Genomic DNA, 72,089 nt, shown 5'->3' on the forward strand with positions numbered 1-72,089 from the left:
GCTACCGGGCAGCCTGCTATCCAGCCCCAGCTATGCCCAGCCGGCATCCATGTTCTCAGGCAGCAAGAAGACCCTGGGAAGAAGACTGCTTTGAGAAGCCATTTCGGCGAAGCGGGCACACCACGTCCGCAGCGAGAGCCCCTCGCCCCGCTCTGCATATCTTGGGAGCCGCCCCGGAGAAGAGCTAAGTGCTGACCATCCCAAGCACTTAGAGAATGCATCTCAAAGAAACCTCCGCATTCCAGAAGCTGATGACATCAGGACAAGCCCTGTCCGCTGGAACATCCTTTCAGCCCACTTGGATTTCCCCCTCCCTCTTTTGTCCCCTCTTCCTGAGGTGTCACTTATCACAATCTGATTACTAAAGTGGCCCATCCAAGCCATTCAGTAACCCATTAGAACCTTTGTTTTAAACTGTGAGAACCACCAAGTACAGCACCAGCCCCAGGGTACGTTTTGGGGTATTTAAGCTGGTCTCCCAGACCACTCGGTGCCTCGGCCATTCCCTATCCAGACCTCCTTGCTGTCCGTCTGTGGTTCCAGTGCTGGCATTGGGCCACCCTCGCTGCCGTGTCTCTGCTTCGCTCCAGGATTGTGAGTATTTCCCTTACCATCGTTGGGAACCAGCTAATGCGAACGTCCCTGTATTTCATACCCTGTATTTCTTAGGTCTTGTGTGTTCTCTGTATGATTGTGCAAGCTAGGCTTACGCTACACTCAATACACGTGTTTGGAACTTATTCGTTGTCTGCCTCTTTTTCACTAGAGTGTCTGGGATCGGGACCTCCGTAAACATAGGTTATGATCCGCGCTTAATATTTAGGTTACAGACTGCTATAGCTAATTCCCCATTATAATAAAAGAGCAGTTCTGGTAACAGTTTACTGGTGGAGAATGCGGGCATAACCCAGTTCGTGTGAATACACGTGAGTCGACACGCGTGTCTTCAGCGAACTGACTTAGAGGAAAATTTTCCAGACCTCTGTGTAAAGAGTGCAATTTAGCTCAGGGAATTAAAAGTGTGAGTGTGTGTGGCTCTAGCGAGCATTTCCTATCTTGTGGGTTGGCTTTTCCCCATTTCCTCCTTCAGCCAGCTTTGGACTACTTGCCTTTTGTGGTGCACCGCGAGGCCCTCCAGCCGTTATAACCGGTGTACTGTGGGTGAGGACCTCTGAACTGGTGAAGTTCCTGGCCACTTTCCGGGCCGCCTAAACGCGTCTATGTGGGTGGGATCCCAGAAGTAGGCTCTAGATATATACGCATATATACATCCTGAAGCAGCACATATAAAATTCTTTTCCGCCCTCCCCCGTCTCTCCTAAGTCCGTCCAAACCCCCGTTCCTGCCAGCACTTAGGCTTCAGTCCCCGCTCCGGAGGAAACGTGAGGGGATCGTTAGTCCGTCTGTTTTAGTATAGCTTTGGGAATCTGAAGCCAGGTTCCTGAAGCCCCGCGGCAGTCGGCCGCACCGTGCTTGAGAGTTTTAAGTTAGACTCTTGGGCGCCTTTCCGCTTGCGAGTTTTAAAGTCAGACTCGTGGGCGCACCTCGCTTGGGAGTCAGTGGGACTCTTGGGCACACTTTCGCTTGAGAGTTGGTAGAACTCTTGAGCGCTTTTTCCGCTTGGGAGTATTGTAGCTTTACTCCTGGGCACTTTTGCTTGGGGACTTGCAGAGGCAGTCCTTGAGCGCATTCAGTCTTTTGGTCTTGGCTTGGAGACAGTTTAACCGTTTGTCTCTGAGCACGAGGCCTGGGGACTTTTTGAGTTTAGTTCTTGGGCAGAGAGCTTGAGAGCATTTGCAGCTTCTGAGCAGAGGCTTGGGAGCATTTCTGGTTGCCTGAGCAGAGGCTTGGGAGACCCCTTAATTGCAGCTTCTAAGCAGAGGCTTGGGAGCACTTCAGTTTCCGAGCAGAGGCTTGGAGACACTTTTTGGTTTCCGAGTATAGGCTTGGGAGACCCCTGAGCTTTGGCTTCTGAGCAGAGGCTTGGGAGCACTGAGCGTTTTTGGTTCTTGGGCTTAGAGAAGCTTGAGAGCACCGTCTGTGCCAGTAAACTTTTCCTGGTCCCGTGGCTTGTAGGCAAGCTTGAAACGGGAATAGGAATTTTTCCTTCTCCCCCGGTGGAGAAGAGCCGAGTGTAGGACCCTTAAAAATCCCCTTGTGAACCTAAAAGTAGAACCTTAAAACCCCCTGGTAAAAACCCTTGAGGACCTGAGGGAAGGATAAACCTCCCAAAAGGGACATAGAGAGGAAGAAGTTGTTAAAACCCTTGAGCAGCTTTAATCTCCCCACCCCTGGTGTCGCTGATCCACTCTTTAACCTCCCCCGTGATCAGCCTTAAACGAAAGCAAGATGTACCGGGCAAACCCCACCGTGCCCCGCCTGGAGAAGTGGCTAGTTAAGAAGGGAGATTGCCCTTGGGAAGCCGGTTCCTTCAAGGGACCCGACCCACTCCAGATAGTTAGAAGCGCCTTCCAGGACTTCTGTGACAAGGAGAAACCTAGGTCTAGCAAAAAGGACAGATATGGAGCCTGGGCACTTTTCACTGCCCTGCAGGACAGCGTGTCCCTAATTAGTAAGTTACAAACCACGCAGGAGGAGCTAGAGGAGAGGTCCAAACGAGAACAGGACGCCTTGCGCCTAGAAATCCAGACTCTCAGGACCAAGCTAACCGAACAGGAGAAAGAACATGAGGAAAAGGCAGTTGAGTGGCGCGCCGAACGCGTCAATTTCATACTAGAAAAGCAAGGATTAACTACCGCCCTCCAGGACGCCCAGCACAAGGCTGAAGCGGCCACCGCTCGTGCCAATATGGCTGAGCATGCATTAACGGAGGGACAAGAGGAGATTACTAAGCTCACCCATGCCGCCCGGTTCATGGCGGACCACAACCAGTCTAAAACCGCAGCCGCGGACCATTCAGCTTGTAAGAGGGAGCTAGAGGCCCTGAAGCGACACTTGGGGATGCAACAGGCCGTAATTTCCGCCGTGCACCCCTCAGCCCTCTTGGCCCTCCCAGAAGATAGTAAGGATAGCTGGACATCTCAGTCGCCCCAGCCCGAGGAAGCTCCACGGCCCCTCCATCCGATAGCTACCAAGGAAATTGTCTCCACAGACGAGGATGGCAGGAAAACAGACCGAATAGTTAAGGAGACCCGCAATTGGAGGCCCGATGAGCTCCAAGCCATAGCGGACCGCATGGGACCCTTGAACCGAGACTCAGCTATACAATGGTTTGCACACGTGACCATGTCCCAGCCCTCCGCCAGTGGCTCCGATGTAGCTCAGCTGGCCCGCCATTGTGCCAGCCCCGAAATAGTCACCTCTCTTAATGCATACATTTCTAACAGGAGACTAGCCACTCGCAGTCAGTATGGTGCCATGAAAGAGTTGTGTGCCTTCCTCTGGCCTACCAAGAGCTTGAAGGCCTTATACATAGCAGAATCTCAAAAACCCGGAGAGGACCCAGAGGCATATTTAGCCAGGAAACAGCTCCTAGCCGAACTAGCAGACGAGGTAGATTTAGATTTGAGCGACATGCCGGACTTCGATGACTTAGAATTCAGGAGGGCAGTCATAGATGGACTCAACAGCACCACTCGCCTGGCCCTGGCAGGAGTCGAGCCCGGGAGCATCTCATGGGGAGACCTGGAAGCTCGCATCAGGAGCATTGCTGGCCTGTTGCGAGAGACCGGCGCCATCCACCATGTGAGGTCCCCGGCCTCCCATAGGAAAGAGAGTGAGCCCATCAACACAGTCACGTATGCCAACCATGGTCCCCACTCCCAATATCGCCCCCAAGGGCATAGCTCGTACTCGGAGCCTAGAGGTGGCATCTTGCGTGGGAAAAGCGGTAGCTTCACTCGGGGCCGCAGCCAAAGGGACTCTCATCCAGGAGTAACCTTTGCGCCCACCCCCAGTCGCTACCCTTCCTCCCCACAGGGACCCTCTGAGCCCTGTAGACCTGCGTTGCCCTCGGCGCCCCCGCCCCCTCGGGCACCTCACCCCTACAATCACCAGGTCTACCCTCCCCCAAGTCAGGCTGACTCCTGGAGACCGCAGCCAAAGGACCATGAGGAGCCCTCTGACATAGGAGAACCGCCACCAGCTGGGAACCCCTTTTTCCAATAGGGATGCCCGGGGGTCACACATTATTCTCCCCACTTAACTGCCCGTGGGAGAAAACCAAAGGTTGAGGCTAGCCTTCGACCTCCGGGAACTAAAAATAGCTGGAAACTTAAAAGAGAGAAGGAAAGATTCCAAAGGGTGATTCGCACCCAGAACCCAGCACCAACTCTGCCAGACACCTCTGAAAGAAACCTGGCAGAGCTGCAAAATAAAATCCACGAACTCATAAGTGTAAACAGGGAACAGAATTTAAAAATAAATGATCTTAATAAAGAGAATGAGGAATTAAAAGAAAAATTAAATGCTTGCACAATAGAGAAAGAGCAGCTCCACAATAAATTCCTTAGCATGCAGACTTTGCTGGAGAACCAGAATAATGAAACTGCCACTTTAAAAACCCTGATGCAAAATCTCCTGGAATCCCAGAGACTCACTGAAGCCAGATTAAAGACTTTAGAGGAACAATCAGTGATTGAATCAGCACCCCGCCCCGCCAAAGGCAGTGAAACATGTAGCCAGTCACCTTTGCCTCCAATTTCTGCCTCAGCCCCCATGCCCAAGAAGCCAGAATTCACTTTAGCCTCTGAGCATGTGCAGAGTTTAAAAGTCATTCCCCAAGAAATTGTCTTGGCTCCCATAGACTGCCCCCAGCCAAGCTGTACACAGCCCACCGTGACAGTGCCCTCTTGCAATGACCCTGAAAACCAAACAGACGAGAGTAAGAATGCAGTTCCTTTAAAAGAATTAAATTGCTTTGAAAAACCAGTGCTTGCAACTACACACCAAATAACTTTCTCTCAGCCTTCCCTGACTAACACCCCTGAAGAAAACCTCATGTTGGGCCTGTGTGGTTTAGTAGTGCTTGAGCTAATTCAAAGACATTTGTGTATCTGTTTCCACGTTTTAAAAGGCTCAAGCCCAAAACTTAGTGAAAAGGTAGAGCCTCCAGCAGTAAGTGCAGTCAGGAATGTAATAATGCAAGTGAGCAGACTCCTGAAAGAATCCCAGTTGCTAGCAGCATCTAAAACAGACTGTTCCCACTCAGCGTTACACCCCCACCCCTCATTGAAATGGAAAGACTGGTCAGACCAGGATTCTGAACTCCTCCCAGTTCTTCCTTTTGTCCTCTCCCAGGCTGAAGTAAGCCCAAATAAATGTAATCACTGGTTCCCTGTCAGAATTTGGAAGGGATTGGAACCAGGAGTGGAAAAGCCACCGTAAAGAGACTTGAGTTCAAGTCCCCACAGCCCCCATCCCTTTTCGTTGTGCAGCCTTAACTTTATGTGTGTGAACCTGAAGCCCAATTCCCTTTTGAATTTAGATGTAAAAGGCCAACTTGGCTTCATATAATCATTTAGTGTTTTTGCCATTTCTTTTCAGTTCTATTCTTTAACTTTATTAGGCGGGCCCCACAGTTGGGACCCTAGGGGGAAACACGGCAACCAAGGCCAAATAGGACCACCACCGAAAGTGATTCTTAATTGGATTTTAAGCCGCGTGTTCGGAAAAAATTGCACAGGCAAAAGAGATTTGCTGTGTGTGGAAGTGTTTGGAGAGGCTTTAGCCCAAAAGTGAATGCAGTCTTCCAACGTTGAAACCACCAAAAAAGGTGATTTCTTTGTTTGAAAACATTTCACCCGCCGTGCTGGTGAAGATCCCGCATCTACGTAGATTCGGGGTCTCACCTGCCAGACCCACGCTTTCGCATGATGGTCGGCTTTGGCTTTGAGGGCCGTGCCTCCCCTGGAAAAGGACCCCCCGAAGACCCAACATCCCTCTTTTACTAATGTTCATATTCGTCATGGTGAGTTGCTATACGGCGCCACCATCCAGTACGCTTTAGTACAAAAGTAAAAGACCCGCCAGTATTTTGTAAATATGTTACCCCTGGAATATGTTATTGGGGTGCGTTCGCCACGCACAAGGGGCAGCGTGCCTCATTTACATAGCCAGGATCCCCTGCGCCAAGATGACCCCCCGAACAACCCAGACCCAGTGGCGCCGGCAGATCTCGGCCGTCTCCGCCGCTTTTCGATAAACGCCGCCGAGCGCCCTCGGCTCCACTTCGGCCCTTCCGCCAGCAGCCGCCCGCCCCATCTAATGTGATCTTTTCCCTTACCCATCCCGTATAAGGGAAAAGAAGGGGGGGAGACATATTGAAGTTATAATGAAGCCCTGCCAGGCACCCCAAGTAAGGGCAACCTAAAAGTACCTCAGACCCGTATGCCTCTTGCTCCGTGTGTTTTTCTTTTCGCTCAGTGCATTTTTCTTTCTTTTTGCCCGGTGTACCTTTTTTTTTAACCAGAAAATGGGGCCTCCCGAGGGAGTCCCTCCAAAAATTGCTTGTCCTGCAAACATATGACGAAGGCCTATTTTTGAAAATTAAAGCGAGGGCCCCCGTCTGCAGCAACCCTTATAGTTACTGGATACCGCTCTCTAGTTTTTTCCTTTTAAAACGGCAAGGCCAGGCCGAGCCGGACCGATAGCTCTCAGCCCGCAAAATAAAAGCAGCCCGCCACCGAGCAAGGGGCACCTGAAGGCCACATAGTCTAGGCACCCAGGGACCCCTGGGGTGAGTTTGCATAACCCCGCCCAACGTTCAGCCGACCCTTGCCCGACGTAAAGACGTCCCTCCTGAAATATACATGCTATAGGAAGAAGCCTCCGCATAGGAGTCCCCCAGAGCAACAAGCTGGAAGGCTCGCTTAATGCCCTGGGACTTCTCGTTCGAGTCCCGCCTAACATACAGTGCTGGCAGAAAAACACCCTTCTTTTTCCCCGCTTTACTTCATTTATTTTGCTGCAACAAACTCAGGGAACCTGTACTTATATCCGCAGGTTTCCCCAGGATATTCTCACTACAGAAAGGAAAAGAAGGCCAGGAGATGAGACACCTGGCTACTCTGTGTTTGCTCGTGCTGGCAGGCACCCTAACAGAGGGACGCCCGTCCAAATTAATGCCCTACCCCCACTGGAGATGTATCAATACCCTGGCAGGGAATGAAATGATGGTCTGCAAGGTTGTACAGCAGATTAATATGACCACCCCCACGGATCGCACTAACTTCCGCAGTTGCGAAGAGCAGTGGATCCGACCCCCAGAGCTTGTTATTTTATGTGTGGGAGTAAAAACCATGTCCCAGGAACTAGTATGCTACTCGCCTACTGACACAGTGTCACCACTCGCTCCGATTCCTTGTATGTTCCTCCCCCGTATCAGGCCAGCCCCCACCGCAGTCCCGGTGGTAGACAAATATACCACCCCTGCCAATGTCGAAACCTTGCCATTTGTTACTGAGGCTTTCGGACCATACTGTGAAGTTATTTTAGTGTCGGCCGCAGTATGGAAGGCAGGAGACCCCTTTAGAATGACCATCCTACTAGGCACTACTACAACTGAGTCTGCATCAGTCATTATCACGCCCCCTTCAGGCGCAGTTCTCTCCTTTGCTATAGAACGCTGGGAGAACCTGACCTGGATTGTAAAGGAGGAAGACCTAGCCAAACACGGCCCACCCGATTGGATACTGGTTCAGCAGACGCCCGAATGCCAAACCAAGCCCCTAGTAGAGAAATTTCACCGGCTTGGGCTGCTCTTTGTAAATTTGACTCATGAACCAGGCAATTATTCCCTGCTGATCCGGACCCAGGAGACCCACACCATCCAAATTGACCCTTTGATTGCTAGCAATGAACGATTAAGCCAAGGCGGCACGCATATAGTGGGCTCCCATGTTTTGAAAACTGACATTCGAGAGAGAGTTCTAGTCCGCCCGCAAATGTCTTTAAAAGAGATCCGCATAGACTTAGCTGAGCTAAATGTAACCCAGAGGCTGCCGCAGTGCGCTCCCTATCTGGAGGCCGGTAGCAAGGGTTGGAATGCATGGCTACAACTGTGGATCGATCCCTCCCCCTCTCTCTCGCGTGCCAGACGAAGCATTGCCGACTGGACTGCTCCTGCAGCCGGAGGCTTAGCAATCATGGATTCGGTCAACATTGAGACTCTCGCTAATAAGTTTGCCCATGTCACGACTAGCATCTCCGACTTAGGTAAACCGGTGGTGCAGTCCCTAAATTCCATTTCAAATGGGCAACACGAGATCAGCTCCGTTTTAGTTAACTGGGAGAGTCAAATTGAAAGAGATTTTTCTCTGCTGCTCAAAGGAACACAGTCTTTGGAACGCAACATGTCAATAGCCATGGCATGTATGCAAGCCCAACAATTAAACCAGGCTGTGGCCATGGGGCTAATTCGGCAAGCCACGGACGGGCACTTGCCCCTGGAAATTAAAAGATTGATTATGCCCAAATTGTCACCCATAGAACTGGAGCTTGAATCCTGGTGGTCTCTCGTAAATTCCTCATTCTCACCGACCACCCAGGAGCTTAAATTATTTTTATTAACGGCCAGTGCGCACGAGTCATTCTACGTGTATCCAGTCGTGCCTCTGGGACTCCAAGTCAGTGACACCGAAGTCCTCTACGCTCGCCACCCCGACCATTGGGCCCGCTTCACCCCGACCGGATGGCAGCTCGTCAGCCTCCAAGGGTGCCAGCATCGGGACCAGACCAGCTTCATTTGCCAGGACCAAGCCTTTGCACCGCATCACCCCTGTGTAGCCCCGCAAGTCGACGCCCTCAACGAATGCTCTTTCGAGGTCGCCCGGGAGAACAGCTCCGCTGTGGTCTACCTTGGGAAAGGATGTGCCTGCGTGCGAACGGCCTGCGACTTTGTGGTCTTGAACTCGTTCCAGCTGAAGCCCGTGATCCCGGGAGTCAACCGCTGCTTCTGTAATCTGTCTTCAGTAGCAGTCTGCGACTTCACCTACACGGTACCGGTCTGGACCCAAGAAGAGATCCTGGTGGCACCCTCCATCTATCGCTATGTGAAGCCCATTCCCCTTGGCATCGGTCTGGAGCTAATCCACGAGCTCCTGGCCCACCCGCAGCTCCACCGCACCCTCCAAAGCATCCAGAGGGACGGGGATACCACTGCTTTGGTTGTGTCCCACAACGGAAAGGAGATCCTGGACCTGGTCCAACGAATCAAGATCACCGGGGAGCATTCGTGGTGGGAGACCCTCTTTGGCTGGAGCCCCACTGCCACTGGAATTTACAACTTGGCTTTGCACCCGATCGTTGTCATTTTGGCCTTTCAAGTTTTGTTGTGTGCCTCACTGCTTTATTTGGGCTGCTGGAGCCGCCGACAGCTCCAGCAACTCCAGCTGTCTTACCGCTTGGATCACTATAACCCCGACCTTCTTCTGCCTTAAGGGTTGTTCTTGGCGCCCTCCTTTAACCCTTGTTTATTTGCTTATGTTATTATGAACTATGATTATGTTTATTACTATGTGTACGGATCCTGCACCGGCCCCACGGACGCTCTGCTGCCGGACACCGCTCCGAGGCCCTCTTGTGGACTAGGGGGGGACGTATTTTCCCGCCTCCCAGCCCACGGCCCGCCTGCGAACGACCGCCAGCGGAACCACCTCCATGAGGACTAGAACTGTGTGCCTGAAGCCCTTCTCGCCGCTCACCGACCCTGCTCTGCGGATTGACGCAGACAGCAAGGGGGGGTGGAAGTGTGTTTTGGAACACATGGACTAAGTTCGCTTGTTTCTGTAAATATGCAACCCAGTCTAGCAGCTGTACTGCGGACTGAGCCGTCTGTGATCTTTGTTGCTCTATTGTTTTATGAATTTCTTGCCATTGCTTCTTATGAATTTTACTCCCATGAATTTAGCCCCGAACTAGTCCCTCCCTCTATCCACTGCAAGTGCGCCCATGAACTTTATCCCTATGAATTTGATTTTAACCTTTTGAATTGCCTTCTTAACCCAACTCCCTCCGCCGAGGCAGTTCTAATCTATGAATTTGATTTTAATCCAGCCGTATTGATTTGGTTTTTAATCGCAGAGTTTATTTTTCTGTCCCCCATGAGCCCTTCCGTCGCCCCCCCTCATGAATTATTTCCCCGCACTTGCTTTTATCATTGCTGCTTTTATCTATGAGTTGGTTTTAACTTCCTGGTTTATTGCTTTTAATCATATATATATATGTATTTATGATTTTAACCATTTATGAATTGTTCCACCCTTGATGAATTGGTCTATGCCCGACTTGCACTTTCCTATATGAATTCTTCCCTCACCTATGAATTCTGCTTTTAACTTCCTATTCTTACATTCATCCATGAATTGCCTTTGCTTTTAATTCTATGCCTATGAATTAATCCATGTATATGAATTGCCCCTGGTTTTTAGTACTTTTAACCCACCATGAATTCCGTATGAACTACCTTCATCCATGAATTAATCAATGTACACAAATATGAATTATTGCTATTTATATGCATGAATTGCTCATTGCTGCCTATGAATTGCTGTCTATGTTGACGGTTGCACTTAGCACACCCCCTGGTGTGAACCCAGAGACCTGCAGCCCATTGGCTGATCTAAATTGCACTTATTCGGTTAGGTGGTTCTCCAAACTAAATTTTTGAGTGATGCCTCCTCCCCCTTCCCTTCCCACTCCTTCTTCGCTCGAAGCTCGACCACCGGACATTGCCGACCACCTCGCCTTTGAAGTCAAGTTCGGAGACCCGCGTGCCTGACGTCCCGGGGTCTCCGAGGGGGGGAATTGTTGCCAAGTAGGCCCCCTCCCCTGCTTTAAGGCCTGCCATGAACTGTGCTAAAGTTTCCTGCGTTGCTGTTTTACTGCTACACCAAAGATTGCTTTGCACGTGTGTGCTCTGACACACGTGTCAGTTTCCTGCCTGCGTGTCAAGTACCCTGCTGCTGTAATAGACTGTGTAGTTTACTGACTCCATGTTTGGATAACTGCACAAAGGACTCTCTTTCTGGGCAGCCCTGCCCTGACCTGTATCTGGACTTCCAAGTGTGTGTTTGGACTGTGTCACAAGTGTGCCCCGTGCCTGCATTGCCATCCGCCACGGACCGTGCCTGTTCCCTGCTTTGGACTGTGTTTTAGAGTGTTGCTCCCCTGCCTCCATGGAAGCCTGCCTCATATGGGCCCAAGCCGCTGCTAGCAGCCGGGCGCCTGCCGGGGAAACCTCCAGCGAGCCTGGCTAGGCGCTCCCTGGTCAGTTCCCGCCGGGAGCCTCCCGCGAGCCGGTCGCCGAGCTTGCCCTCGCTACCGGGCAGCCTGCTATCCAGCCCCAGCTATGCCCAGCCGGCATCCATGTTCTCAGGCAGCAAGAAGACCCTGGGAAGAAGACTGCTTTGAGAAGCCATTTCGGCGAAGCGGGCACACCACATCCGCAGCGAGAGCCCCTCGCCCCGCTCTGCATATCTTGGGAGCCGCCCCGGAGAAGAGCTAAGTGCTGACCATCCCAAGCACTTAGAGAATGCATCTCAAAGAAACCTCCGCATTCCAGAAGCTGATGACATCAGGACAAGCCCTGTCCGCTGGAACATCCTTTCAGCCCACTTGGATTTCCCCCTCCCTCTTTTGTCCCCTCTTCCTGAGGTGTCACTTATCACAATCTGATTACTAAAGTGGCCCATCCAAGCCATTCAGTAACCCATTAGAACCTTTGTTTTAAACTGTGAGAACCACCAAGTACAGCACCAGCCCCAGGGTACGTTTTGGGGTATTTAAGCTGGTCTCCCAGACCACTCGGTGCCTCGGCCATTCCCTATCCAGACCTCCTTGCTGTCCGTCTGTGGTTCCAGTGCTGGCATTGGGCCACCCTCGCTGCCGTGTCTCTGCTTCGCTCCAGGATTGTGAGTATTTCCCTTACCATCGTTGGGAACCAGCTAATGCGAACGTCCCTGTATTTCATACCCTGTATTTCTTAGGTCTTGTGTGTTCTCTGTATGATTGTGCAAGCTAGGCTTACGCTACACTCAATACACGTGTTTGGAACTTATTCGTTGTCTGCCTCTTTTTCACTAGAGTGTCTGGGATCGGGACCTCCGTAAACATAGGTTATGATCCGCGCTTAATATTTAGGTTACAGACTGCTATAGCTAATTCCCCATTATAATAAAAGAGCAGTTCTGGTAACAGAAGGGGGCGTGATAGTGACTGATGCAGTTTCAGTGGCAGTGGTGCCTAGTAAGATGGTCATTCTAAAGGGGTCTCCTGCCTTCCATACTGCGGCCGACACTAAAATAACTTCACAGTATGGTCCGAAAGCCTCAGTGACAAATGGCGAGGTTTCGAAGTTGGCAGGGGTGGTATATTTGTCTACCACCGGGACTGCGGTGGGGGCTGGCCTGATGCGGGGGAGAAACATACATGGGATTGGCGCAAGTGGTGACACTGTGTCAGTAGGTGAATAGCATATTAGCTCCTGGGACATAGTTTTTACTCCCACACATAAAATAACAAGCTCTGGGGGTCGGATCCACTGCTCTTCGCAACTGCGGAAGTTAGTGCGATCCGTAGGGGTGGTCATATTGCTCTGCTGCACAACCTTGCAGACCATCATTTCATTCCCTGCTAGTGTATTGATACATCTCCAGAGGGGGTAGGGCATTAATTTGGACGGGCGTCCCTCTATTAGGGTGCCTGCCAGCACGAGCAAACACAGAGTAGCCAGGTGCCTCATCTCCTGGCCTTCCTTTTCCTTCCTGGGGAGACCTGCGGATATAAGTACAGGTTCCCTGAGTTTGTTGCAGCAAAATGAATGAAGTGAAGTAGGGAAAAAGAAAAGGGAGAGCATTTTTCTGCCAGCACTGTCTATTAAGCGGGGTTCGAACGAGAAGTCCCAGGGGCACTAAGCGAGCCTTCCAGCTTGTTGCTCTGGGGAACTCCTGTGCGGAGGCTTCTTCCTATAGTGTGTATATTTCAGAGGGTAACGTCTTTGCGTCGAGCAAGGGTCGGCTGTACGTTAGGCGGGATTATGCAAACTCGCCCCAGGGGTCCCTGGGTGCCTGGACTATGTGGCCTTCAGGTGCCCCTTGCTCGGTGGCGGGCTGCTTTTATTTTGCGGGCTGAGAGCTATCGGTCCGGCTCGGCCTGGCCTTGCCGTTTTAAAAGAAAAAAACTAGAGAGCGGTATCCAGTAACTATAGGGGTTGCTGCAGACGGGGGCCCTCGCTTTAATTTTCAAAAATAGGCCTTCGTCATATATTTGCAGGACAACCAATTTTTGGAGGGACTCCCTCGGGAGGCCCCATCTTCTAGTTAAAAGGAAAAAAAAATACCCCGGGCAAAAAGGAAAAATACACTGAGCAAGATATAAGGAGCAAGAAGCATACGGGTGTGGGGTACTTTCGGGTTGCCCTCACTTGGAAGGCCTGGCAGGGCTTCACTATAAAACTTCAGTATGTCTCCCCCCCTTCTTTTCCCTTATACGGTACGGGCAAGGGAAAAGATTACGTGGGGCGGGCGGCTGCTGGCGGAAAGGGCCGAAGTGGAGCCGAAGGTGCTCGGCGGCGTTTATCGAAAAGCGGCGGAGGCGGCCGAGATCTGTCGGCGCCACTGTGTCTGGGTTGTTCGGGGGTCATCTTGGCGCGGGGGATCCTGGCTATGTAAATGAGGCATGCTGCCCCTTGTGCGTGGCGAACGCACCTCAATAACATATTCCAGAGGTAACATATTTACAAAATACTGGCGGGTCTTTTACCTTTGCACTAAAGCGTACTAACTGGTGGCGCCGTATAGCAACTCACCATGACGAATATGAACATTAGTAAAAGAGGAATGTTGGGCTATCTGGGGGTTCTTTTCCAGGGGAGGCACGGCCCTCAAAGCCAAAGCCGACCATCATGCGAAAGCGTGGGTCTGGCAGGTGAGACCCCGAATCTACGTAGATGCGGGATCTTCACCAGCACGGCGGGTGAAATGTTTTCAAACAAAGAAATCACCTTTTTTGGTGGTTCCACTATGTTCGAAAGAATGTATGCACCTTTGGGCTAAAGCCTCTCCAACCACTTTCACACACAGCAAATCTCTTTTGCCTGTGCAATTTTTTTCCGAACATGCGGCTTAAAATCCAATTAAGAATCACTCTCGGTGGTGGTCCTATTTGGCTTTGGTTGCCGTGTCTTCCCCAAGGGTCCCAACTGTGGGGCCCGCCTAATGAAGTTAAAGAATAGAACTGGAAAAACTTTTGACATTCACACCTACATCTGCATATTCTTCTGTTTCTTTTATACTAAGGCTACAAAGGTCTGGTCTAAGGGGACACAGGGTATCTCTGGCCCAGGGTGAAGGGACGTCTGGCGAATCACTGGGCAGAGGGGGGCTGGGCTGGCAGCGGCTCCCCCAGGGTCATACACTGGTGGGGCGGTCTGGAGCGGCTTCCCTTTCCATTCCTTTAATTGAGAGGCGTGGAAGTATTTTAGCCAAGTGCCTCCTGTCTTCCTCTGGATAGCTACCTGATAGACGGCTGGAGAAACTCTTTTCGTGATTGGGACGGGGCCTTGCCATTTGGCGGCTAGTGAGTGTGCCTTCTGTGAGAACTTTCTATATAAAACGAGCTGTCCTTCTGCCCACTGCCTGGGGTTCCTAACCCATCCTAGTTTGCGGTCCATATCCTTCTGAGCTGTGCCTAACTTCTGGGCCACTTGCATGTGGACGGCGTGTATGGATGAGATGAGGTCCTGAACCCAGGCGTCATTAATTACTACGGGCTGCATATCAGAAGGGAGCTGCGTGTCTAGCCAGAAGGCTTCTGGGAGCTGCATTTTCCGTCCTGTCATGACCATATGGGGCGTGAGCCCGTGAACTGCGGTGGTGCCTCTGATGGCCATTAGAATTATGGGGAGTTTTTCATCCCAGTCTCTCCCGGAGGAGCGAACCATCTTGCGGAGAGCCTCCTTGAGGGTCCGGATGGTTCTTTCTATGGCGCCGGAAGCCTGGGGATGGCCGGCTATGTGAAAGCGTTGTTGGATGCCTAACGCCTTGCAAAGTTCCTGGGTTACTTCTCCGATAAAATGTGAGCCCAAATCGGAATCCATGACTCGTACAGTGCCCCATCTCGAAAATACATTATTGAACAGTAGTTTGGCCGTGGTGGCTGCAGTGTTATGCTTACACGGGAATGCCTCGACCCATTTACTAAAGGGATCTATGACAGTGAGACAGTAGCGATTGCCGCGGGGAGTGGGGGGAAGGGGACCGATAAAGTCAATCTGTATACGAGCCCAGGGTCCATCAATTCTCTGATGCTGGAGGGGAGCTCTAGGTCCAGTTGGGTCTGCATTGACCATAGCACAAGACAGACAGTTGTCCACCCATTGTGCTACTTCGGTACGCATGCTAGGCCACCAACCAACCTCTTTGACCCTCTCCAGAGTCAGATCCTTGCCTCGGTGTCCCTGCTCGTGGACAAACTGAATCAGGTCGGCCCTGACTTCCAGTGGCACTACCCAGTGGCGTTCACCGGCTGCATCTACTGCCCAAACTATGCCTTCCTCTTCTCGGATCATTAGTCTTCCTGTCTGATCTCTTCCTGCGGCTAGGAGGTCAGCTACTTCTGGGTCAGATATCTGCAGTTGTGCTAGGTCTAGTGTTCCTGCGATTCCCTGAGCCTGGCTGCGGGCTTGTGCTCGGGTGGTGACAGGGTGGAGAGGACAATCGGTGGCTGGTTCCGGTAAGGGAGCATTTTCAGTGGCGGCTGCCTTGGCTGCAAGGTCTGCCTGGTCATTCCAATAAGCGGTCTCTGAGTTTGTCTTTTGATGTCCTTTAACATGGGTAACTTGCGTTGGGCCTGTGCGGGACTGAAGGAGCGCGGCTACTTGCTGCCATAGCTGTAGGTGGGCTACGGGTTTCCCATCACTAGCTCTCCACCCCTGATTCTGCCATACCGGGAGCCAGACCGTGGCGGCTTTGGCCGTCCAATCCGAGTCTGTGTAAATGGCAAGTGGGCTTTCTGGGGGCTCAAACTCAAGCACTGCCAGAAGCGCTTGCACCTCAGCCGCTTGGCTGGAATGGGGGCGGGCTGGACCCTTTAGAGTGCATGCGTCGCTCACTCGCATGGCGCCGTAGCCTGTCCGAGGGGAGCCTCCAACGTGAAAGGAGGAGCCGTCGCAGAACCAGCATGTGAAGCCGTTCAGTCGGGCCTCCTCTAGCGGGACTCCCCAAGTGACTGGCCAAACAACCTGCGGTGGCGGGTCCAGGGGGCACTCGTGCTCGGTCCCGGTTACTAACAGGCCATAGGGAGCTGGTGGCTCAGTGGTTTCCTTTTTAAACTCTACTCCGCGGTTAACCAGGGCCAGGGTCCACTGTGCTATGCGGGTGTTTGAGACTTGTCCATCTTGTATTTTGCCAGACAGAATATATTTGAGGGTCGTGTGAGTGGTTTGAACTATTGTGCGTGAGCCTCCTATGATAAATTCCCAATGGGTCAGACTCCAAACTAGAGCAAGGCAAGTCTTTTCGCATGGGCTGAACTTGGTCTCTACTGAAGTTAGATTGCGAGAGGCATAGGCTACTACTCTTGCGGTTCCAGCTTGCTGCTGGGTGAGCGTGGCTCCTATGCTCTTGTCTGACACGGCTAACTGAATAAAGAACGTCTGGGTAACGTCTGGATGGGCTAGGGCCGGGGCTGCGGCCAGGCTGCGCTTCAGTTCGGCTAAGGCTGTCTGTTGATCCGGTTCCCACTCCCAGGGAGTGTTCTTCTTAAGGAGAGCGTAAAGGGGGCGAGCCTTGTCTGCAAAGGACTCGATGAAGTCTCGGGAAAAGTTAAAAGTTCCTAGAAGGGCTCTGAGGGAGGGGACATCGGTGGGTGCAGGCAGCTTGGAAATGACCTCCATTCGCTGGGCATCCGGGGTGCGACCCTCGGGTCCCAGGGTCAGACCCAGGTACTTGACACTGGTCTGAACCAATTGAGCCTTTTCCCTGCTTGCCTTGAACCCAGTCTCGCGGAGGAGTTCCAGGACTTCCCTGGTGATTTGGCGGGCTAGTTCTTCCGTAGGGGCGTGGACTAAAATGTCATCCACGTAGCTCAGTACATGGGGCCTCGAGGAGGGTTGGAGGCGTTCCCACATCTGAACTACATGGGCATGACAAATACTGGGGCTGGAGTGGAAACCCTGGGGTGTCCGCTTGAATGCGTATTGCTGGCCGCGGAAAGTGAACGCGAATTTGTACCAGCAAGACTCATGCAACCGGATGGAGTGGAAAGCGTTGGCCAGGTCTATGACCGAGTAGAACCGGGACCCAGCGGCAATGGCCGTCAGGATCTCGTTGTACTTGGCCACAACCGGGGCAACTGGAGGGGTGGTGGCATTCAGGGCACGGAAGTCGACCGTCATTCTCCAGGTCACTCCATCTGCTTTCAGAACTGGCCACAATGGGGCGTTGCAGATGGACTGCATCGGGAGTATGACGTCCCACTCAAGGAGTCCTTCTATAGTCTTGGCTATCCCTGCCTCGGCTTCGGCTGGGTACTTGTACTGTCTTTGGGGAGGGGGGTCCTTTCCTTCAATCAGGACGCAGGCGCCCTTCACTATCCCACACTCGGCTTTGTCTGTCACCCAAACTTCGGGAAAGTCCTGAACCCAGGGGTCTCCTGTGATGGGGGCGAGAGGCAAAGGGGCCTTAAGGGCTGCACATCGATGGACTGCATTGACAAAGTCTGGGCCTCCCGGAATGCGCCACAGGAGCCCGTTCGCTAAGTCAATGGTCAGTCCCTCGGCTCGGAAGAACGGCATACCCAAAAGTCCATCATCTTCTCCCCGGTTTGCGCATGCCGAAATCCGGGTGGCCAGGTTCCCAACGGAGAGGGGGATGTCCTGCCAGACCGGGGATTCCTGCATGCCGCCTCCAAAACCGGCGAGCTGCATGGTAGTAGAGGTCTGAGTTCCCTTCGTAACTAAGGTGGGCCGGAGTATATTAAGCGAAGCTCCGGTATCTATGAGGAGGGTGGCAGGCTTCTTCTTTTCCCCGGGAGTCCCGATCCCTGCCTTTACTGTCGGTCTCCCCCATGTGTCCGGCTTTAGTTTGGCAACTATGCCCACGGAAGGAGACTGGGACTTGGGGCGACCGTATTCTGATCCTGCACCCTGGTCGGTGGAAGCGGCGCTTCCTCTAAAGGGGTTGTTGGGGCTCGGGCGTTCCCGGACCGCAGCTATCGGGGGACTCGAGAAGGGAGGGTCTGGCGGCAAAGGGGGCGCCGACGGGGGTACTGGGGGCTGCTGCTGGTCTTCCCACTCCATGATCGCCTTCATTAGAACGGACGTGGGCTTTCCATCGAATAGCTCCATGTTCGCTCCAATGTTTTTGAGGCGCATCCACAGTTCCCAACGGAGGGGGTCCCTGGACTGGGGCGTGCTGCCACGGTCCCGGTAGCCCTCGTGGTCGCCCTGTGATGCCCCCCAAGCGTTAGACTGATCTGGAGGCGGGTAGACGTGATGATTGTACGGGTGCGATGCTCGAGAATGGGAAGGGGCTAGGGGCGCATCTTGCGGTCGGGGCTCGTGGGGTCCCTGCTGGGAGGAGGAACCGTAACTCGGGGTGGGTGCAAAGGAAACTCCCGGGCGGTAGTCCCTTGGCCCTCTTCCCCGGTTGAAACTGCTGCTCCTTCCCCTCAGGATTCCTCCCCTTGCCTCCGAGTACGAGTTGCGTCCCTGCGGTCGGTACTGAGAGTGGGGGCCATGATTGGCGTAAGTGACTGCACTTATCGGCTCGCTCTCCTTCCTACGAGAGGCCGGGGACTTCACATGGCGGATGGCGCCGGTTTCCCGCAACAGGCCAGCAATGCTCCTGATGCGAGCTTCCAGGTCTACCCATGAGATGCTCCCGGGCTCTACTCCTGCCAGGGCTAGGCGAGTGGTGCTGTTGAGTCCATCTATAACTGCCCTCCTGAGCTCTAACTCGTCAAAGTCGGGTACATCGCTGGCATCTAGGTCCACTTCGTCTGCTAGCTCAGCGAGAAGCTGCTTCCTAGCTAAATATGCCTCTGGGTCCTCTCCGGGCTTTTGGGACTCTGCAATATTCAAGCTTTTGGTAGGCCATAGGAATCCGCACAGTTCTTTGATGGACCTGTACTGACTGCGGGTGGCTAACTTTCGATTAGAAACGTAGGCATTAAGGGCTGTGACTATTTCGGGGCTGGCGCAGTGGCGGGCCAGTTGGGCTACATCGGAACCACTAGCGGAGGGCTGGGAGGTGGTCACATGGGTGAACCACTGGATAGCCGTGTCTCGGTTTAGGGGTCCCATGCGATCTGCTATGGCTTGGAGCTCGTCGGGCCTCCAATTGCGGGTTTCCTTAATGACCCGGTCTGTCTTCCTGCCATCCTCGTCCATGGATACTATTTCTTTGGTAGCTATTGGATGGAGGGGCTGTGGGGTTTCCTCGGGCTGGGGCGAAGGGGGTGACCAGCTATCCTTACTATCTTCTGGGAGGGCCAAGAGGGCGGAGGGGTGCACGGCGGAAATTACGGCCTGTTGCATCACCAAGTGTCGCTTTAGGGCCTCTAGCTCCCTCTTACAAGCTGAATGGTCCGCGGCTGCGGTTTTAGACTGGTTGTGGTCCGCCATGAACCGGGCGGCATGGGTGAGCTTAGTAATCTCCTCTTGTCCCTCAGTTAATGCGTGCTCAGCCATGTCGGCACGAGCGGTGGCCGCTTCAGCCTTGTGCTGAGCGTCCTGGAGGGCGGTAGTTAGTCCTTGCTTTTCTAGTATGAAATTGACGCGTTCGGCGCGCCATTCAACTGCTCTTCTCTCATACTCTTTTTCCTGTTCGTTTAGCTTGGTCCTGAGAGTCTGGATTTCTAGACGCAAGGCGTCCTGCTCTCGCTCTGACCTCTCCTCTAACTCCTCCTGCGCTGTTTGCAACTTACTAATTAAGGACACGCTGTCCTGTAGGGCAGTGAAAAGTGCCCAGGCTCCATATCTGTCCTTTTTGCTGAATCTAGGTTTCTCCTTGTCGCAAAAATCTTGGAAGGCGCTTCTAACTATCTGGAGTGGGTCGGGTCCCTTGAAGGAACCGGCTTCCCAGGGGCAATCTCCCTTCTTCACTAGCCACTTCTCCAGGCGGGGCACGGTGGGGTTTGCCCGGTACATTTTACTTTTTATTTAAGACTACTTAGGGGTTTTAACAACTTTTCCTCTCTATGTCCCTTTGGGAGGTTTATCCTTCCCTCCGGTTCTCAAGGATTTTTAAACTGGGTACTACACAGGTTTTTACCAGGGGTGTATTAAAGGGTCCTACTATTAGGTTCACAAGGGTATTTTTAAGGGTTCTACACTCGGTTCTTCTCCACCGGGGGAGAAGGGAAAATTCCTATTCCCGTTTCAAGCTTGCCTACAAGCCACGGGACCAGGAAAGCTTACTGGCTCAGAAGGTGCTCTCAAGCTCTCTAAGCCCAAGAACCAAAACGCTCAGTGCTCCCAAGCCTCTGCCTAGAAGCCAAAGCTCAGGGGTCTCCCAAGCCTCTACTCGGAAAACCAAAGCTCAGGGGTCTCCCAAGCCTCTACTCGGAAAACCAAAAAGTGTTCCCAAGCCTCTGCTTAGAAACTGCAATTAAGGGGTCTCCCAAGCCTCTGCTCAGGCAACCAGAAATGCTCCCAAGCCTCTGCTCAGAAGCCAAAATGCTCTCAAGCTCTCTGCCCAAGAACTATACTCAAAGTGTCCCCAGGCCTCGTGCTCAGAGACAAACGGTTAAACTGTCTCCAAGCCAAGACCAAAAGACTAAATGCGCTCAAGGACTGCCTCTGCAAGTCCCCAAGCAAAAGTGCTCAGGAGTAAAACTACAATACTCCCAAGCGGAAAAAGCGCTCAAGAGTTCTACCAACTCTCAAGCGAAAGTGTGCCCAAGAGTCCCACTGACTCCCAAGCGAGGTGCGCCCACGAGTCTGACTTAAAACTCGCAAGCGGAAAAGCGCTCAAGAGTCTACCTTAAAACTCTTAAACACGGTGCGGCCGGCTGCCGCGGGGCTTCAGGAACCTGGCTCTAGATTCCCAAAGCTAAACTGACCAAACGGACTAACAATCCCTTCACGTTTCCACCGGAGCAGGGATTGAAGCCTAAGTGCTGGCAGGAACGGGGTTTGGACGGGCTTAGGAGAGACGGGGGAGGGCGGAAGAGAGTTTTATATGTGCTGCTTCAGGATATATATATAAATCTATAGAGCCTACTTCTGGGATCCCACCCACATAGACGCGTTTAGGCGGCCCGGAAGGTGGCCAGGAACTTCACCAGTTCAGAGGTCCTCACCCACAGTACACCGGTTATAACGGCTGGAGGGCCTCGCGGTGCACCACAAAAGGCAAGTAGTCCAAAGCTGGCTGAAGGAGGAAATGGGGGAAAAGCCAACCCACAAGATAGAAATGCTCGCTAGAGCCACACACACTCACACTTTTAATTCCCTAAGCTAGATTGCGCTCCTTACACAGAGGTCTGGAAAATTTTCCTCTAAGTCAGTTCGCTGAAGACACGCGTGTCGACTCACGTGCATTCACACGAACTGGGTTATGCCCGCATTCTCCACCAGTAAACTGTTACCAGAACTGCTCTTTATTATAATGGGGAATTAGCTATAGCAGTCTGTAACTTAAAATTAAGCGCGGATCATAACCTATGTATACGGAGGTCCCGATCCCAGACACTCTAGTGAAAAAGAGGCAGACTACAAATAAGTTCCAAACACGTGTATTTAGTGTGGCGTAAGCCTAAACTTGCACAAGCATACAAGAAACACACAAGATCTAGGAAATACAGAGTGTGAAATACAGAGACGTTCGCATTAGCTGGTTCCCAACGATGATAGGGGGAATACTCACTTATCCTGGAGCGAAGCAGAGAGACAGCAGCGAGGGTGGCCCAATGCCAGCACTGGGACCACAGATGGACAGCAAGGAAGTCTGGATAGGATGGCACGCGCACCATGCGGTCTGAGAGGCCGGCTTAAATACCCCAAAACGTACCCTGGGGCTGGTGCTGTACTTGGTGGTTCTCACAGATTAAAACAAAGGTTCTAATGGGTTACTGAATGGCTTGGATGGGCCACTTTAGTAATCAGATTGTGATAAGTGACACCTCAGGAAGAGGGGACAAAAGAGGGAGGGGGAAATCCAAGTGGGCTGAAAGGATGTTCCAGCGGACAGGGCTTGTCCTGATGTCATCAGCTCTGGAATGCGGAGGTTTCTTTGAGATGCATTCTCTAAGTGCTTGGGATGGTCAGCACTTAGTTCTTCTCCGGGGCGGCTCCTAAGATATGCAGAGCGGGGCGAGGTGCTCTCGCTGCGGACGTGGTGTGCCCGCTTCACCGAAATGGCTTCCCAAAGCAGTCTTCTTCCCAGGGTCTTCTGGCTGCCTGAGAACATGGATGCCGGCTGGGCATAGCTGGGGCTGGTTTGCAGGCTGCCCGGTAGCGAGGGCAAGCTCAGGGACCGGCCCGCGGGAGGCTCCAGGCGGGAACTGACCAGGGAGCGCCTAGCCAGGCTCGCTGGAGGTTTTCCTGGCAGGCGCCCGGCTGCTAGCAGCGGCTTGGGCCCATATGAGGCAGGCTTCCATGGAGGCAGGGGGAACAATACTTTAAAACACAGTCCAAGGCAAGGAACAGGCACGGTCCGTGGCAGATGGCAATGCAGGCACGGGGCACACTTGTAACAGAGTCCAAACACACACTGGGAATTCCAGATACAGGTCAGGGCAGGGCTGCCCAGAAAAAGAGTCCTTTGTGCAGTTATCCAAACATGGAGTCAGGGAACTACACAGTCTATTGTAGCAGCAAGGCAATTAACACGCAGGCAGGAAACTGACACGTGTACCAGAACACACACGTGCAGAGCAGTCTTTGGTGCAGCAGTAAAACAGCAACGCAGGAAACTTTAACACAGTTCATGGCAGGCCTTAAAGCAGGGGAGGGGGCCTGCTTGGCAACAGAGTATGCCAATTTTTTTTTTTTTTTTGCTGAGGCACACCCCCACATAAATTGCAATTAATTGATTCTCTTGTACAATCTTGTACAATCTCTATTAATAAGATAATTAACTGCTTTCTTATTGAAGTGAAACATGCGGAATAACATGGGCAGAGCCAGTCATTCAAGTTCTTCCCGAATATTAAACAGAATGTAGAGAGCAGCTGTAGGACAGTGGTTAAGTGCTTCGGGCTGTGAATCAGCACTCTACTGGTTCAAATCCCAGTACTGCCATGAGCTCAGTTGGTGGCTTTGGGTAAGCTGCTCCTCTGAGCCCAGCTCCCCAGCTGTATTGTGGGGACAATAATACACGGGCATTTCCACCACTCTGCATAGGGCACTAATCTGTCTAGAAGAGCGGTATATAAGCACAGTTATTAGTATTGTTGTTGTTGTTAATCTGATCCCAAATGTTAAGCAGCTTCAGCTTAACATTTGGGATCATATGGGATACCACCAAGGAAGTCCAGGGCTGCTGCACAGAGGCAGGCAATGGCAAACAGCCTCTGAACATCTCTCACCTTGAAAACCCTATGGGGTCACCATAAGTCCACTGCGACTTGATGGCCCTTTATATACACGAAAACATTATTACAGAAATGGAGGATGAACTCACGCCTATTTGTAATGCCAAAAACTTGTGAATGCTACAATGAGATAGAGGAAGTCGGAAAACTTGGATTCCTCTCTGAGGAACACATTTTGAGACCGGTATCACCTGATCTTTGGAAGTAGAGTGCTAGTTTTTACAAATGACATCCTGTGTTGATTTGTAGTATCCAAAAAGGCATGTTGTGTTGAAAAACATATTTACAACTGAGCTCATGTGTCTCTGCCATCATCTTAACCCTAAAATTTGACTGCACATTCAAAGTCTTCATTTGCTGTGCCAGACAACATAATTAAAAAGGCATTATCAGAGAGCGCTATGCCTCCAAGTCTTTAGCAATCACAGATAGCAGAAGCTTCTATTCCATTACCCAAGGAAGCTTTTCAAGGTGGGAGGAAGGAAAAGGAAGGTATCCTGTTGATGTCTGAGACGCCTCCCAAAAGGCAAAGAAAACAAAGGTAACCATTTATCCCAATGTTTTGGTTCAGTGCTGATTAATTTTTTTTTCCAGAGCATCTGCTTAAATGTTTGATTAAACCACTTTGCAAACCCATCTGTTTCTGGCTGATAGTGAGTTGTGCTCACAGAAGGGGAATTTTAAAAACTCACACACCTCATTTAGCAACGATGTTATAAAATTAGCGCTCTGATCAGAAAAAAAAAATTCCGAGGTCGAGTCCCGTCTGATAACAACATTAATGAATTCATTAGCTTCCTGTGTCAGCAGCTAAGGTTTCAATGACACTGCCGTGGGGTATACATGGGGAATTGGCCTTTACAGGGCCCTATTCCCCTAGCAAAGAATTTGCTATGGTACAATAGAACTCACTCAGCTTCCATAACTTAGTGACTGTGAATTTAAGTAAAGTTGCTGATCTGGTAGAACATGGCTTGAGGTATGTACTTTTCTCAAGATCTGTTTGCATTTTTGCCCTTTTATTTCTCTTTTAATAAAAACATTTCCAATTGAACATCTGGCTGGTTTATTTTGAGAGTTCTCTGAGGGAAAAATCCTCATAAACATTGGTGAAGAGTCCCAGTTACCCCATCTCGCCTAGTCTCCTTTAAGTTAGTTTCCCGCAACTAATTACGGGACTGCCTGTTTGGGTAACAGATTGCCTATTAGGTTTGCTTCGCCAAGACTGCCAACTGGTGGGAAGTCTGGGAGTGGGGACATGTGGGGACAAGGGGGCATGTGTGTGAAATTAGTGATATTGGCAAGGTCATTATAGCACTTCCAGGTACAACTTGGAAGTGACATAGTATAGCTCCAAGAATTGATGGAAAGTCCGTGGCAAAACCATAGATTTTCCTGCAATTCCTAGAGCTACCCTTTGCCACTTCTAGGTTTTACCCAGAAGTGAGGTAGTAATGTCACTGTTTTTTATTTTATTTTTCTCCCACCACTGCTCCGACAGCAGCCAATGGGGCTTGCTGGCAGGAAACCCCTGCCATAGCAAGAGGCCTGGCAAGTCGATTCGGTTTCATTTTCTCGGCCATGTCGGACTTTCCTCTCCGCAGGTCTGAGGGCAACTGTCTGAGCAGGCTGACTGGGCGGTTGACCCGCGAGGGTTAACCTCCAGGACTCCCAGGGAGGGAGCCTGGATCCGGGGCGCCGTGGGAAGAACCCTCTGGAAGTAATGCAGGGGGTAAATTGCCCGCTTGCCCCAACGGAGGCCGGCAGACTTGCGCAGCACCGTGTGTGCTGCCGGGCCATGGAGAACGGCAATAAGCAGATTTAAGGTGAAGAAGTAAGCGAATCCCTTCTGATTTTTAAGCGTATGCGAAGGATCGGTGGGAATTGAAGCTAAAAAGGCGCAGACTTCTTCCCCTGCACTGAGTTTCGGAACTTAGTTGGCGCCCCCCCCTAAGATGGCGACGAGAAAGCAGAGCCCAGCAATGAGTAAATCGGTGATGGCGATGTTACAGGGGAAGGGGGAAACACTGGAAGAGCTGGTGAGACAAGCAGTTTTTGATGCTGTGCAGCCCTTTGTAGCGAAACTGAATGAAATGGGGCAGAAGGTTGATTTAGTGGAGAGCGAGGTGAAAGCCATTAAAGAAACAGCGACCGGAGCAGAGCAGTCTGCGCACGAGAACGCAGTACTCATGAAAGCAACAAGTAAGGAAGTGAAGCTTTTGGAGAATCAAATAATAGGATTACAAGTGGACCGTGCCCAAATGGTATTGCGTCTTCAAAATGTAAAAGAAGAGCAAAGTGAAAATTTAAAAGATTTGGTGTCTGGACTTTTGGTGCCATTCGCAAAGGCAACTAAAGAAGAGATAAAAAACGATATTTTGGAAGTCCGGCGGACATCTTCAAAGTATGCAATGAAGTGGCAGCTGCCTCGCGAGATTATTATTGACTTTTCATCTAAGAAGACTCGGGACACCATCTTAGACAATTCGTATAATGTGGACTTGGATTATTTGGGCAATAAGGTTAAAATATTGAAGGATGTTCCATTTTTGGCTCGTAAAAGAAGATTCACGTATAAGGGACTTGCGGCTTTCTTGAGGAAATGTGATATAAAATATAAGTGGCTGTTTCCAGAAGGCGTCTGGTTCAGATATAAAGATCAAACCTACAAGATTACATCGGATGTGCAGCTGACAGATTTTTTGTTCAACCATCAGGAGTTTCAGCAGGAAGAAAGTTCGAAGTCTGAAGGGGAAAGTGGGGGGGGGGAGGAAAGAGCGGGCGCAGCTGCTCCAGCTGCACGGAGAGAATTGAGACCGAGATGCAAGGGGGGGGGGAAGAAGTTCTGATCCTGAATATAATCTGTATTGTATAAGACCTACCAATCTGATAGCATATTAGAAAGTTAACTCTTAAGAAAAATTGCAGTATGAAGGGAATACAAGACATGTAGTGTAGTGTTTGGTGTTTGTATGTTGATTTTCCCTTTTCCCAGTTTTCCCTTCCCCTTTTTTTTCTTTCCCTTCCCTTTTATGCTTTTGTAGTCTTCTGTAGATTTTTATGTTAGATATTGAAAAAAATAAAAAACTTTATATAAAAAAAAGAGGCCTGGCAAGTCTAGCATTAAGACATAGGGCTTCTTTTCACCATCCATTATAATAACAGTGTGCTTATATACAGTTCTTCTAGATAGGTTAGTGCTCCACTCAGAGCGGTGAAGATAGTCAGTGTTATTATTATCTCCACAATACAGCTGGGGAGCTGGGGCTGAGAGGAGTGGCTGACCCAAGGCCACCTACTGAGCTCATGGCATTAGTAGGATTTGAACCTGCAGAGTGCTGATTTGCAACCCAACTATGCTTCTGGTTTATATGGAAAGCAAGTAGCCTGACAGTGGCATGCTCAAATGTTGTGCAAAAGCTTCATACGATAAAGCAGTTAATATTTAAAAGAATAAGAGAGGGAACACACTGGAAACAGGACATTATTTCCGTCCAACGGATTTTTTTTTTGTCTGTCAGAAAATGTAATGTAGATCGAAATGAATATGGAATAAGGACATTTTGGGTTTGAAAAATCGTTTCTGATCAACATGTTGAAAAGAACTACTGTGTTTCAAAATGTCAATCTCAGAGAAAAATCATCATCCCCAAGCGTCGAATCAATCCTAAAGGTCACCATTTCAGAAACAGAGTTCTGTAAATGCTTCTGCGTTTCAACCTTTTGTCCTGTTGCAAAATGGAGGCAAAGTTCAAGACGGCATAATTTTGTGCCGAGCAGTCAAGCAGGAACATCAGAGGAGAGCTCACAGCACAGCGGCGGAGCACCTGCTATGCACAGGTCTACAGTTCAGCTCCTGAGATTTGGAATAGCATGACTAGAAAAGATCTCTCCAAAGACTCTTAAGATCCGCTGCTACTTAAAGAAGACACATGGAATAATGTTCTGATAAACAATAAAGCAACTTCATATGCTCAGAGAGGAAAAGAAAGAACTGATTAAACGTTTTGAGCAGTGTAAGTGCTCGTCTTTGTGTTTTTTACAGCATCTAACCTTTGAGCTGCAAGTCTCTAAGAGTCTGGCTACACAAGACATCTTACACAGGGATGCTCAAGTGAGTTACTGTCCGTGTGGTCTTATATGCAAGTGTATTCTGTCTCCCTAACAGTGCATGTGTATCCACAATGGGAGAACAAGTGTAAGATCTTTCACTTGAGCATCCCTGTGTAAGAGATTCTCTGCACGTTACTAAGTTCCTAGAGATGCTCAAGTGAACCTCATTTCTCGTGTCCCTCCTCCGACTTTCCATGAGCTTGATCTCACAGTCACATTTCAATTTGCTCAGCGTCACCAGTTCCTCCTCAACTGCTAAAAGTATCCCAGTTTCCCCTACATTCATTCATTGAAGTGCCTTTCTTGACACTTACTCACATCTTAAAGAAGTGTAAATTGGCAGTTCAAAGGAGCCTACAATACTTGTTCTCACAGGGAAAACAGAACTGAATTGGTGCTTTCCCCTTCCAGAATTACCTGCAGATGCAGTCACACAAAGGGAGCTCTTGTGAAATTGGCGTTCATGTGCATTGAGCAAGAACAGCTTGCACGCAAATTGAAGACTAGATATACAATGCTGCACTTGAGCATCTCTAGGTACTTAGTAACATTTGGAGAGACTCTAAGATGTTTTGTGCAGAGAGTCTTAGCATCTTGGTATCCTGGGTCATTTTCCCAGTCCTCAGCTTACTTGAATCCCAGACAATCAAACAACTTCCCTCATAGGAGTTGGAAAAATTCAATTTCCTTAGCAAATTACCCAGCTGGTCCGTATTAGAGGTTCATTACTAGACATGGGCACAAACCCAAAAAATTTAATGAACCAGTGGTTCGTGGTTCGGTGCCAATGACAAACCCAAACCAGCGAACCGCAATGAACATTTCCCATTGACAAACTGGTTCGAGGTTTGTGGTTCGTGGGCATCAGAATGGCCCCCGTTGGACTTAGAGAGCCCATATTCCCAGGGAGTGTTTAGCAGGCTCTCCTCCAGCCAGCAACCAAGTTTGGTCAAGATTGCAATAGGGATCTTGGAGTTATACCCTTTCAAATCTGAGGCCCCCAGGAAACTCCCATTCGATACAATTAGAGCCACCAGTTGACATTGGCCCAGTGTACAAGGGGTTGGCTGTCAGAACTGCCTATCAGGGTTTGCAGGGATGAGATTGGAGTGCCCACGGCTACAGAACATCCCCTCCCCCCTCCCTCCCCCGGGTGTCTTCTCCCATGTAACCAATTGTAACCAATTTGCAGCTCCGTGGTTGGAAGGAAGACCTGCCGATCAAGGTAAGCTGGGCTTTGATTCAGGTTTCCAGGGTGACAGAAGGAGTGCAGACTGAGTACAGGCATTCCCCCTGCTCCGTTTCCAAGGGAATTGATTGATGGTGCCTGACTGTCTGGCTTCACGAACCGCGGGCGAACACAACGAACTGGGCTTCCAACCAATGCTGGTTCATTGGACACGGACCCTCACGAACCACCTGTTCACAATCAGACAATCAGGCAGTTCTTGGGTTTTTCTGGTTCGTAATGTGGTTCGTGCCCATGTCTATTCATTACTACAAATGCATTGTAGATTAAATAAATTCCTGGAGAATGAATTTTGTTAAAATATTATTGTTGTTGTTAATAATAATACTTTTTTATTCTAAGGAACAATGGTGGACATATATGTAGGCTCCCTGAGAGCCCACATATCAATCAAACAATGGTCTTCACAATAGAGATTTGAACTGACTCTCCTAGATTCTAGTTAAGGGTAGTTTCTTAGACAGTACTAGACATAAATGACGCAGTCTGAGCACCTCAATGGTCACTGTTGGAGACATAGGGTTAAGGTCGATCAACTTTGGTCTAATTCAGGAAGGCAAGTCTTTAAAAGTTGTGAGAACTCTATTTCAAATTTTTTTCAGCCGTGCCTACGACTGGGAATGTATGTTTGGAAGGTGAGTGTTTTGCATTAAAAGGACCTAATTTTTTAAAAAATTGCAATTTTGGTTAATAGATACATTAATTCAGGATGTAATGGTTTCTTGCTCCTTGGTCTTAATGATATTTGATCAAATGTGTGTGTGTTACGTGCCGTCAAGTCACCTCCGACCTATGGCGACCCTATGAATGAAAGATCTCCAAAATGTCTTATCATTAACAGACTTGCTCAGGTCCTGCAAACTGGAGGGCGTGGCTTCTTTTATTAAGAGGTCTTCCTCTTTTCCTGCTGCCTTCCACATTTCCTAGTATTATTGACTTTTCCAGAGAATCTTGTCTTCTCATGACATGACCAAAGTATGATAGCCTCAGTCTTGTCATTTTAGCTTCTAGGGAGAATTCAGACTTGGTTTGATCTACTACCTACTTATTTCTCTTTCTGACTGTCCATGGTATCCGCAAAACTCTCCTCCAGCATCACATTTCAAATGAATCAATTTTGTTCCTATTAGCTTTCTTCATATTTTGGTCAAATATTGTAGCTTAAAAAATGCAGAATTTTGCTGAAAAAATTAGGATGAGACACAGGCGAGAGACCACATTGTAAAAATAATGAGGAGGAAATTAATGGATGGGCATCATGTTTCCGCAACTAAACCAACTAAACTCCAATGTGTCTAGTGTTCTTCAACATCCATGTAAATATTATTATGTTGCATATTTTGTTAGTCTTAAAAAAATGGCATTAGTTCATCCCTTTAATACTTGACTTCCATTTTAGCAATCAGCCAAGTCAACCTTCTGCACCAAAATTAAGAATATGTATCTTCTTTCATTCCATCAGACCAGATGTTATTTGATCTTCCAAGGCTGGGTTGGCAACTCTCTCTGAACACTCATTTCCTGGAGGGTTGAACAGGAAGGCCAGATGTGTTATTCAGTCTAATCAGAAATTAAATTTTCTTGTTATCACAGAGGGTATTTTGAATGCTTTTCTATTTGCCAAGACTGACATAACGGAAAGAACAAACTGGATTTATGGTTTCTAATTGAGACGAAAAAGAAGATGCCAGCAAAAATCAGAGATAAATTTGTTCTAATTGACTTGTTCTAAATTATGCCTTTCTCACACCATCCCACCAATGACCCCTTCCCATGATAGTTCTATGAGAAATAAAGCTACCAAAGAAAGATGAGGGCATGTATTGAACTAATTCCTTTTAATATAACATGCAAAAGTTCTGTTGGATGAGAAGTTCCAAACCCAAATGGGTGATTCTAGGGAAAATTAAGGTATCATTTATAAAGGAAAGAAATGTTCTGTAGTTTTTGAACTAGTATTGTAATTCCAAGTTAGAATCTAGGGGGAAATAATAGAAAGAACTTTTCCAATAAAATGATCGCATTTGTATAAATGAATCACAGAGGCATACAATCAAGGCAAGTATCAGCAGATCTCAAATCAATGCAACAATACAACCTATATGCGAAGTCCATCCCAGAACATTTTGCATGTCTTATTCAAATAATAATAAAAAAATCAATGCACGCCCTTATCCTGTAACCCAGCAGCCAGTATGGTATAGCTGGTAGAATGTTGGCCTAGAATCTGGGAATCCCCACTCTGCCATGGAAGCTCACAGGGGGACCTTGGGTCATTCTGAACCTAACCTACCTCACAAGGTTACTCTTATAAGGATAAAATGGAGGTGAGGAGAATGCCGATGTAAGTTTACGAGGATAAAATGGAGGCGAGAAGAAAGCCGTTGTAAGCTTATGAGGATAAAATGGAGGCGAGGAGAAAGCCATTGTAAGCTTATGAGGATAAAATGGAGGCGAGAAGAAAGCCGTTGTAAGCTTATGAGGATAAAATGGAGGCGAGAAGAAAGCCGTTGTAAGCTTATGAGGATAAAATGAAGAAGAGGAGAATGCCGTTGTAAGTTTATGAGGATAAAATGGAGGCGAGGAGAAAGCCATTGTAAGCTTATGAGGATAAAATGGAAGCGAGAAGAAAGCCGTTGTAAGCTTATGAGGATAAAATGGAGGCGAGAAGAAAGCCGTTGTAAGCTTATGAGGATAAAATAAAGAAGAGGAGAATGCCGTTGTAAGTTTATGAGGATAAAATGGAGGCGAGAAGAATGCCGTTGTAAGTTTATGAGGATAAAATGGAGGCGAGAAGAATGTCGTTGTAAGCTTATGAGGATAAAATGGAGAAGAGGAGAATGCCGTTGTAAGTTCTGGGACCCCATTTGGGAGAAAAGCAGGTGATAAACATCTAAACAAATAAATAAAAAGAAAATCTTAGAAGTCCAAATTCATCCCCAGTAGGATTTCTCGCAGAATATTCCTTCTGATCAAAATGGATCATGTAGTGGCACAATGCTGCACATGTATCCATTTTGTGTTGGTATCCCAGATATGGGGGGGGGATACATTTATTTATTCTAGCTATGATTTGACAGCACTTTCCACCACCACCAGAAACCATCCCGTCACTTGATGCAACAAAGGTATATAACATAGCAGATAGGATATAGAGTAAATTTTTGGCTCACAGAATATATAATTTCTGCCATTTTCTTCTTCCTGATGGAAGACCTCATAGCATTCCTGAGGGTCCCCTCTCTTCCAAGAGAGGTGAAATCAGCAAGCTGCAGTGGGAAGAAGGGAAGTTCTGTTCTACTGAAAGGAGTGCCTTCAATAAACAGAATATGTAGTCTGAACCCACCTCGATGAGTTTCATGTGCTCTACCCTTGGCATAGTTGCCCTGTAAACTGTAGAAGCTCACTTATTGTCTCATAATCAAATTTCACATCAAATTAACTCATGTTCTTGCATTTAAATAGTGTTGGGCAATCACCTCTCAATCTGATTCAGAATCATCTTGGTATGGATTAACTTTCTAATTAATTTTCTTAGCTGTTCGATGCAAGTTATCCCCCCTTTCAACACATTTTTGCACAAGATCTTACAAAACAGCCTGGACTCTCTTTTTGAACAAAATCTCATTTTAAATGCTGCATTAGAGAAGACTGTCTCAAGGAAACTATGCTAAATCATAATGCAACTGAGCAGTATTAGAAGGACAGAGTTGTATTTCAAACCAGGTAACTATAGGTTTTTATGCTATAGCTGGAGCCAGTGTGGTCTAGTGGTGAGAGCATCATACTAGGTTCTGGGAGTCCCAAGTTCAAATTCCTGTTCAGCCATGAAGTTCACTGGGTGACTTTGGGCCAGTATTTTCTGTCAGGCAAACTGACTTCTTACTGCTATTTTTGGGGCAAATAGAGAAAAGAGTGGAATAAAACTTGTTTCCCAGATCCTACTATATAAAAGGCAAGCCATATAGGTGACAACTTGCTTTTTATCCTCACGCAGGCACCTTGCTGATGACTCTGGCCTCGAGGCCACTATGAAGCACCCTCATGCCACTGGGAGGGGACTCGCCAAATAGACTGCCTAAGCAATACTCCCCACGCTTTGGGTTTCAGAGACCCAAAGCACGGGGGTTTCAGAAACCTGAAGCAAACCTGAATCAACACGAATTCGGGTTGATCTGTGATTCCCGAACTGGCCCCAGCAGAGCTGGCCTGATTTGGGAAACCTGAAGCAGAGCAACCTGAAGCGATTCGGGTTGCTCTGTGAAGACTTTTCTCCTTGCTGCAGCAAGAAGGAAAAAGCTTCAAATAGCTCTCTTCCCATGGCTTTCAATTGATGAGAGGGGGAAGAGGGGAGTGAGAGAGGCAGGAGAGGGAGGGGGAGAGGGGGTGATCAGGGAAGGGAGATTGGATGAGAGAAAGAGCCAGTCGCTGCAGCAGCAAGTAGCTCTTCCCTTCCTGATTGGGGGATTCTCTGGGAGGACAGTTTAAAAAAAATGTTTCAAGGTGGGACTATGATTTGAATGTGTTATTAATGTTGTTCCCAGAAATCCAAGAAATGAAATTTTTTAAAAAATATCTCTGGTTTGTGATTCTCTGGTGTGTTGTTAGAATTTGTTTCAAGGTGTGGGACTAAGGCTGCTTCCACACACGTTGGATAATCCACTTTCAATACTCTTTAGTGAACATTTGAAACTGATTTTCCATGTGTGGAACAAAAAATCCACTTCAAAAGGATTGTGAAAGTGCATTGAAAGTGCATTATTCAATGTGTGTGGAAATGGCCTGTATGTTGTGATCTGAATGTGCTATTAATGCTGTTCCCAGAAATCCAAGAAATGAAATTTTAAAAAAAAATATTTTTGATGTGTTTTTGGTTCTGTTTTTGGTTCTGTTTTTGATTCTCTGGTGTGCTGGTGGGGGTTGATTTAATCTAGGACTGTACATTGTGATTTAATAGTGATGTGATGTTTTTAATTTATTGCTGTTACCAAGAAATATTTTTTTAAATTGATTTTGTGTATGTGTGTGAATCTCTGTTGCAATGGTTGGCCCCATAGGGAAGCAGGGAGAGTGGCTGGCCAGCCAGCTCTGGGGGTGCTGGGAAATTTTGAGTTCATCTTTGGTTTTATTGGGCTGTTGGAGAGGTTTATTGAGGGGTTTCTGCCAGTGGTCTTGGATGCCACATTCCATGTGTTTCTATTGTAGGAGTCTGGATTTTCCCACAATAGAAAGTGGGGTGGTTGGGGTGGTGGTCAACCTTCTTTGGGGAACCATTACATGGCCCCTCCAAGTCCCATCTCCCTGATGTTTGGGTGATCTCCAGAGGGCAGGTAGGAGTAGGTCCTCTGTAAGTTTGGTGCATTTCGCTTGCAAAATGCCACCCCAACCTCCTAGAACAGCCCACTAGTTTTCAACACACAGTTAAGTTTGGTTTGAGTTGAATTCAATGGTTGATTCTCTGGAGTGAAGTTGATCCCCTTTCATCAGTTTGATTGCACTGAGGGAGGTTGTTCATTCGTTCACTTCTAGTTGCTCACTCACTTGCTTCACATGGTTTTCTTGTGTATTTTTAATCAATTTTTTCTTATTGTGATTATCTGGTGTTGGAATCCACAAGGATCTATGCTTTTCAATGGGCAGATCATTTTAACTGCCCCACCCCTTTGTGGGGCATCAGTGCCAAATTCACCCTTGCCTTCAGTTAGATAATGATTCAGGTTGAATCTCCAATCCTGAAACAAGCTCCCCTTCAAAGACTTGGTGGATAAGATTAATTCTAAGGTGTAGTCTCTTTAATGTGCTGGGCCATCATTATTTGAGAGAGGCCCAGAGGCTATAAAATCCTGGGCATGAATGTTGCCCCTGCAGAATTTCAGTCTATGTGTCTCCAGCACTGGATCTGAGAGCAGCTCTGTCACAAGAGGGTGCCCAATGAGAAAATAGATGGCTAATAAACAAGCAGAAGGCACAATCTATTCTTAACCCCCAACAAAAGTGAGCACTTCTAGTTGCTCACTCACTTGCTTCATATGGTTTTGTTGTGTATTTTTAATCAATTTTTTCTTATTGTGATTCTCTGCTGTGAAGTTAGTCTTCTTAGGGAATAATGCGGCAGGGGCGACTTTCTTTGGGGAGCCATAACGTGCCCCCCCCAAAGTCCAATCTCCCTGAAACTTGGGTGGCCATGGAAGGAGAGTTGGGAGAGTGTCCCCTGCAGGACTGATGCATTTTGCTTGCAAAATGCCACCCCCAGCTTCCTGGGAACCTTCCCCTCGATTTTTCCCATAGGAAACAATGGAGGTGGCTGAGGGGACCTTTGGGGGGCATAACATGCCCCCCCCCGAAGTTCAATCTCCATGAAACTTGGATGGCCATGAGAGGAGGGTTGGGAGAGGGTTCCATAAAAATTTGGTGCTATTAGGGAAGAAAGTGACCCCCCCTCGGCCCCCGGATAGCCTTGAGCAGCGTTTCCCATTGGAAACCATGGCCAAATTTTCTCTAATAATCCTGGGCCATTTCCACACGGCTCCCTGCTGTGCGTAACAACCCAGAAGATCGCGTAAAAAATGCAGAAGATCATGTTTTCTCACGTGAGGTTTGCAGGGGACCTACTCCTACCTGCCCTCTGGAGATCATTGAAGTATCGCGTTTTCTCGCGCGATCTTCCGCATTTTTTCTGCGATTTTCCGGGTTGTTACGAGCAGCAGGGAGCCATGTGGAAACGGCCCTGAATCAGCTTAAATACTCAAACCCAAAGTGGCCTGCCACTTTGGGTTTTAGGTTTACCTGAATTTTTTTCCTGCTCTGTGTAAACCAGAAGCAGGAAACCCAAATCTTTTGGGGTTGCACTCCCCTAAGCAACCTCTCATTCTGGCCTCCAGGCAGCTGCAAAGCGCCTGTTTACCCCTGGAAGGAGGCCCACTGAATCAGTTTTCTTGAACCCATTGTATTTTTTCACACAATGGGCTTGGTTGCTAGTAGATAGATAATGTTAATAGGAAAGTCTTCTATTTTTCAAAAAGAAGCAAAACTCATCAACACATCTTCATTGCAGTAGAACATTACAGTCATAATCATTATTAGAACAAAAGGCAATGTTTTCCTTTAAACAAATGTGCTTCTTCAGGAACCATAGACAACCCCACGCTTTTCTATTCTTTTGTTAACAGGACTTTTGATGAAAGGGGAAACCATTTTTTCTTAACATAAAATAAGGAGGTGGACACCTTACTTTTGTTTGCTGATTTGAAATGTCCTCGGGAATTACTAATACTTCATTACTATGTGATGTTTGTGTAGAGAACCTTAACATCTGAACTAACACAATCTTTCTCAAAGTAACTATAACATCATCTTCAGTAGTTTAAGTTAAACATTAGTCACTAATCAAAAGGATGATTCAACCACATTTTATGCACTTCTCACCCCAAATTGGCATTTAAGTCTTTTGAATTCTGTTAGTGTTCTTATAGAACTCTTGACGGTAATAAGAATTGGCATAAGTAGAAGAGAACCCATGGGTTGGCAGAGATTAGCTACAGATCGAACAGGGTACCAAAACAGTCCTATAATGGAGGTATCATGGACTATAGGACAGAGCTGATGGTGAAAAGGGAGTGCTAATAAAAATGTGTTTTAGCCGAGAAATTATTGGTGGGGCAAAAGGCTGTCAAGATATAGCTGACTTATGATAACGCTGGCTGGGGTTTTCAAAACAAGAGACTGACAGAGGTGGTTTGCTATTGCCTGCCCCTGCAACCTTGGTCTTCATTGGAGGTCTCCACTCAAATCATTAACCAAAAGCTGACCCCACTTAACTTTTGAGATCTGATGCGATCAGGCTTGCCTGAGCTATCCAGGTCAGGGCACTAAGGAAAATGGAAGATTGATATTTCTTGGGATAATGTTCTTGGCCTTCTGTTTATTAATTCCTCATACTTGTATCCGACTCTTTCTCCAAGAAGTTCAATGCAGAATACATGAATAAGGTCATTCAATGTTTTTCATCAGAACGACCCTGTGAGGTGGGATAGGCTGTGCAAGAGTGTTTGGCTGAGAATCGTGCAGTGAATTGATAGGCCAAGAGGGAGTTTAAACCTAACAGTAATCCAGACCCAGCTCTCTAAATGTGAACTTCAGTGATCTATGCCTTAGTTGGATCTTAACTGGAGTACTTCAATGCACTCTGCTTGTGGCTACCCTTGAAGAGTATTTGGAAGCTGCAGCTAGTGTAGAATGCTGCAGCTAGTCTACTGCTTGGAGCCAACTACCTGGAACATGCGGCCCTGATATTACAGTTACTACACTGGCAATTGAGCCGTTATTGAGGCCAATTCAAGATGCTGGTTCTATTCTTTAAATCCGTACGGGGGTTGGGATTAGAGTTGGGCACGAACAGCAAAACGAACTAAAAAAAAGCCAGGAACAGCCCGATCAGCTGTATGCGAACAAGTTGTTTGTGAGGCCCCATTCTAAATGAACAGGTGGTCATTGCAAGCCTCGTTCGTTGCTGTTTATTGCTGTTTGTCAAGCCAGACAGTCTGGAACCCTTGGCAACTGGAGGCAGGGACTGCCTGAACTCTGTCTGAACTCCTGCTGTTGCCCTGGAAACCCCAATCTAAGCTTGATAGGCAGGTCCTCCTTTCAAGTGTGGAGCTCCAAATTTGTTACAAGGAAGCCAAGAGCAGGGGGGAGGGGGCTCCCAGCTCTGGTTTTGCAGACAGTGAGGGAGAGACAGTTGCTGTTGGCATTTTGAGAGAGAGACAGGGAGAGTGCATTGGAGCTTGAGTTTTCTTTGTGTGTGGTGGGATGGGGATCTACCACTTCAAGTTCCAGGGCTGCTGCCAGGCTCTGGGGCCAAGCTATTATTTATTATTGGTACATTTCCTGCTGTGTGCTCAGGTAGGGTTTCTGAGAGTGGTGTGGTAGGGATCTTGATGGCTGGAGGAGAGCCTGCTGGCCCCCATGAACAATGAACAATGAACATGTTCGTGAACAGGATCATATTCGTCAATGTTCGTTGTTCGTTGTTTGTGGATGACAACAAACAACAAACACCATGTTCATTTTTTTTTCTGTTTGTGCCCATGTCTAGTTGGGATCAGGGTCTGTGAATGCCTGTTTTCTCCCATACATTCCTGCCCAGGAGTTAATCATAGGGAGAGGGCCTCCTGACTGCCCCATCAGCCAAAGAAGCTCAGTTTGTGGCTACATAATAGGGGTGTGCATATCGGGAAAAATGAGCCGAAATTACAAACGAATTTTGCTGGTTCGGCTTGTTATAGTGGATTCCGGAACACTGAACCAAATTCAGGAAACTGAGTTGTAACGAAACTGCCCCCGTCTCTTCTTGTGTTTTTGTGCTGCACATTTTGGCTTGGTTCTTACCAGTTGGCTGGGCAGCAGACATGCCAGCATCATTATGGAGGGAAGGGGACTGAATCAATTGAAAACAAAGTGGAAGGGGAGGGGGAAGGTGAACTTTTGCTTTCGGATCGGTTCTAAGCCAACAGTATTTTCTTTCAGCCAATGGAATCTCATTGAAGAACTGCCACTCTACTCCTTCCAGCCCATCACCTTAGAGAGGAGGGAAGAAGGCAAAGGTTTTTTAGCTGTGGGATGGGGAAGCAGGATGGACCCTGGTAGAGCAAGCAGGAGTCCCTCCCGGGCAGTAACAGGAAATAGCATGGGAACATGCAAAGGTAATTGTACAGCATACAAAACTTAGTAGGTCAATGAAAGGCCCCTGAGTGTGTTCAGTACCATTTGGGAGGCATTTTGAGCAAAGCCGGCCACAGAGAGCCATTTCTCTCTCTCTCCCCCACTTCACCCCAGGAAGAACAATTGGGGAAGCGTCATCCATTTTCCTGCCAGATTGTATGCCTGCTGATTGACACTCACTCTCCTCAGGGCCTGTTAATGTACGTGAGAACAAAAAAAAGAGAGAAAGAGTAAATAAATAAATATGTGCTGCTGACAGAGCCGGTGCCAGAGTTGCTGGTGCCTGAGGCTGGGGGCAGCTTCAGGGCTGGTGCTGCCCTCATGTGCATGCATGTGCGCACCCAGACTGCATGACATCACTGCATGTGATGTCATCATGCAGCATGCCACTGCAAGCCGGCCCCATTGGTGTGGCAGGCACTGAGACCAGGAAGAGGGCTCATCAGTTGTTGGAGAGGGGCGCCAGGCGCGCTTTCTTTCGTTTGCACGCATGCAGATTTTAAAATGGAAGGATGAGACTGGAAGGGAAGAAAGCAAATGGAGCTCACCAATGAGCTCTGGCAGAAAAGTGGAAGGGGGTGGGAGGAAACACCATTCCTGCACAAAACCACTTTGGATTTATTTGGGAGACCGGAGGTGGTGCGTGCCGGGTGCGTGCGCTCAGCCGAGCCCGCCAGCCAATCTGTGCTGCTACACTTTCATTTGCCAGCTCCCATGAGGCCCCGCCCCCTGCGCTGCAACACTGTGACCAATAGCAAAGCGCCCCCCCCCCCAATCCACGTGTGCCTGGGTGAAAAGCTTGCAGGCGTTTGCTAAACAAATACGGCTCCAGTATGCTCCGATGCAGCGTGTTTACTTGGAAGTAAGCCCCTCTAGTTCCTAAAGGTGCTTACTTCGAGCTAAGTGTGCATCTAGACTTGCCGCCACAGAGACGGGCGGGTGCTGAAACAAGAAGCAGAAGCACCCCCCGCCCAGCACATGCTTTCTATTGCACTGATTGCTGTTACAAGTGGGAATTAGCTGCTGCCAGCTGGGACGGTGTGCGGGTGGCCTCCCAGCGCCGCCTCCAGCACCTCAGCACTTGAGGCAGCTGCCAGACCCGCCTCCATGGACGTGCCGACCCTGGCTGCTGAAACCCCACCCACATACATTGGGGAAGGAAGGAGCACTCCAGAGTTTTAGGTCACCATGAAACAAAAGGCCTCTCTTGGAACCTTGGAACCCAGTTAGCACCTTAAAAACCAACATGATTTCCAGCCTTTTGAAAATGTTTGCTAACATATATTGAGACTGGAAGGCAACTGCAGCGCTTCAAACAATCAACATTTATTGAAGAATAACAATTAACAGGGAACAAGGACTGCAGCCATCTCTCACTGGCTGTAACGGACTCTTCACAAGCTCTCTCAGCTCTGAGGAGAATTAGTGGCTCCACCGCCCAAAACTACAGTGGCTCCAACAGTCCAAATACATAACATATACCTTGGGAATTTTGTTAGTCTTTAGGGTGGTATGGGACTTGAATCTTGATTTTCTATTGCAGACCAACATGACTACCCACATGAAGCTCTCAGACTTTAAATGAGGGATGCCAACATCCAGGTGGGGCCAGGATTTGTCCCAGAACTACAACTAATCTCCAGACTCTCAAGGCCAATTCACCTGGAAAAAATGGCAGCTTTGGAGGGCACACTATGTAACATTATGTCCACACACTGCTCTCCGCTCCCCAAACTCTCCTGTACTGTGCATGTGTGCTCACATCCACTGTGATGTCACTACTGGAAGTGACATCATCCGTCAACCCACTTTCGAGTGCCCCAGGCTGGTCCGGAAGTCTACTTTCCCAGCTCCTGCACTGAAGATAACACCATAGGAAATATCTTGGAAGACACCTTGGAAGAAACCAACTGATTACAGACTTGAAATGAATTATTGAATGTGCGTTACTTCCTTGAAAAAGATTTCCAAAACAGGAACTGAGCTAGCAGCCTGTTGGGAGAAGGGCCACCTCGATTTTCCTTCCCCCTATACGGGGTGCGGCTGCAGAAACAAGATTTGGATAGCTGGGTGTCCAGTGCTTATGGATACCTGAGAAAAGCAGACAGGTCAAGAATGGATATCAAATAATTGCCTAATAATCCAATATCGAAGGGAAAGCACTTACCTTTGACACACACAAGCACTTTACATGGGGTTCCTCAGAGAACTGTCTTGTATAGACACTTTATGAACTTGACCCAGGTTTCCTCCACCAGCAGTTTCACCAGCAGTTTCACCAGCATATTTGCACACTTTGATTCTGTAATGAGTGTACTTGGCACAATGATATCTGTGATTTGCATTCTCCTCCTGCTATGAACATCGATACAGGACTTTGTGTATATTTAGTGGGATGTGCTGCTTATGTAAAAAATTGTGTACAAAAATTTTGATTTGAGATTAAACGGTACTTGATAATAGGTAGCACTTAGCACTTTAAGAAGCCTAAAACAGGTATTTATATTGACCTAGTGATTTATTAGAGCTTGCTGTGGACTAGTGTCCTCTTGGTTTAGCAATTACTTGAGATAAGAGTGGCTTTAATTGCATATTTAGAGAGCCCGTGTTTTTCTTCCTGTATTTTGTGTGCTCTCTCTTTAAGAGCCTCTATTCTAGTCAGTGTTAGCAACTTTCCCAGCTCAGCAGTGGCACCATAAAACCTCAGGAGGCCAGTTGGGTGCCTGGACTGGCAGGCCACTCCACCAGCCCAGCAGCAGTGCCCAACAGCGGGAACTTGGGCAGTCCGACTGGGCCAAGGGGGAAGAGAAGGAGCCGGGCCAAGTCTGGTGTTTGGGGAACGTTTTCCCTGGACAGTCCCCTTAAATACTCGACTGTCCAGGTGAAAATGGTACACCTGGGAAGCCTACTCTAGTCAGCCCTCTCAGATACCAATTTCCTCACCTCACAAGGGTAAGTTTGCCTGAAATGGGGTGGCACAGATATAGAGCAACACGGTAATAAATAGCATCAACAGAACAATTACCCATGTAACAAAAATGTCTCCCTATTTATTTTATTTTACACAATTATATAGTCTAATAAAGAACTACACCAATTTTAACAGTCATGGAAAAATTATTTTTACAGGCATCATATATGTTCAAAATCAATATATAAAGTGTCCAGTGCTTCAAGTGCTCTATTGCAATAGATATCAAAGTGCAAGTGCTTCCTAGCACCATATATTCTAGCTGAAATCAGGTGTAGCAAATGGTGGAAATTAGTAAATTGATTGGTGTGGAGTGGTAGCTGTATGGACTCCGGATGACTGTGTTCTTTGAGAAAGAGCTTTTGGAAACGGATTTCATTAGGATCTGGACCATCCGTTAGAAAATTGATGTCACAGAATTATCAATGTACACCTAAAGAATATCACAAAGGTTTATTTGTAATCTGTGATTCACAGTTTATTGGAACAACTTTAAGACTACACCTGATTTCAGCTGGAATATATGGCGAGCTTGTTCTTGGATGAAAAGACTAGTGTTTATATGGTGCTAGGAAGCACTTGCACTTTAATATCTATTGCAATAGAGCACTTGAAGCACTGGACACTTTATATATTGATTTTGAACATATATGACGCCTGTAAAAATAATTTTTCCATGACTGTTAAAATTGGTGTAGTTCTTTATTAGACTATATAATTGTGTAAAATAAAATAAATAGGGAGACATTTTTGTTACACGGGTAATTGTTCTGTTGATGAAATGGGGTGGCAGCAAAGTTCTTGATAGCAAGTGAAAAGATCTGGAGTTTGCAGAAACTGGGATTTCTAGTCCAACTTTTCAGCACTACACCGCAGAGCATGCACCAGAATTCCTTAACCTCATTTTTTTATCCCTTTGGATTGGAATGAATATGGTTATTCTTACAAAATGAAATGATACATGAGGGAAGACGCTGATTCTCTGGTCTTCTGTTTTATTTATTTCTATCTGCTTTGTTGAAATTATTCCAGGGCAACTACGAGAAGCTGTGTGCCGTTCATCGGGTTTCCATTAATGCGGTACAGTTATTCAGAGAGGAAGGCCTTAGTGGAACATTAAAAAATAAAGATCACGAGGCTGAAGTGCTAAAAGCATTCCCTTCAAAACACAGCAATGGAGCAAACACTCTGCCAATTCTCAAGTACCTTTCATCTGGCCATAAATTGGAATACTTGATATGAAAAAGGCATTCTTTTGTAGCTTTTATTATTTCATAGGAATGAAACATTTATTAAAATCTCCCTGGAATTGCCCATTATGTATTTCAGAATACAGCCACATCAATTCTGCACTGGCCTTAGAAGAAAGACGGGAACTTTCATAAGGAACTGGCCATTTCATAAACTCATAGCAGGCTATTCATTTCACATGATCTGTGTTCAGTTTGAAGCCCTTTCTGATTCATGATAGGAGATTCCTATTAAGAAACGTAACAGTAGATTTGGAAGAAGGAAAATGAGATCAGACAGGGGAAAAAAATTCTGAAGTGCTGTCAAGTGGCTTATGGTGGCTTATGACAACCCTGTAAGGTTTTCAAAGCAAGAGATGTTCAAATGTGGCTTGTCATTACCTACTTCTGTGTAACAATTGTGGGCTTTCTGGGTGGTCCAAAAAGAACCCAAACCTGCACTGCCCTCGTGGTCTTCCATCCACATACTAATCAGGGCCACCTTTGTGTATCTTCTGAGCTTTCACAAGACTGAGCTAGCATGAAAACACTGAAGAAAATATTTCTATGAGTCAGTGGGGAAATTTATGGACCAAAGAAATTAAATTTACAGATTGTCAAATGTTTAGAGAGAACTGGTATAAAATGTTTTTAGATAGTATATTACCCCTAAAAACATTGCAAAAGCTAATAAGGATTATAGTGAAAGGTGTTTGAAATGTCAATATATGGATGCAACATTGTATCATATGTGGTGGACATACAAGAAGGCAAGAAAGTTTTGGACAAAAATACATGAAGAGATGCAAAAGTTATTAACATTGCACTTTGAGCTGAATCCCAAAAATATGCTATTAAATATTTTACCTAGTAATATTATAAAAATACACAGTGAACTTTTTAAATATATGGTGATGGCCGCGAGAGTGATATATGCAGCAAAATGGAAGACAGCTTCTTACCCAGATGCAGCTGAGTGGATGAACAAATTGTATGAATATGCATCTATGGTCAAATTAACTTCTTATATACATAATAGAATTTCAGAAAAAATGGAAAGACTTTTTTGACTACATAGCTGAAAATTAAGAAAAACTAAGAATCACTATTAAAGTAGACCAACCGTAAAATTAATATTTTAAAACTTTGATTATAAACATTGAGTGTATGTAGGCAAGGAGATGGAGAGGAGAAATAGTTTTGTGGTATTATAAGCTGTTATATAAACAAACAAACAAAAAAGATTGGGCTAGCCTAGGCCATCCAGGTAAGGACAAAAACATTTGTACAACTATTCAAAAGCAATTCTCCTTTTCTTCCTGGTTAATTTGACTGTAATGTTTAGTTGATTTACCATTTTAACTGATTAGTACCATTTTTTATCAAGTACCATTTTTTAGTACCATTAGTACCATTTTTTATCAAGTTTCCCAGTTATTGGGGAAGCAGATTTTTTTTTTTTAATTACAAGCAGGGCTTTTTTTCTGGGAAAAAAGGTGGTGGAACTCAGTGGGTTGCCAACACGGGGAAATTCTTGGTGGGAGGTAGTGCCCCGGTACCACATGCATGTGCGCAAAGTGCACACATGCTCCCAGGACTGCACAATGACATCACTTTGGGTCAGCTGGAACAAAGGGGGAGTTTTTTAAAGTTTAAATTGCCCCGGCAAAAATGGTCACATGGCTGGTGTCCCCACCCCCTGATCTCCAGACAGAGGGGAGTTAGATTGCCCTCCACGCCGAAGCAGTGCGGATGGCAATCTAAACTCCCCTCTGTCTGGAGATCAGGGGGCAGGGCCACCAGCCATCTGACCATTTTCAAGAGGTGCTGGAACTCCGTTCCACCATGTTCCAGCTGAAAAAAAGCCCTGATTACAAGTAATTACAAAATCTGAGATGCTGGTGACTATAGGTAGATCTAAGAGAAGGTAGAGAAGGTTAGAGAAGGTAGAGAAAGATGTGTTTTTCTCCCTTTCTCACAATACAAGAACTCGTGGGCACTCTATGAAATTATCGAGCAGTCGGGTTAGAACAGATAGAAGAAAATACTACTTTACACAAAGGGTGATAAACACATGGAATTCATTGCCACAGGAGGTGGTGGCAGCTACAAGCATTGCCAGCTTCAAGAGGGGACTGGACAAATATATGGAGCAGAGGTCCATCAGTGGCTATTAGCCACAGGAGATAGATGGTATTCTCTTTGTGGGGAGGTGGTGCTCTGTTGTCTTGGTGCTGGAAGGAAGGCAGTGGGAGGGCTTCTGGTGTCCTGGCCTCACTGACAGTCCTTTAGATGGCACTGGATTTCTAGCCACTGTGTGTGACAGAATGTTGGACTGGATGGGCCACTGGCCTGATCCAACATGGCTTTGCTTATGTTCTTATGTTCTTAATAACTCCTTTCTGCTAAGCATTTTATTCCACTAAAGAAGTCTTCTTCCTTCTCACTTAGCTGAAGAAAGTTACTGGTTCTAGTACCGTTTTAGAAAAGGAGTTCTCCTCTCATGAAAGGGAGGGGATTTCTCATCTAAAACATCTAACCTGATGAGACACACGTGCACATAACCTAAAAAGAAGAAAGTAGAATTTTGTGTACAATATATCCCAAACAGGGAAATGACCATATGCCCAAGAGGACAGATGATGACAGGAATTGTAGTTTTTGTGGTAAGTTGCAAAATGCCACGTGAAAGTTCTGTCCAAATCAGTTTCAGATATGGGATTATGAATTCCACCAAAATGCAATTTGATTTGCGCCCCCATTTGGAATGATGAGACAGACACAAGGCTTGGGTGCAAAATAGGGCCATTTATTGACTGACATTAACTTAAGAATGGCAAGGGCATAACTAGTGGCACAGGTTGAGCCAAGGGGTCTCCCCTGTATCACCTCCTCAACCTGTCTGGGCGAGCACCCACTGTCACAGGTACAAGCCATCCAAGCCCATGGCTATAACCCGACTGGCCAAGCTCCAAGCACCCCAAGCCATGGAGTTTGAGGGAAGGACATGTACAGGGAGTCCCACAGCTGGCAGCTGTGAAGCCCAACAGCTGAGCCCTGACAGACCCCAAATTTCCACCAATGGGGAGGTGCCACCGAGTGCTCACCAGCCTGCTTGGTTTACCCAAATCTAAGCTTCCAAGGGCTTAGATAACAGCTCCACACAAACCAATTATCACCACCAAATAGTAGTAGAAGGTAGGTGAAAAATGCTTCTTCCCTTGAGCCAATTTGGGAAAAGGAGAAAAACATTCCTACCTGGCCCTGGTAACCAGCGACCAGCTAATGCTACACTGTCATAGGGAGTGGTGGATGTGTGGAGCTTTCAGAGCTAACTGCTGCCTTAAGGAGGTGGGGCCACCCTTTATAGGGCCTGGTCTGGCCTCCTCCAAGACCCAGATGCCCAAGAATGAACGGGGCAGTCTCTCCCTCTGTGCGGGGAGGCATACGTGTTACCCATTCCAAGCACATTGCACACGCGACCGATCATGCTATTTGCCCTCTGAAGCCACACATTTTAATGAGAGTTTTTTTTAATGCGAACTTTTTTTTGATGAGGACCTTCTTTCATGAGAGCTTTTTTTGATATGAAATCTTGATGAAATTTTAGTACAGTAAGAGTTCCAACCCTCCTTGGTAGCGAAGATTGATCACCGTAGAAATAGCTCATGCATGTTCTTTTCTGCTAGTCATGTTTTTTTTTTCTTTCTCTTCCATAGTGCCCCCAGAGACAAACCATCTGGTAATTTTCTTATTTGGTATACAGATAATTTTTTCAAAGATGAACACAACAGGATAGATTGTCATCCTGACATTTAAACTTTACTCTTAGTTGTGTAACTTATCAGATTGAGAAATGAGAACATATGCTCTTAAGGAATCAACCACCCGTCCCTGTTAACTTACAAAACTCACTTTGAAAAGTTGCCATGAAAGTTCACCTAAAGTCCACATTAATGCAAAATGTAGATGGTTTAGATTGCTGGAAAATACTTGAGGAATTTTAAGTTGTCTACAATGGAGTTCTGGATAGATCTTAACAGAAAAGATCGAAATGGGGCTGCCATTTCACCAGTAGTAGTGAGCAATCCACCACCAGCAGCCACTGTTTTCCTTCTTCTCTCAGCTGCACAATGGAGGGAAAATGGCAGGAAACGGAGGGGAATGCTTTGTTGTTTGGGCAGCCATAGAGTTTTGTCCAAATACCAGTGCATCCTCAGCTTCTCCCAGCAATGTGGTGACATCACTTCTGGGCACACAGGAAGTGATGTCATCATGTTGCCAGTGAGGTGCTGATGTAAACAGTGAGTTACCCCCAACCTGTTAAGTCCCTTCCCTACAGCCTGTAGATTACCCAGGAGGACCTGGTAACCCAAGCGCAAAACAATTTCAGAACAATACATGTCAGACCCAATCTGATCTCAAGACATCACAACAATATAGTCAACTGTGTCAAAAGCAAGCAAAAGATCTAACAAAATCAAGATATGTATTTCCTTTATCCAGCTGTAATCAGAGTTCATCCACCAGAGAAAAAAAATGTGTCTTGAATTTAGGCCTGAAGCCAAACGGTTTGGGCCAATATTGATTTGGGGACGTGTATTGTGCCTGTGCATAATTCTGGCTGATTTTTGTTGCTCATAGCAGAATGCTTATTCTGTTTTGGTTTTATGGTTTTGATTTTAACTTTGTTGCTAGCTTGGCTTCGGTTGTATATTGTGTGAACTCACTGTATTGTGAAAAGGAGGGATTGTTTTCGTGAATAACCAATAAACCTATAGAACCAACGTAAAACTTGTGTAATGTGTTTGTGTCCTGCAGACATCGGACATGGAAATATGGCAATGCAAGCCCATGAACATCTTGCCAGGATCCTTGCTTCTTTTCCCCTCAGTATTACCAACAAGAACTGTGCTAATATACCATTCTTCTAGACAGATTAGTACCCAACTAAGAGTAGTGAACAGTATTATTATTATCCCCACTATACAGCTGGCTGTGGCTGAGAAGAGTGGCTTACCCAAGGTCACTTACAGAGCTCATGGCAGTGGTAGGATTCAATACAGCATAGTCCTGATTCAAGATGGGCACGAACTGGGAAAAAAACCCGAACAATCTGGTTTGTGGTTCATCAAATTTCACAAACCACGAACTTTCACAAACCTGCCCCTGGTTCATGAACCAGTTCATTTGGTTAGTGAAAACGTCACATCCAGGTCAGAAAACCATCACTTCCGGGTCAGTAGAAGGCCACTTCCGGGCCAGCAGAAGTTCACTTCCAGGTTAGCAGAAGATCTGCAGGAAGTCCATCCCCTGTTTCCTAGGAAACTGATTGATTGGCACCAGGCTGTCTGCAGTGACGAACCAAAGAACAAACCAAACAAACCAGCCTAAAGTTCATGGCAGTTCATCAGAAATGGGATCTGATGAACTGCTGGTTTGCGAACCACGAACCAGCCTGGTTCATGCTTAATTTTGGTTCGTATTTCGGTTCGTGCCCATCTCTAGTCCTGATTCTCAACCCTTAACCACTATGCAACAGCAGTTCTCCTGATAAAGATGAATTGAAACACTACTATTTGGATACCCCATTCTTTCCCCTGTCTACTTAGACTTCAAGGACTTCCATATGTGGAGACAGGATGTTGAGCTGTAAGGAGCTATTTCCAATAACATCTCCTAAAGGTGAAACACTCGACTGAATTTCTGCTGGAATTGATAATCAGCTGCAAAGAAGAAGTGATGATCAATATCACATTCTGGAATGGAGCCTGGACTCACCGTGTTTGCTCAATGGCAAAATGCCTTCTTTGCATGCTAAAAGCTCTGGCTTCAGTCTGCAACATCTCTACTCAGAGTCTGTAGTCTGGGCTATGGATATTGATAATTTCAATATGAACACAGTCATCAGGCAGTTATCTTGATTGAACTTCCTCAGTCACTTGCAAGGCATGCTCTAGATCACATCACCTGGAGGTTTTCTGCCATTTTTTTTTTCTGGAGCACCATGCCAAGTCATTTTGCACATGCCAGGTTGGAAATCCAACAAATATTCCAGAGCCAGTTCGGTGTAGTAGCTAAGAGTGGCAGGCTCTAATCTAGAGAGCCAAGCTTGATTCCTCCACTTGAAGCCAGCTGGGTGACCTTGAGTCCATCACAGCTTCTCGGAGCTCTCTCAGCCCCACCCACCTCACTGGGTGATTGTCATAAGGATAATAATAACACACATTGTTACCTGCTCTGAGTGGGTGTTAAGTTGTCCTGAAGGGCAGTATATAAATTGAATGTTATTGTGGTTGTTCACATGTTTAATTTTAGCAGCCTCTGTTATGTACATCCTTATTTCCCATTTCTAAATCACAACACTTCAAACCCTTTAGGTTTTTCCTCATAGGAATGGTATTCTTTTTGGTTTACACTGACCAGAACTTTACATAGTATTCCAACTGCAGCTGAGCTATATATTATAATACTACAAACTGAAGAACTGAAATGGAACGGCTGAAATCTGTTCATTGCTACTTTGTAAGTGGTTGATTCCCCTCTTCCCGCTGACAAACTGGGAAAACAGGCTGTTTAATAAATGGTTGAGGAGTGATTCAGTTCAAGAACTTCTGCTCCTCCATTCTTCGTCATGACATTAGCTCTCTTTCTGTAGAAATATTTTTTGGTAGGCCACCCATATCTCAAAGGCCATATGGTGTGCACCCTTCTTTTTATGTGCTCCTCCACATAACTGCTGAGCCAAATAAGCAGGGAAGCATAGTGAAAAAAGAGGTGACGGGGAGAAAAAATAGCAGGTGTCAAGCTAGCTGAGTGTCCCACAGTGTTTTTAACACTCTTTAGCAACAGTAACACCATCAGTGGTGAATGTGAGGAGTTGAGCACCATTGAACACTTTTAATTTCCCCAATGCATTCTAATTACCGCAGCATCTGTTCTAAATAACTTTCTACATATCATGAGTGGAATGCGGGTAATTAGCAGCCCTTGTTCCTTACCATCGGTGTGGTGGCTCTCCGTTTACTCCTAGATAGGGGTGGCTAATTCGAAGCACATCATGAAGTCAGAGGATTTATAGCCCAAATGAAAAGAAAGCCTTCCTGAGCAGAAGGAGGTCATAAGTGAGCCTGACGGCCTCACAGGCTGTCAGCTTTCTGCTAATGTATCAGGAACGAGCTGCTCTTTCTTCTTGGCTGTGGTGAAATTGCCATGAGGTGATTTTTCGCAGAAAAGCATGATTTCTCTGGGTTTTTTTTTTTTACATTTTTGTTGGATTATGTAGGATTATTGATTCTCTGCTGGGTCACCACTGAGGGCCAAGCTACAAGTGATGAATGACACTTGAACTGCAAGTGAACAGACTCATGTGTATTCCTCCCTATTCACCTGCACTCCCCTTGCACTTCACTGGAGTGCAAGTGGAGCACAAGTGAACAGGGAGGAATACACGTGAGTCTGTTCACTTGCCGTTCAAGTGTCATTTGTCACTTGTAGCTTGGCCCTGAAAGTGAGTAGGCTGCAGAAGGATCCCGCAAATGGCCTGACATTACCCTAGCTAGGCCTGCCATGCAAGAACATCCCCTATGTGAGTACAGCCAAAACGACGGTCCCAGAACAGAAAGGGATTTAGTTTGCTGTATACATGACTCTCAGTGCGACACAATAAAATCTCAGACAAAGAAAACATAAAAGGGACGATCTCAAATTATAACATTCAAAAAATATAGAAGAACCAACTCTGTACCATAAAAAGAGCACAAGCCCTCCTGAAGGGACATCTAACTCACTGATTCTAGTGGGATTATCAATTAATTAATGAATTAATGAATTTCAGTTTTTATTCTACCCTCCCTGCACAGGCAGACTCAGGGCGGATTACATCCAGTAAAAAAACATTCATAAGAAATTTATATTTAAAAACGGTTAAAACCACACAATAACAACACGACAGAATAAATATTTAACAATTCACAAGATGGTAGCAATCGACTAATAGGAGGCAATCAATCTGCCACTTAGGGCTGTCACTTAAAAAACTGGATGGTGGATACCTCTATGTCAGTCCTAGGGTGGCAGTCCCTGGCAGTTAGATCCTCAAGCCCCTCACAGCAAGCACGCAGGTGCATTGGTTGAAGAAACTTTATTTAGAGATCTATTCAGTTCAGGTGTGCACTCATAGGTAGAAGTTGGCAGAAGTGATTATTCAAACCTTAGGACCATTGATTATAGGTGACGTTCTCCCACCCTCTGGCCCATTTGCATTCAGGCGCGAAACCCCAAAAAGTTACATGGGAACAGAGTAGTTTAGTCTAGACAAAGTACAGAGTGGAATCATTCCCTCCTGTGAAAAAGATACATTTCAGTACACAGCTGCATCTCCATTCCAAGGATGCTCAGAAATGAAAGCGCATATTTCTTAGAGATAAAGAGGCCACTTGCTCCTCTAGAAATTAGTATTAGCAGTCTAGGCACCCTCAGCTGACTTATATAAAATGCATAAGATACAGTATTTAACTTTGGCATTATATCAGTATGAGTTTAAGATGCAGTGTAAGATCCAGAACATAACTTTGCCATGGATGCTTATATCACTCTCAGTGCAGAACACAACAATGGCATAAGATGGCAACAATGGCAACAATGGTAAAAGATGCAGACAACAATGGCATGCATGCTTGCATTCATGACACTCTAACAGGGAGGGGTCTGATCTTCCTTTCTCCTCCTCTATTTAGGCTGGTGGAGGTCCAGTCTGGCCTCAACCACACACCTGGTGGAACATCTCTGTCTTACAAGCCCGGCAAAAGGATAATAAAACCTGCTGGGCCCTGGTCTCATTAGACAGGGAGTTCCACCAGGTTGGAGCCAGGACCGAAAAGGCCCTGGCTCTGGTCAAGGCCAGGCGGGCCTCCTTGGGGCCAGGGACCTATGCTGTATGACTTTTGGCATGATCCTGCCATCCAGCTGTCAGTTTGGATTATGCAAACAGGCATAAATTGAGCGTGGTTTTGGTCATTCCACCCATAGGTGGTGCTAGAAGGTTTTGTGCAACTCTCAGCTCTGGCTGCCAGATGTTAATGGCATTCAGGAAACAGCCCTCAAAAAACTCTACAGGGGTCATGGGTGATTTTTCTCAGTGTCTTTGAGGCCTGGATGCCCTTTTTTACTACTAAACAAGATACTGTGGCATCACTACCTTTCTTAGTTAACCCAAGAGGCCTTACTGTCACTTCCAATCCCTCAGAGGCCTTACTGTCACTTCCAATCCCTCAGCCATGAACAGAATACCTGTGAATCTTTGAAGTATGCTGGAAATTTCTCTTCTCTTTCAATGTTATCATTATTTAAAGAAGTTTTATGGGTTATAAGGGGGGAAGATCCCCCCGTTTTTGGAAAATGAAAGTATATTCTTTGTAGATTTGTATGCAGGAGAAATAAAAGCTTCTTGAAATGGTAACTATCCCTTTTAAAAGCAGTTTTGCCATCTAAGGGGAGAAATCATCTTAATACTTTTGGATGATTAGGACTCTCCTACATTATGTATGATGAAATCTGTTGAAAGGTTAGTGCGGTAGAACAGCAATTTGTGATAAGAGCACTTGTCAAAGTCTTACCTGTTGTTTCATCTATTACACACCTAACTTTTTGGTTAAAGGGACTTGATTTCCCTAGTGTTTAAGATTCTAAAAAAGGGCATATTTGATGTTAACTTCTGTATTATTAGATTGTATTTATTGAATGATATTTTTGTAAATTGGAATATTTATAGGTATTTATTGGGGTATTTATTGTATTTGAAAAGATATTGGGGGTTTGTGCTAAGAGCACGTTAGCACATGAAGCCGATAAAATTCCATGATGAATTGTACATGCTTTAATTGTGGTATTTCGTCAGTGGGGCTTCTCCTAATTGTAGTTTTGTCTAAGGACCAAGGTCACCTCCTTTTTGCATTGATGACCATGTGTGGCCAGATCTGAATTCGTATTTCAAATTCTCAGTCCTTTCCCTGTTGCTAGTTGACAGCAAAGTCATTGAACCTTCATTCTAGCAAGCAGAAGGTATTACTTTTATTGGATGAAAGGTGGAGAGAGCGCCGAGACAGCCACTGTCTTTCTAGTCCTCACGACCATATTACAAAAAAAGAACCAGGAGCATAAAATAGCATTCAGCATCCTAAAATGATATCCAGGAAACAGCCTTCAGGCTAGAAGCAGACCATGCAAACAGCTAAGAGCCAAGCTACAAGTGACTTTTTTCACGTGTAGAACACTTGAACATTTTCGCAAGTTTTCCTGGGAAATGAAGTCCCAGTATCCTTCCCCTCTCTGTTAGAATCACTGCCTGAAGAACCAAAGAAAGCCGGCTGCAGCTGCAGCTTTTGCAAATCATTTCCTCCAGTCACAAGCCTGCTCTCAACGATCTTTGGGGGCGGGCAACTGCAACTTTCTCCCTGGGCATCTTGCTCGGCTTCACCGACACATCGGCTTTCTCCAGAGCAGCTCCCCGGGAGCAAGATGCCCAGGGAGAAAACTGCAGCTGCCTGCCCCCAAAGATCGTTGAGACCAGGCTTGTGACTGGAGGAACGATTTGCAAAACTGCTGCTGCTGCCGGCTTTCTCTGGCTCTTCAGGCAGCGATTCTAACAGAGAGAGGAAGGACACTGGAACTTCAGTTCCCAGAAAAACTTGCTCTACACGTGAAAAAAGTCACTTGTAGCTTGGCTCTAAGAGAGATGGAACCCTATTGGGCATCCCAAACTCTCATGAGATTCGTTCATCTTGTGAAAGTTCCACCATCATTTTTGGTTGCCCTGGCAATGCTCTGGAATTCTAGAGCGGAACTACAAGTGACAAAAGGCACAGGTTGGACACTTGTCAGCTTCCCTCAAGTTTTGATGGGAAATGTAGGCAGCTTGGCGGAATGTTAGACAAGTGACAGTTGAAAAGTCCATTGGACAGCAGTTAGAGAGCCAAGCTGCAAGACTAGGATGCCTACATTTACCATCAAAACTTGAGGGAAGCTGACAAGTGTCCAACCTGTGCCTTTTGTCACTTGTAGTTCCGCTCCTAGGTTGATGGCTGAACTGTGGTGTAATTCATTTGGTCTGAAAAAGTTCCAGGGAGAATTTCGACAGTATCTTTACCTGTGTTTCCTTTAGTGAAGTCCACTTCTTGAGCCTATACTTTTGTTTGCATAAGTCTTAATGTAGATGTCACAGCATTATGTGATATTCTTGTTTATGATGTGGGAGACATACATATCTTTAACAAGACTGATAAACCACATTCTGAAGTTATTTCCTGACATTCTTTACAAATCTGTGTATACAACATGCTGAGAAAAATCTATGAGCGCTCTCCATACTTGGATCTCCTGACCCGTCTCTCTGAGTGCATTTTCTTTTGTTTCTCTTGCTTTAGGGAGAAAAAAAACCCCTATTTTATCAGAATTGAAACAAACAAAAATTAGAGAGGATCTCGTCTTTTCACCTTGACAGCAAGATTTTGGGGAGGGGAAATACAGTACAACATTAGGATTTTTGCCTTCATGTAACAAACATTTTGCTTTGACCTTTGAAACTTACAAAAGAAAAAAAGCGCTACAGTTTCAGCTTATACCGAGTTGCGATTGTTTTCCCCCTCTTGCCAAAATCACAGGAAGGCCAAAAAAAAAAAATCTATAATGCTGGAAGGGATTTCAAAAGAAAGGCAAAGCTTGCAAATTCCCATTGCTGCAATTTCTTCTGAAATTGGCCAATAAAGAGAAAATAGAGATATCATACTGAAAGATTACTGTCACCCTCCATTGGTCTACGTGACGACAGAAGAAGAGGCTGCTTAGGCAAATCTCTCTTTAAAAAATATTTCAGAAATGTTAAAAGGACCAAAGATCTACTTAATACAAAGGATGATTAAATTATTGTCTATAACAAAAGACGGCAAGTACACAGTGTTCCCTGTTCTGTGCAGAAATGGAAAAGTTCCATGTAACCAGGTAGTGCTTCTTCATTGCTGGAGATGAAATCGTTGGGATTGCTGCTTTTTTGTGGACATTTGAAATGCTTCATTAGAGATGCGCCAAAACTGCTCACCCAACGATGCACTTCAGACATTGCACAGAACCATGGCTAAATAAACGGTAAGGGCCTCTTTCCCTTGATGAGGATGAGGATCTACAGCCGTCCACTCTCACCCCTTGCCGCCACTCAGAGCAGCAAAAGAATATTTTTTTTTAAAATCCTGCAGGGTCATGTGATCATGCAAAACGATGGTATCGCTCTACTCTACTCTGATTAGACCTCACCTAGAGTATTGTGTTCAGTTTGGGGCACCACAGTTTCAGAAGGATATAGACAAGTTGGAACATGTCCAGAGGAGGGCAACAAAGATGGTGAGGGGTCTGGAGACATTGGCTGCTTCCACACATGTTGTATAATCCAATTTCAATACATTTGGAACTGCTTTTCCATGTGTGGAACAAAAAATCCACTTCCAAAGGATTGCTAAAGTGCATTGAAAGTGCATTATTCAACATGTGTGGAAATGTCCCAAGTCTTATGAGGAAAGGTTGAAGGAGTTTGGTATGTTTAGCCTGGAGATGACTGAGAGGTGATATGATAACCATCTTCAGGTACTTGAAGGGCTGCCAAATAGAGGACGGTGCAGAGTTGTTTTTTGCTGCCCCAGAAGGTTGGACCAGAACCAACAGCTTGAAATTAAATCAAAAGAGTTTTCAGCTAAACATTAGGAAGAACTTCCTGACAGAGCGGTCCCTCAGTGAAACAGGCTTCCCAGGGAGGTGGTGGGCACTTCTTCTTTGGAGGTTTTAAAGCAGATGGCCATCTGCCAGCAATGTTGCCTCTGTGAATCTAGGCAGATCATGAGGAGGGTAGAGCAGGAAGGGTTACATCAGTGCTTAGTTCTTGTGGCCTTTCTTACATGCCCAGGGTAATGCTTAGAGTCAGGTAGCCATTTTCCACAGACCAGTTTGGCTAAGGATTCTGGAGGTGTTTTGCCATCTTCTGGACATGGAGCAAGGGTCACTGTAGGAGTGGGAAGGGGAGGTATTTGTGAATTTCATACATTTTGCAGTGGGTTGGACTAGATGACCCTACAGACCCCTTCCAACCCTATGATTCTATGTGAGGTGACACATCACTTCCAGTAAAAACAAGAAATGGCATAGGCATCTCTAGGTATAGGCACCTCTAGAGTAGCACCCTGCATAAAAAACTCTTACCACGATTCTGAAAGATATTCAAGAAACAGGGCATTTGAATAATGATATGTATCAAGGCAACTGCCTTACACTAGAGCCACAATGACTTACATAAATATGCATGACCAATTCAATACAGGTTTGTTTGTTTTTAATGAGGGACCCTACACCTCTGGCTTCCCAGAAACTCCTGCAAAACTGAATTATTCAGGAGTGCTTTTTTCACCCAAGTAATGGGGGCTGTACTGTAAAGAAAGGGTGAAGAAAGAGGCTTGGTAAAGGGATGGGAGGAGGGAAGGTGGCATGATATCACCTGATCTCTTCAGATCTCAGAAGCTAAGCAGGCTCAGTACTTGGATGGGCGACCAAGGAAGACTCTGCAGAGGAAGGCACGGGCAAACCACCTCTGCTTCTCTGTTGCCTTGACAGCCCCTTTCTGGAGTCATCATAAATCAATTTGATGGCACATACACACACGCAAAAAGACACAGATTGTGGAGTATACTTCTTTTTACCTACTTAGTTTCTACATTGTTCAATATGCCACGTTGAATGGCTTATGCTTTGTTTCTGCAATCTTTTCAGCTCTTAGCAGATTCTGCTTGTATTCAAATTTCTGTGCTCCGTACCCGCCTGCGGTGCTTTTTGAATGTTTGATTGTCTCGACCTATACGGTGTAGACCACCTTAGAGCCATGATGAGAAATGCAGGCTATAAATGATATAAATAAATAAAAAAATAATGAAAAGAAGCCTGGGGATGCAACAGTTTTGTCTGGACAAGCTCCAGTAGATGTATCTGTGTTTAAACCTTTCTCAACTACCCAGTTTTGTGTTTCAAATCACCCCCGTGGGCTCTCCGGCTCAGAGATCTGGCTCTCATCCCTTGACGGGGTGCTGCTTGTATCAGGGCAGGTGGTGAAGAGTCCGGGTGTAGTCCGGGATGCCTCTTTAAGGATGAAGGCCCAGGACACGACAGTTACCAAGTCTGTGTTTTTCCACCTTTGTCAGATTAGGCATCTTGTCTCCTTCCTTTCAGCCCACGACCTAGCTGCAGTGATCCATGCAACGGTCACCTTCAAGTTGGTCTACTGCCTTCTCCAGAAGCTGCAACTGGTCCAGAATGCAGTGGCATGTGTTTTGACCAGGAATTCATTCTGGTCATGTATTACACCAGTTTTGCACTAGCTGCACTGGCTTCTAGTGGAATTCCAGATCAGGTTCTAGGTTTTGGTCTTCTTAACCTCTAAAGCCATTGGACGACGTACCTGTGGGACTGCCTCTCATCATATGTTCCCTGAAGGGCACTTCTCTCGGCAGAAAAACACCTACTGGTGGTCCCTGGCCCCAAGGAGTTTCACCTTGCCTCGACCAGAGCCAGGGCCCTTTCGGCCCTGGCACCAACCTGGTGAAACACTCTGTCTGTGGAAACTCAGGCCCAGCAAAACTTATTATCTTTTCACCGGGCCTGTAAGTCTGAAATGTTCTGCCAGGCATATGGTGGTTGAGATAGGCAAGCTATCTGAGCAGCCTCCTGCCGTAAAGAGGTGTTAAGTTAACCCCTGGATCTGCAACTGGCCACCCTTACCTATGGGTGTTTTGGTGTTGATGGATTTGTGCAATACATGCGCTTGCTGTGTTTTTATTGAATTCGTTGTTGATTTATTGTCATGCTACTTTGTTTTTAGCTTTTATACCGTGTTCATTGATGTAATCCACTCTGAGCCTATTTGCAGAGAGAGTGAACTAATAGTATAATCAAATAAATAAAGGAAAAGAACAGGAAAACCCCTGTCCTCTGCTCAGAATTATATACCCTCCCATGACTGTTTTTTCCAATTATAAAATGCTAGGACTCTGTTGCACACATTTTCATTTAAAGTATAATAAAGTATGAAGTATAATTTGCCCATGTACACTTAGGCCAATAACAGTCCAATCCTAAGAAGAGTTGCTCCAATCTAAGTCCATAGAGATCAATGGGCTTAGACAGGTGTAACTCTTCTTAGGATTGCACTTTAAGCCTGCAATGTCTATCCCAGCTGGCATTGGGTGTTCCAGTTTTCACATGTCACTATATTCCTTTAACTGGAGATTCTAAGGATGAGTGCTGGGACTGTAATGCGTTCTGCTGTTGAAATATGCCTCCTTCCTAGGCCTGAATCGGTGTCTTAGAAAAAGTGTTCTTCTGCATAGGTAATTTGGGATACTGAATACCTAAATTTTATTTCTGTGGCATATGCATACCCTTCAGGGTGTGTGCCTTCACAAAAAAGAGCTCATTGCTGTTAATAATGAACGTGCATTGTCCATTTATTTAAAAACCACAACCCGTTTCACAGATACCTCCCAAAGGCAATGTTGTTCTCTACTTAAAAAAGAATGATTCACCCATTCGGCTAAAATGCAATTTTCTCAACAGAACTCCTGGACTTATTTTACAAGGACTTTTTTTTTTAATGAAAGCATTTGTGCAAATAACAGATATGAAAGAAAGGAGAAAAGATAAAACTAAAAAGATGAATGTGTTGTGAACGTGATGGTGCCTGTGGTACCACCACTGAACGGTGGAATGTTATTATTGTATTTGAGACAATCTGGGGCCACACAAGGGATTGTGGGAAGGGAAAGAATTTGGAAATCTCCCATCCAATTTTTTTCTCTGGGATTCTATACACTCTTGAGGGATGGAGTTGGCAGTTTTTCTCATCTTTTTACTTGCCTTTTCTGTTTTTAATTAACTCTCAGCTGTTCTCAGCATTCTGTGTCTTTTGGCACATGCTTGGACCTTACCGGACTATTCCTTTTGATTAAGTCATGAAGTCATATTTTTCTGCATGCCTCGAGGAGATCCAAAAATGCAGAAATCCTTAGCTTGTCTGGGGGTGGTCAGTTTTTCATGATCAGCTCCAGGGCCAGAACAGGCTTGCCAACTCCAGGATGGGAAATTCCTGGAGATTTTGGGGCTTAGAGAAGATGGGGTTTGGGGAGGAGAGGGACGTCAGCAGGGTATAATGCCATAGGCTCCACCCTCCAAAGCAGCCATTTTCTCCAGAGGAACTGATCTCTGTGTCCTGGAGATCAGTTGGAATTCCAGGAGATCTCCAGCCACCACCTGGTTTCCAGCTGTTGCTGAAGCATGAGATAGAAATTGGGGGAATTCCTGGAGCCTCAATTGAGGTTGTGACATCACTTCCAGGTCTTCATCCAGTGACATTGCTATGTTGTGTGTCAATCTCCCTCCTCTTGCCCTTCCAAGCTCCTAGGATTGTCAAGCACACCTGGCATCCCTAGGTAAGTTCATTCCTTTTTAAGTTTTGTAGAATAGAGGCAAACTAAAGTAAATCATCATCTTAAAGTAAATCTTTCCAGCAGCCCCATCCCCCATCCCAGTGCCCAGTACCAAGCTCTCTTCTTGCATACTTGCTCATATAACACCACATGCTTGTTGGAAGAAGAGGATTCAGCATTGTCCCTTTCCTCAGGTTTCAGAGAGGGACAAACCAAAGAGTTAGAAAGATAGAAAGGGCAGGGCACTCTGTTTACTGTTTACTGCTCCGACTGTCCTTTGATATGTAGATTGCTATTCTCAGGATTTCCTCCTCCTGACTTCCTCCCTCTCACTTCTTCTCTTCCTGGCATTGTTCCAGGCAACATCTCTCTCCTCTTCTCCTTCCATCTTGGCAGCAGGGATGCAGGCCTTACCCTGCCATCCATGTCCGTCCTTAGACTAGATAGGTAGTTAGGATCCGTCTCTCCTCCTTTCCTATCAGAGTATGGAGTACCTACAATAAAGAACCCTTATTTCTTTTCTAAATATAAAGCAAGTGTACGGTTTATTATTTTCTCTCCTGAACACAACACCAGCCAGCAGAACGAGCTCACAACCACCTATAATCACGCTTCCTGTGCTAAATGATAGACTCTGCTAACGGCTCATACATGCAATCCTTTAATTAGGTTTCTGGGGCCTACATAATGATTTAATTATCAATGCTATTGTGCCCTCCCACCCACTTGTAAGCTGTCCTCTAGCCTGCGCCCTCAGCTATCTCTACTGCCTGGATGCTCTTTCCCCGATAGTGCTGGTCAGTGGGTGCAGCTGCCTTTGCTATAGAGTTGCCAGCCTCCAGGGGGTGGCTGGAATTACCACTGATCTCCAGGCCATAGAAATCACTTCCCCTGGAGAAAATGGCGGCTATGGCATTATACCCTGTAGATCCGGAGCTGTAATAGGACGGCCAGCCCTCCTTTGGCAATCCCCAGGATCACTGTGATGCCACCCACAGTAATTGATCCAGATGCCGTGACATCACTACCAGGTATTCAACAGGAAGTGATGTCACAATGTGCTCACTGACATCCTCCTCCCCCTTTTCCGATTGCTGCTCCATCGATCGAGGGCTGGAGCCAGAGGTGGCAGGCAACAAAGCTGTAAGAAGGACAGAAGAATAAAACCTTGTATTAAGAATCCTGCCTTGTGTTGTCTTCTTCCCTGAACCATGCAATACAGACAAACTGGTGACGAGATTGTGCACCAAGAAGAGACTGCATTTTCTCTGCTAGGATTCTGCCCCATGCTAGCATACCCTACCTGATTCTCCCTGTGCTTGACCAAACTTACCCACATACCTGCCCCTAGGCATCAGCTCTACCTCTTACAGGCTAGAACATCCTCCATCAATTGCAGCTTCTGCATGCCAATGCATTTTGTTGTTGCAGCTGCATAGTAGCGTTTGCCACTGTTGTGACTGATCCAGCGATAGTATCCTCAGTTCTATCCAAGAACTTGTCCACTACGGTGAATGTACAGTTTTGTACAGTTTTGTACATGTACAGAATGTACACTGAAGGCATACAGAAAAAAACAGACCACAAACATTTGTGTTATATCTAATCAGGAGGGGAGGCAGACATATTTGTGAGAACGACTGAAATATTTCTGGTCAAGTTTCATTTCATTGAATGGGGAGCACTTTTCTGGATCCCCTGTTCACTTCAATGGAACTTGCACTAAAGGAGAGTATAATGGACTATTATTTTCTGGGAGTAACTGAGAATCTTTCTACATGAGACATCTTACCAGTGTATGGAGACTCAATGTTAACCGGGAAGCATTGTTTAAAAAGACAGAGCCGGTGGAGATCGCTCCTCAGAGGGTTTGTTAATTTCATCTTCACCTCCCTGAGCCAGTTTGGTGTAGTAGTTAAGAGTGTGGGACTCTAATCTGGAGAACTGGGTTTGATTCCCCACTCCTCTGCTTAAAGCCAGCTGGGTGACCTTGGGTCAGTCACAGCTTCTAGGAGCTCTCTCAGCCCCACCCACCTCATAGGGTGTTTGTTGTTGTGGGGATAACAATAGCAGACTTTGTAAACCGCTCCGAGTGGGCATTAAGTTGTCCTGAAGAGTGGTATATAAACTGAATGTTATTATTATGTTATTATTATTATGAAGGGGAAGTGAAATTGACAGAGCCTTCAGGGAAGCAAAGATGAAATTAACAAACCCTCTGAGGAACGATCTCTGCTGGCTCTGTCCTTTTAAACTACCCTAGTGTAGAGAGGTGAAATTGAAAGAGCCTTCAGCTCTATCTTTTTAAACTAAGCTTCCTGGCTAACATTGCATCCCCCTACACTTGAGCATCCCCATGTAAAATGTCTCGTGTAGAGAGACTTTGAGTTCAGTTTCAACAGGGAAAAAAATATGTCCCTGAGCAGTTCTGATTTTTATCCCTTCACTTCTTGGTTTTGGCAAGTACCAGGGAAATGAGGCTGAGGAAGGCTTTCTGCTTTTCTCCTTGAAACTACCTGGGGAAAGAGCAGAAGGGTTCCAGCTAAAATGAATGAGACACTTGCAGCTTGCCCACCGATTTGAATATCGACTTCCATGAATAAATATTCAAATCAGATAGTTGTCTTCTGAGACCTTCTCTTCATGTTTATTTAATTCCCCTGAATTCAATATATCACCATTAAATTAGTTTATTTTGATGAATGAAAAACTGATGCAAGGCCATTTAAAGATGCTAAGTCCTAAGAATGTTTTTTTAAACCTACACTAACTCTTACATCATGTGTTAGCTTGTCAGCCAATCAGAAGTCACCAAGACAAATTACCAACTTGTATGTATCTATCAGCCTACTTCACTAATCTACTTACCTTCCTACAGTTGGGCCTGCCTACAATAGAATCAGAGAGCTGCTGTGGCATAGTGGTTAAGTGACTGGGCTATGAGAACTAAGCACAGATGTAACCCTTCCTGCCCTCCCTCTCATGATCTGCCTCGGTTCATAGAATCGGCATTGCTGTCAGAGGGCCATCTAGCTACTGCTTAAAAACCTCCAAAAAAGGAGAGCCCTCCACCTCCTGAGGAAGCCTGTTCCTCTGAGGGACCGCTCTGTCAGGAAGTTCTTCCTAATGTTTAGCCAAAAACTCTTTTGATTTAATTTCAGCCCATTGGTTCTGGTCCAACCTTCAGGGGCAGTGGAAAACAACTCTGCACCATCCTCTATATGGCAGCCCTTCAAGCACTTGAAGATGGTTATCATATCACCTCTCAGGCATCTCCTTTCCACGTAACTGCTTTGAAGAATTGATTCTATGGCATTATACTCCAGTGAGGTCCCTCCCCTCCCTTCTCCAAACTCAAACCTCCCCAGGCTCCACCCCCAATTCTGCAGGAATTTCCCAAACCAAAGTTGGCCACCTTAGCTAAGAATTGACAAACCAATGAGTTGTGATCATACAGAGTCCCAGACTTTGCAACAGACCTCTCTTTGGAAGATTAGGGGTGCCTTTCTGTGTCATATTCAATAGTTCAAATGATTTGACATTACCAAAACGCCAGAGGGGAATATCTTCCAAAAGCTCAAAGAACTAGAAAGAGCCCTCCGGCATACGGCGTTGGTTTCACTGCCCATTATATTAGCAGTCTGTTCCCTGCCTGCTATTTTTCCCCGCATCAGCTTTTTCGTGCTTCCAAATGTTCTTTCCCCCCTTTTTTCATTTCAAAAGTCATCACAGCCTCTTAACCTTCGAGCTGCTTGCTAAGGGATATTACACTCCTAACACATAGGGTCACCAGTATACATTGCGTTTACAAGGTTATAATATTATTACGGGCAGGGAGCACTTTTAGGAATGGAGTGGGAGGAACCGGGTCTGAAGAATTTAGGCTGTACTGAGCGTTCATTTCTTTCATTTTTTTAAGGGGAAGTGACAGCAGGTGAGGTGGTTGAGCCTGCTCAGAATCCACATGGCATTTCCACATCTCTCTGTGTTTCCAGTTCTTACCTTTCCTTTGTCTGAGGGCCAAGCTACACATGACGAATGACACGTGAACGGCAAGTGTATTTCTCCCTGCTCACTTGCCCTCCACTCAATCCACTTGCCGTTCAAGTGTCATTCGTCATGTGTAGCTTGGCCCTGATTCACCTGGGAAATGCATTGGTTAATAACCTCCATTTGGTTCTAGGCGTTGTCATAGAGTTGCTAAAGCAGGGATACATTTGTTTGTGTTATGGGTTTTCAAAACTGCAATGGTCGGCACCAGTTTGCAAAAAATATCTAATTTCTCTCCTTGTCCTACCTGCCCATTGCAGATAAATGAATGCAAAGATAGATGCAGCAAGATGAATGTTACCCAAACTATTTGTTTTTGACTGCGGTGATGGGCATTTCCCAGGTACCGAATTGAGAGGAAGCTTATTCAGAAATGCAGGTGGATTGTTTAAAGATAGATCTCTAGCATACTTTGTACTGCCATCTGTTAAATTGATGGGTATTAACCAGTATGTGGATATTTTATGCACAGCTACGCCAACAATACCCATCTTCCCATATCAGTGTTGTAGGTTATAAGATCTTATAGGTCACTTTTTTTTTGAACTTTTTATTTTCTGATTTTCTGGAATACATAACAATTTAAACAAAAATTTACACATAACATTAAAAAAACATAACCAGTGAACCTTGGAACAGTCAATAAGAGATCAGCTATCAGTGAAAAGTACATTATTGTTAGAGAAGGTACAATACTAGAGAAGACTCATAATATTGCCAAAAAGCTGAAAGTGTTCATATCTGCATTCGGCAGTTGATGGGTAGCATGAAGATGGTTCAAAAAAGGCATTCATTGTGTAAAGAACGTTGAATGATGCTGTGGATTATCAGTAGAGTGAAGATCATCCACTATTTTCTCCATGGTGAAGACTAGGGGTGTGCAAGCCAAAAATTTTCGGCTATAGCCGAAAGTAGAAAGCCGAAAGAAGATTCTCTATCGTTAAAGCCGAAAGCCGAAACAAGAATCTCTTTCGGCTTTCAGCTTTCGGGATTCTTTCGGCATTATTTCGGCATTCTTTCGGCTTTTTTCTATGGGAAAATGCCTCCGTCTTCCAGGACGCCTGGAGGAGGCATTTTCCCACCGAATAAGCCCAAAATTGGTGGGGACCTTCCTCTAACCCTTCTCTAACAACCACCCAAGTTTCAGACAGATTGGACTTTGGGGGGCCATGTTATGGCCCCCCAAAGCAGGTCCCCCCATCCTCCCATAAGAAAGCGAAGGAGCAGCATGTTGTTAGCATGCTGCTGCTCATCTTTCTTCATTATTTCCTATGGGGAAAAAATGAAGAGGCAGGCTTCCTTTGCCAGGGGTGGCATTTTGCATGCAAAATGCCCCCCAGCCCTCAGGGGCCTTTCTCCCACCCCTCCTCCCACCCCCCACCAAGGCTCAGCCTGCTCCCACTTGGGGGGGCCATTTCATGGCCTCCCCAAGTAGGTGCTCTAATCTCTACCACTGACAGCTGGGGGAGGCTTGTGTTGCCAGGGGTGGCATTTTGCATGCAAAATGCCCCCAAGCCCTCAGGGGCCCTTCTCCCACCCTTCCCCCCACCCCCCACCCAGGCTCAGACTGCTCCCACTTGGGGGGGGCCATTTCATGGCCACCCCAAGTAGGTGCTCTTTTCTCTACCACTGACAGCTGGGGAAGGCTTGTCTTGCCAGGGGTGGCATTTTGCATGCAAAATGCCCCCCAGCCCTCTGGGGCCCTTCTCCCACCCTTCCTCCCACCCCCCACCAAGGCTCAGCCTGCTCCCACTTGGGGGGGGGCATTTCATGGCCTCCCCAAGTAGGTCCTCTCATCCCCTAAAGTCCACCCCTTACAGCCCCACACAAACCCAATTCCCCCCCAGCTGCCACACACAGACCCAAATCCCCACATTAGCCCCTCACAGACCCAAATCCACCCCCACCTGCCCCACACCCATAACCCCAGGAACAGGCTGGCAAAGGCCAGCCCTCTCCCTTTGTTCCCTATGCTGGGAACTTCTAAACTCTCTTTCCCTGGGCAATTCTGCACAGCCCAGGGGTGCCACAATGGTGGGCACACTTCTGAGTGCCAGCTGGTCCCTGTGAAAGAGCACCTGAACCACAGACACCCTCCCTCAAATTCCCCCACCACCTACAGAGATGGCTGGCCAGCCAGCCCCATTGTTCCCTATGATGGGAACCAACTGCACAACAAAGAATAAAACAAGAACAACACAAAATAAAGTTTTAAAAAAATTATTTTCTCCCTTCCAAAGTACAAGTAGGCAAAGCATTATGACACATTACACCAGCAGTCCCCCACACAGAAAAATTAAAACAAAACTCACTTAACATCAGAGAATCACAAAACATGATTCCTGTCAAAAACACTTTATTTCTTGAACAGCTTTAGGTTACACAGCAGGGGGGAACACCAAAGGGCATGGCAGCACTATCTTACACAAAAATAACACAACTCACTTAACATCAGAGAATCACAAAGCACAATTCCTGTCAAAAACACTTTATTTCTTGAACAGCTTTAGGTTACACAGCAGGGGGGAACACCAAAGGGCATGGCAGCACTATCTTACACAAAAATAACACAACTCACTTAACATCAGAGAATCACAAAAACACAATTCCTGGCAAAAACACTTTATTTCTTGAACAGCTTTAGGTTACACAGTAGGAGGGCACAACAGGGCATGATAGCAATGTACTACAAAAAATAATACAACCCACTTCACCGTTTTTGACAGCAATTGTGTTTGTGTGATTCTCTGATGTGAAGTGAGTTGTATTATTTTTTGTAGTACATTGCTATCATGCCCTGTTGTGCCAATAACAAGAGTATTAAGTTTCTCCTGATCGTTGGTACTGTTGGGTCTTCCCAGAGACCAAGCAGGATTGTCTCAGGATTTTTAGGTACATCATAGCCTGTGATCTCTGTAACAGACCTCAAGATTAAGTCCCAGAATGACTGGATTTTAGGTCACTTTTTGCTTATTCAAATGGTGTTTTATTGTGCAATCAGCAGTTTTTCACACATGCACATTCACACACAACCCAATGACAGTCCTGCCACAACTGACTGTCCCTCAGAGACCTGTTGTTCCTTCACACTGCTTGTCAATCGATCATTTAAGTAAATTTTGAGTAAATCAATCGATCATTTAGTGCTGGCCAATAAACACTTTTTAGACATCTTCCCATTTAGTGATTAAGTCCATGGAATTCATTTATTTTATTTTATTTAAGAAATGTTTATGCTACCTCTCCAGTGTCCTGCTTGAGTCAACTTACAAGAAAAAAAAACCCCACCATAAAATCATCATGTTAAAAAAATATTTAAAAAGAAAAAGACAATAGAAAAGTCTTTTGGTGCTACACCTCTGAAGCTGCCAGCCACAGCTGCTGGCGAAACTTCAGGAACTACAATGCCAAGACCACAGCAATACAGCCCGGAAAACCCACAACAACCACAATAGAAAAGCTTTGATAGTATATAAAGTAGTAGATTTACCCGGCTACACAACAAAAAAGGAGCATATGTGAGATATACAACAACACAACTAACTTACAAAATGCTACTCCTCTCCCCTCTCCTTAATTACTTATATCCAAAATTTTGTACTTATTCTATATTCAGTCTTATACATCTCGTTTTATATTCTGCATTTTTAAAATCTTATTTTTATAATTAATTTATCTCCATATTAACTTTTCTTGATTTTCTTCATTTCCAATTACATAATAAAAAAAAAAATCTCTCAATTTTTCCTGAAATTCCAGTGTTGGTCTGTTATGTATATAAGATGTTAATTTAGCCGTAGATGCATATTGATGCAGTTTATTCATCCATCCATTCACATCTGGACAAAATTCCATTTTCCACTTTGCTGCATATACAACTCCTACGGCTGTCAGCGTATACTTAAAAAGCTCACCGTATACTTTTCTAATATTACTCGGTAGGATGTTTAATACCTATCTATTGATTTGGGTGGCAGCATGTCTTACTGTTGTATATTTGCCTGGTATATGTGTTTCCCAAGAAATTTGTTGCATCCCTAGTAAGAATCTAGTTGAATGTCATTTGAAATATCTCTTCTCCTCTGCTTCCTCTTTATTCCTTCCTCCTTTCTGCTAACTTTAATATGTAGCCTCTTTTAATTATCTGGGTGGATCACCATTCCCAATCATTGCTATTATCTTCAGGGCGTTTGACTTCCTTATTTGTCACTGCACTATCCATATGTCCTTATCGATGGATCTCCTTATTTATCACTGAGACTGTAAGGATGATTTATGAGCCTTTTAAATGATTGCAACGATCTTCATTGTTGTTGTTATCATTTACGGACCTTAGTGGTGTCTTCATAGCCAGAGCTAGCTGGAGATATTTCCTTTGATGGTTCTAAAAATTTCTCATCCAAATTTCTATCCTAATCCCCCCCCCCCCGAATTACAATTCCCTGTCCCCCCCAAACAACAGAACCAATAGAAGTCCAAACCATGGTATATTTAGCTACAAGTCAGGCTAGGGTCCCCCTAACCCAAGTTACTTTCCTTGCAGCCACACAGCAGCAGGAGGAATTAACTTCCTCAAGGGCAGCAGGGCCCAATTCAGATTCAGTCTGTTGTAGCACAGTGGTGAAGTGTTTCGGCTGCGAATCAACACTCTGCCAATTCAAATCCCACTACTGCTATGAGCTCAGTGTCCTTGGGCAAGCCACTCCTCTCAGGACTAGCTCCCCAGTTGCATTGTGGGGATAATAATAACACTGACTTTGTTCACCGCTCAGAGTGGGGCACTAATCTGTCAAGAAAAGTGGTATATAAGTGTAACCCCCATTAGGTTAATTGGTTTAGCCCAGTGGGGTGGAGTCAGAAGCTAGGAGGAGGAGGCTTTTTGTGGGGAGCTTAATAAATTATAAGCCCTTATCACCTTGAATAAGGTAATCAAATGTATGTAAAATATGATTTGTGTATTGTGTGTAGCTGGTGTTGCTGGGGTTGTATTATTTTTGCAGGGCTATAATTCCCAACAAGAAGCCTGAAGCCTGGGTACAGCTGCTTCAAATGGATGAGAGAGGACTCATCATCACTTGTTGGATGTGGAACTGTTTGCCTTTTCAAGGACATTGTTGATTTGGAGGGGTTTTTTTGTATGGTTGCACTTAAGAGTTAATTTTTTTTAAAAAAAGTTGTATTTTATTAATTGTTAAAAAGTTTAAAAGAAAAAAAAAGTTATTTCTTAAAATTTTGTGTAAGTTGCTTCCTAAGCCCTATAGAACCCAGGAAAAGAGAAGTTACATAAGCACTATTATTTTACAGGAGCTGCTGTAGTGTAATGGCTGTGAATCAGCACTCAGCTGGTAAAAATCCCACCACTGCCATGAGCTCAGCAGATGACCTTGGGTAAGCCGCTCCTCTCAGCCCCAGCTCCCCAGCTTTATTGGGGGGGAGAATAATATACTGACTTCATTCACTGCTGTGAGTGGGGCACTAATCTGTCTAGAAGAGCAGTTTATAAGCACAGTTATTATTGTATTGTTGAAGGCTTTCACGGCTGGAGAACGATGGTTGTTGTGGGTTTTCCGGGCTGTATTGCCGTGGTCTTGGCATTGTAGTTCCTGACGTTTCGCCAGCAGCTGTGGCTGGCATCTTCAGAGGTGTAGCACCAAAAGACAGAGATCTCTGTCTGAGAGATCTCACTGAGAGATCTCTGTCTTTTGGTGCTACACCTCTGAAGATGCCAGCCACAGCTGCTGGCGAAACGTCAGGAACTACAATGCCAAGATCACGGCAATACAGCCTGGAAAACCCACAACAACCACAGTTATTATTATTATTCCGGTACCATAGATGCTCCAGTGTCTTCTCCCACACATACCATTTTTCTAAGACAAACAACTCCTGGGAGGCATCCTCTGGCTAGAGCCCCTGTTTTCCCTGTACCCATATTCTGATCCAATCATGCACAAATGTATCATGGCCATTAAAATCTAATGCTTTATCCCAGTGTACTTGATCACATATATGCATAAGGGAAAGAACCATGCTGTGATCATAGATATGACTGCATCAGCATTTCAATGTCTTAACAACGGAGATCAGTAATGCAGAGGAAACTTAAAAAAAACCTTCAGGTTCAGTAGCCTCTTAAATACCAACTAGGTTTCTGGTGTATGACTCTCTAAAGCTCATACCTGGAAATCTATTTGGTTATTAAGGGGCTACTGAACCCAAATCTTGCTCTTAAAAAATAATAATCCTGCAATGTATATTCGCTTCCATAACTAATTAATCAGGGTTGCATGAAACTTTCTCTGGTCACTTTGATGCAGAGAGCCAGTTTGGTGTACTGGTTAAGAGCGGTTTATTTCCTCTTCGCCTATTAGAAGGGGAGGTGAAACTGACAGAGCCTTCGGGAGGCGAAGAGGAAATCAACAAACCCTCTGAGCAGAATCTCCCTGGCTCTATAGAGAGGGGAAATTGACAGAGCCTTCGGATCTCTTTTAAAACTCAGCTTCCTGGCTAACATTGCGAGTCCCTTCATGTGCTCTTCCTCATGTAATTCTTCTCTTGTGTCTTGGCTCTCCGGGTACACAATCTTTATTTGTATCAGGGCAGTTCATGAGACCAGTCACTTTCAGAGATTCTCTTATTTCCTTCTCTCTCCACATACCCCCACCCTTGCCTCTGATTTTTAATCAGTTAATGAATAGGTTTGGCAAGGGGATGCAGAATCTTCCTCTGGAGTTAATCAGTAGAGCCCTATTGAGATTAAGCCGCTTTACGCCAGACGAAACGTCAATGCCTTTTATTCGGGTTCTTTAAAAATAGCCCACCAACAGAAGGGCCCACCCCCTTCGGCATGTGATATTGTAGCGCCTGTATTGTGTACGGATTCCAGACAGGGGTGGAAAGCTGCTTTCAGACAGAAAGACAAGAGAATGATCCATTCCCTCCCACGGCCGTCTTAAATATCTGCCGTACACAGAGTTTGACATTTCAGAATAATTAACAGCTGCTAATTCCACATGCAGGAAGCTACGAAGCAAGGGCCACTTATGTCACTTTCAATGTTGTTTTCGTTTGCCAAGCCAAACTCGAAATCTTCACCGTATTTTTTTTTTCTGGAAAAAGTCTTTAATCTGGAGGATTTAACGGCATGAAAAGGGCATCAAGGACACCCCGGGCTCTGATTTCATGAGACCTCTTAAAACAGAAGCAAGATCAGCAGTTGCATCCATCAGAGGAGGAAAAAAAATAAAAAAGGGGCCTCATCAGACAGCTCTGGGGTGGGGGACATATTTCTCTTCAGCTTGACGGTTTTAGAGGTTCAGTTACACCAAACTGATGTTTTTTTATGGGGCTTAATCTTAAAGCTGGGTTGGGCGAATGAGAGTAACCTTTCATTCGCAGCAGTGTGAAGTGTACCCTACTCAAGAGTTGGATTTTCCTCTTACTTACTCTTTTCATTTATGCAAGGACATGGGGCACTTTCATAGAAGCCAACTCCCATAATCTGTCATGAGTAATGATGCTTGATCTTTAATCGGAAACACTTCTGAACTCCAAGAGTAAATAACATATTCACCCCAACTCATTGGTATGGTATGATGCAGCCACCTTGTGAAAATTAAGTAGGGCCATTTCCACACAGCTTACCTTGTTCCGGAAAACAGCGAAATCTCGCATGAAATCGCACGAGAAGATGTTATCACATGAAATCGCTCGAGAAGATGCAATAACAGCATCTTCTTGCGAGATTTCGCGCAAGATTTCACTGTTTTCCAGAACAAGGTAAGCCATGTAAGAACGGCCTAGGTCTGGTTTTCATCAGTGTCTGGACTGAGCCCTTCTGGAGCACCAGGGGTTAGATCTAGCCAGCATTTTTACTCACCCAATACTCCTCTTTATTACAGTCCCTGGCTTTTCGGTCCTGGACCCAGGCTGGTGGAACTCTCTGTCTCTTGAAACTGCTGTCCTTCCACCAGGCCTGTAAGACAGAGATGTTCTGCCAGGCATACGGTTGAGAATGGGCCTGGCCTCCACCGGCCATGTAGGGGAAGGGAGTGGATGAATGCTCAAATCCCCCCCGCCAGATGTTTTCTTTTTACCACCATTCTGTTTCTATAACCCAAGTGAAGACAAGTTAAAGTCATACTGCCGCCCTCTTGATACCTTTTTAATTATTTATTATGTAAACTGTGATTGTGATGTGGATTATGGTTTTATGAAATTGTAAATTGCTGTTGTATTGTGACTGTGTTTTTAACTGATGCAATCTGCCCTGAGCCCGTTTGCGGGGAGGGTGGAATAGAAATATAATGAAATAAGTAAATTTGTCTGTGCAGGTCTTATAATTTCATGTATAGCCTTGTTGTTCTTAAAGGAGCCCCCCTCCTCCCTTTCTCACCAGCAGAAAAGCTGGTTGGATCTAACCCTATGAGGTAGATTAAGCTGATTGCAAGTGGCTGGCCCAAAGATGCTTGGAAGCCTGAAGTCTACACCAACTTGAGTTCCTTAAAGGATATACATGTAATAAATTGATGCTATGGAGACTTCCTTAGCAGGAAGCAAGGGAGTGAAGAGATGCAGAAGGTGAACAAGTGGTTGAATGTGTCTCTCCTAAAGATCCTGGCTTTGGAAGAAGTTGATAGGCTTTGCTGTCACGCCATCCATTCTTTGTAAAGATAAAGTCCATAGCATAGTCAGGGATGATTGATAATTCGGCATTAAATTCTCATAGAATCCTAGAGTTGGAAAGGTCC

The sequence above is a fragment of the Eublepharis macularius genome, chromosome 10 (genome assembly GCF_028583425.1).
Source record: "Eublepharis macularius isolate TG4126 chromosome 10, MPM_Emac_v1.0, whole genome shotgun sequence".
In the NCBI taxonomy this organism is placed as follows: Eukaryota; Metazoa; Chordata; class Lepidosauria; order Squamata; family Eublepharidae; genus Eublepharis; species Eublepharis macularius.